Raw genomic sequence first — 72,089 nt, 5'->3', positions numbered from 1 at the left:
TTGCTAACAAGTTAGGCATTTGGAAACAAACTCTGCCACATCTCTTTTCATACTCATCCACCAGTAATGCTCCTTTAGCCCTTTATACATTTTTGTACCACCAGGGTGCATGGCAAAAGGAGACTCATGTGCTTCCTTCAAAATGATCTGCCTCAAATCAACATCATTAGGAACACACATTCTGCCCTGGTGTAGCAATAGACCATCATCACTTATTAAGAATTCTGGTTTCTTGCCCTGCCGGACTTTTTCCAATAGCTTCTGATATTTCTTATCATTCTGAGCAGTCATTCTAATCTGATTAATCAACACTTGTTATACATGCCATGCAACTGCTGTCTGTCCATCGTCATTAACCTCTAAGCTGGCATGTAATGATCTTAACTCATGCACCAAAGACAAAGGAGTAACCCGTAGACTTGCCATAGTCTTGCGACTTAAGGCGTCAGCTACAACATTAGCTTTCCTGGCTCATAGTCTATTAGACAATCATAGTCTTTTATCAACTCCAACCATCTCCTCTGTCTCAAATTCAACTCTTTTTGGGTGTCCAAATATTTCAAACTCTTATGATCTGTGTAGATGTAACATTTCTCCCCATACAAATAGTGCCTCCAAATCTTAAGAGCAAACACAATGGATGCAAGCTCCAAGTCATGTGTTGGATCATTCCTCTCATGCGGTTTGAGCTGGCGTGATGCATAGGCAATGACATTTCGATCTTGCATCAATACACAGCCTAACCCATTGTGAGAAGCATCGTTATAAACTGTATATTCTTTACCCGGTGTAGGTAAAGTCAGGACTGGAGCTTCAGTCAAACATCTCTTCAATTCATCAAAGCTTTGCTGGCATTTATCTGTCCACTGAAATTTCACATCCTTTCTAAGCAGCTTGGTCAATGGAGATGCCAACATGGAGAATCCCTTCATAAATCTACGGTAGTATCCAGCTAAACCCAGAAAACTGCGAATTTCTGTGACATTTCTGGGTGGCTTCCAATTAAGGATAGCTTTTATCTTGCTAAGATCTACCTTAATACCCTCTGCTGATACTATGTGCCCCAAAAAGGATATCTCCTTCAGCCAAAATTCACATTTCGACATTTTGGCATATAGTTGTTTCTCCCTCAAAGTCTGTAGTACAATCCGCAGATGTCTATCATGCTCCTCTGCATTCCTCGAGTAAACCAATATATCATCAATAAATACCACAACAAACTGGTCGAGGTATGGTCTGAAGATAGTGTTCATCAGATCCATAAAAGCAGCCGGAGCATTAGTTAACCCGAATGGCATAACCAAGAACTCATAATGGCCATAGCAGGTTCTAAAGGCAGTTTTAGAAATACTCTGCTCTTGTACTTTCAGCTGATAATAACCTAATCTCAGGTCAATTTTGGAGAACACAGTTGCACCCCTCAACTAATCAAACAAGTCATTAATGCGGGGCAATGGATATCTGTTCTTTATTGTCACCTTATTCAACTGCCGATAATCAATACACAAGTGGGGAGTGCCATCTTTCTTCTTTAAAAACAACACTAGCGCTCCCCAAGGTGACACACTAGGGCGGATGAAGCCCTTGTCAAGCAACTCTTGCAACTGCACTTTCAACTCCTTCAATTCTGCAGGTGCCATTCTGTATGGCGTTATGGAGATTGGGTCCACACTAGGCATAACATCAATCTCAAACTGCACTTCTCTTTCTGGAGGTAATCTTGGCAATTTATTAGGAAATACATCCAAAAAATCACATACCGTAGAGATGTCCCTCAATACTGGACTATCCACTTGGGTGTTTATCACATATGCCAAGTACGCTTCACACCCTTTCCTAATCATTTTTCTGGCCAGTGCAGCTGAAATGATTTTTGAAGGTAATAACTGCCTCTCCCCATGTATTACTACATCACCATACTGAGGAAGACTAAAAGTGACTGTCTTCAGTCTACAGTTAATCATGGCGTGATGCCTCGCTAACCAATCCATGCCCAAGATAATGTCATAATCTCTGAAGGGCATTGCAATCAAATCAGACAGAAAAGTGTGTCCTTGGATCACCAAAGGACAGTCCCTATATAGTCTATTTACCCTGACCTCTTAGCCTAATGGACTAGTTACTAGCACATCATAATCCATTGGTACACACTGGATAGCAGTAGAACACATCACACTAGCACTAACATACGAATGTGTGGAGCCAGGATCAAATAACACATGTACACCTTTGTCAAGGATGGAGAAAATACCAACTACTGCATCTGATATTTCAGCTTCCTCCCTCTGACGCATGGTATACACTCTGACTGGTGCGCCACTGGATGCTGGCTGGTTAACAGTGCTTTGACTCCCAGGAGTGTTACCAGGACCCCTATCTCTACCTCTACCTCTACTAGTTGGCTATGATCCTCTAGGTGCAGAAACTTGGACTGATCCCTCAGATGTAGTAGAAGGTCCAGACCAGTGCGGACTAGAACAATCCTTAGCGAAATGTCCGCTCCCTCCACAGTTAAAACATGCACCAGTAGCCTTGAAACAAACCCCACCATGAGTTCTACCACAAGTTTCACACTGCCGTACTAATAAAGCTCCTCGGGGCGCTTGCTGGGTCTGCTGACCAGACCGAGGTGGTCTTTGGCCAGAGAATCTACCTCTGCCAGATTTACGGGAGCTGGATCCTCCAAACTGTTTCCTCTTCCTAGAACCACTCTCAGGTGCTTGACCAGTAGTCTTTTTAGTCTTCTCTTTCTCTTGTATACCCTTCTTCACTGCCCCTTCTGCTTCTATCCTTTCCGATTCCAGGGCCTGTGAGATCAACTCAGAGAAATTCTGATGTCGGAAACCCACAACTTGCATTCTCAGATTCGGCCTTAACCCGGACTCAAACCTCTTACATCTATCTCTGGGGGTGGAGACTAAGCTTCCAGCGTAGTGGCTCAGTCGAGAGAAGTCCCTCTCATATTCTGCTATGGTTCTGTCCCCTTGTTTCAAACTCAGGAATTCTTGTAACTTCATATCCACATATGCATCAGGAACCCATTTCTGCCTGAATTCCCTCAGGAAGTCTGTCCATGTCAGCACAACTGGCTCATCCAGGCTGTGGGGGATGGTCTTCCACCATTCATATGCATCCCCTTGGAGAAGAGATACTGAATATTCAAATTTTAATTCTTCAGTACACTGCAGCTTCCTGAAAACCTATTCCATTCTTTCCAACCATTGTTCCGTCTCCAGTGGATCCACAATGCCCTTGAACTCGGTGGCCCCAAATTTCATCAACTTTTCATATTGCCGAGCTGAGGGCTGAGGTTGTGCTATAGGTACTTGCATTTGAGCTTGGGGTGGCACATTTCCCGCCATTTGCTGGAAAAACGCAGCCATCTGTTGTACAAACTGAGTAGGAAACTGCGGTGCTGGAGTCAGAGCTGGAGTGGCTGACCCACTTACATTCTGGAGTGCTGGGGCTTCCCCTTGAACCTCAGCCTCAACAGACTGTTCCACGGAATGATCTCCTTCTTCCATTTCATTTTCCTAAAATTTCTACTTCCTGAGATCAAACACAAGGAGGTTGACCTCCGTTAGTGCATATTCATGATGTAAATATGTCATATGTATCAATTAAAGACACTTGAGCAGTTGTACTTATCAAAGAAATATTCATATACATAGTCAAAATTTATTGCAAAACCATGCTCTGATACCACTAAAACATGTCACACCTTATCCCTCTGTAAGGCATAACATGGTCCCATAGAATACCTAATGAACTACCAAACTTCACCTACCGATAATTCATTAAGTACACTACAAGAGATTTTAAAACTATTTTCTTGCATTTTGGAAGTGGTGAGCATTTTGGTAGGAATTAAAATCATTTATTCAAAGCCTATAAACCAATAAAAATTTTTGTTTATTTTAATTTTACCGTAAATTTTATAAAATTTTGATAGAGTTCCGTTTATATTTGGAGAAAACCGTTCTTCAAAAACCTGTAAAAAGCACTTCCAATAAATTTTTCCTAACTCCCAACCTCCAAATATTCTCAAGTCAATACATCTCAAACTTCTCAAAACAAACTATTTCATATCATTCCATCAATATTGTATACACAAATTAACTTTACAGATATAAAATCCAAAAATAAAATTATTACAATTTATTATACAAATGCTCACTTTACATTGATACATACAACATCACAATATTTATATCAAAATAACTACAAGGGTATAAAACCATACCCGTACAAAAAGATCAATGGAATCTTCAATATTGATAGCAGCTCACTCTGCTGCTTTCTCCTTGCTCTTATTTGCAACAGCAAAACAAGCTATCGCTGAGTATAAAAATACTCAGTGGTGCACAATAAAAATTTTAAATACAATACATAAATCATTCATTGCCAAAACACAATTTAAATATTTCTCAATCACATTTCACAATTTATCAAAGCTCATAATAACACAATTTAGTCAAATAATTTAAGAAACACAGTGTTGCCAATTCATACACAACTTAAGCCATGACATAAAATTTCCGATCAATGCCGCGTTGTGCACCACGACAAAGCAATCTACAACCTCACTAATCGAAATCAATGAGGGAGGTGGCTAGCTAGCTAATGAGTACTCATCCGATCTACAACCTCAACTAGTAAACCAGAGAGGGAGGAAACATAATCGATCTCACCCCATAAATGGAGGAGGAATAATAAGATATTGTCATCCTAAGTGTGAATCAAAAATCAATTTCAAACATTTTATTCAAATGATTCGTGAGAAATCCAATAAATTTTCAAAGTCATAATTTCATTCACAAGATGGCAACACAATTCATAATTAACTTTAAATTTTCATAAATCACACTAAATCAATTTTTCAATGACAAAAGGTTCAAATAAGGTTTATTGTGCACAAACCTAACGTAAGTTGCCTCTAGGCCTTGACTCAGTCTCTCAGAGCTTCCAAGTCTTTTTCAGCTGAAACACACAGTTTCATAGTGTTTCAGCACCATAACTTAGTGTAAATCCAAAAATAAATTTAACTTCACTTTTACCTAGCTCTAACGTGCTAAATTTGACGTTCTCGAAATTTTTGTGTTTCGGGTTACTATTCACTATACTATTCAAGTCAAATTGTTGACTTTCTAAGGCTTAATAGGTATGGGAATTCCAACTTCACCTACATACCACATTTTGGTCACCAAACTTGTTGGTTTTGGTCATTTTCTCAACACTTAAGTCTTTTAGGCAAAATTGTCAATTTTCAGTTTTTGGTGTCTCGGTTGCACTGTTCCATTGGTCATTTTACTGTTGGAATTTGGCAAAACTTCCTTCATAGAAAATGTTCCTTGTTGTCTTAAGTTTATTCTCCTTTTTGAATCACTCCAATTAGAATTTTTTAGCTCAAGTTATAGCCAAAATACAATTACTGTTCATGCTCCAGAATTTGGTTCTGCAGAATTTGGTTCTGCAGATTTGTTGATCCAACTTCGTTCAGCAATTTGACCAAGTTAAGTCCATAATTTGGTCTGATTTTCTTCATATGAAATGTTCTACTATGCCTTAGGTTTCCATTGGTTTAAGAATCACCTAAATCTGAGTTTTCTAGAGAGAGTTATAGCCATTGAAACTTTACTATTCATATGGCAAATCTGCAGTTCTGCAGATTCAGTGACTCAACTTTGCTCAGTGATTTGATTGGGTTAATGGCATAATTTGGGTTGGTGTTCTTCATGAAATTTTTAGGTCTTATCTCATCTAACCACTGGTAAAATTTCAGGTCATTTTGACCTGCCTAGCTCGAGTTATAACCAAATGAACAAACACTGTTCATTTGGTCAGTTTGTACAGGGCAGCCTGTAATTTTTCAACTTCAGTCAATTTGTTCACTAGGTTTTAGTCACTTTTTGGGCATACTTCCTAAATGAAAATTGTGTCATTTAGTGCCTATTTTCATTCTCAATTGGTCTCATACTAATTGGACTTGTAAAATTCCATTTTTGGTCCCTCAAAGTTGACTTTTGATCATGGTGCATACCCAATCTGAATTTGGGTTTGATTCAAACACTTCTAACACACTTAATTAGGTCACAAATGGCCATTTCTTTCCTTAAACTATGTCAAAGACATCATTTAGCACTTCTTCACATTTTTTGTCTCTAAACCCTAATGTCCAAAACCCTAAGTTATTCATGAATTTAAAGTGTAGCACTAACACCTACCCACTTAGATTGACTTGCATTCATGATTTATTGAAGTGAAACATATCATTTTCCCCCAACCCTCATGGCTGCCAAATTGTTTATCCTTTCATAACTTATCATTTTCTTTAACTTTTCATGCAATTTACACTCATCTCAACTTAATTTCAAAGCTTAAAGAAGAAAAAAAAGGAAAACAAGTACTAACCTCACTTGTCAAATTTTCTTGAATTGCCAAGCTTGATTTTCCTTCACTTTTCGTCCCTCCTATTCTTCTTTAATCTTCTTTTTTAGGGTAACTTAGAAGCTTTTTAGGATTTAGGGTTGAAATTTGTGGGAAAGAACTAAGTTTTTCAAGCTTTAAAAGCTTGTTAATGGAGGAACCTTGGGAGAGAAAAGGGAGAGAGAGATGAAAACGTTTTTTGAAGAAGAAATGATTTTCTCTTTTTTATTTATGAATTTTTAAGTCTTATGGAAGACCAATAATGTAAATAAATTAATTAATTAATTATATTCATAATTGCATCATGCATGAGGTCATGCATGATGTCATCACCTTTTTGACTTTTCCATTTTTCATTTTCTTTTTTTTTTCTATTTATTTTTCTATTAGTTCTTTAATTTAATTCTCGATTTCGAAATTTTCTTTTCTCCGATTTTATTTGACAGTTAGGTCAAGAGTCAGCTCTCGGGGTCAATTGACCAAACTATCCCTCGCTGGTTCATCCCGGTTTGCAATTAATTTCATATTTCTTTTGGCTCCCTGACCTAATTATTTGACTGGCTTAACAGTTCTTTTTCGTGATTTTCTCTTTTCCACTGTGTTCATAAGGGTCCTAAGGACCACGGCGTCACATTTTACGGTTTGAAATTTGAGTTCAAATGACTTCGCAGTCGTTCCCGAGAAGATCATCCATCGCTGTGACTCTCGGCTCGTTTAACTTCTTATGTTCTGTTTTTCTTATTCATACTTAACTAATTGGCAATTACTAATTATTTGTGTTTATGGCTTGTTTAGTTGTCTTAAGTGTGGTTCTAATCCTTTTAATTGTTCGGACTGACAACGATCACCGAAACAGTGAAATATACCAGGCTATACAAATAGGGGTGTTGCAGATAATGTAACGGCTTGGCCCACTAGTGATATTGTCCGCTCTGGGCCGAAGCCCTCACGGTTTTAAAATGCGTAACTAGGGGTTACGAACCATCAACTTATAAACCCAGCATCTCTCCCGTGTTTTGCCGATGTGGGATTTGCCTAGGGTGTCACAATCCACCCCCCTTATGGGACTCAGCGTCCTCGCTGAGGTTTGCCCCACTATCGCTCAGGGCTGCACACAGAGCGGCTCTGATACCACAAATGTAACAGCCCAGCCCACTAGTAATATTGTCCGCTCTGGGCCAAAGCCCTCACGGTTTTAAAACGCGTCATTAGGGGTTGCGAACCATCAACTTATAAACCCAGCATCTCTCCCGTGTTTTGCCGATGTGGGATTTGCCTAGGGTGTCACAGATAAGATAGAGTGCTCCGGCACCAAATGTGCACTCCTTGCTCGGCTACACTGTAGACAAGTAAGGGGTGTCACAATAAGTGCCCAATGTATTTATGCTGACATAATAATGTCAGATGGCATGAGACTTACCATTTTACTTTTGTCAGTATCTCACGTGAATACATAGAAACAAATAGTGGTGATAGTCTAGCGGGATAAATCATGTCCAACAAAATACCCTTGCCTGTGAACCATTATTTATAGCACCTGAATCAGAGAATTCCATCACTCATATTTGCAACTCTTTAAGAAAGGAACCTCCAACAAGAAACTAATATTAATAGAACAAATCAAAATTAATAAGAAAAATATATAATCATGTAATAAAATGTGCTAAGAGGAATGCAATTGTAATAAGAAAATTATAAAATTTATAATTTTATAATTAATAATAATAATAATTAGTATACTATAGTTCGTCTCTCTCCAACTTTTGGTACACTCTATGGACAATTTGTTAGCTATCAAAAGCTTGAAAAAAAAATAAAAATAAAAATAAAAAAAAAACTCTTGCTTGCCATATATTACTAGTTTTGGCATACTGGATTTATTATAAGATAAGAAGCACCTCACCCTTTGCGAGCAGTTTTATTCTCTTACACAATTCCGAGTTGAATTATAAATGCAGTAGTTGGGCTTTTTCAATTAAGCATAAGCATTTTAGATTAAATTAAGCATTAATGCCATTTCTTAGGAATTAGGTTTAGGTTTACAATATACAAGACAAAGGTATTACTATAAGGCATACCACTAACACCATCTCCAAATCTGCTTCTCATCAGCCCAGATTTCCTTCATAAGAAAAATATAAGCAAATTTAACAATCACTTGCCCAAATGAGGTACCTTCCCCGCCACCACACCCCCCCCCCCCCAACACTAAATACCATCCTCCTCGAGCATGTCCATAGCATAGTGGCAGCAATTTTCAATAGCACATATTGAGGCAAAAAAAACCCTTTATTTTCTTGTGATCCCAATTTGCATGCGCCATCACATAAGCCTTAACATTCTCACTGTAGAAAGAGATTATTCTCCTTGATTTCAATTAATCTGTACATGGGTATATATATACAATTGATTCCTATAATTGTGTTCTACTAATTAGGAAGAAATCCTAAATAGGAATACAGAATACAGAATATACAAAGAAATAATATAGTGCTTGACTTTCCATAACACTCCCCCTCAAGTTGGAGCATAGATGTTAATCATGCCCAACTTGTTACAAATGTAGCCAATCCTAGCTCCATTCAGAGTTTTTGTGAAAATATCTCCTAATTGCTCTCTAGTTTTGATGTGCCCTGTTGAGATGATCTGTTGTTGAATCTTTTCATGAACAAAGTGACAATCAATCTCAATATGTTTGGTCCGCTCATGAAACACCGAATTAGAAGCAATATGGAGAGCAGCTTGATTATCACACCACAATTTGGCAGGCAGGGAGGTCTTAAAGCTTGTCTCATCTAGTAATTGAAGTATCCACATTACCTCATATACTGATTGTGCCATGGCTCTGTATTCCGATTCAGCACTAGATCGAGAAACTACACTCTGCTTCTTGCTTCTCCAAGACACCAAATTTCCTCCAACAGAAATGCAATATCCAGTAGTTAACCTCCTATCAATCTTAGATCCAGCCTAGTCGGCATCTAAAAAATATTCAACATTCAAATGCCCATGATTACCATATAACAAACTTTTTTCTAGAGCACCCTTCAGATAACACAAGATTTGTCCCAAGGCTTCCCAATGAGCAACAGTTGGAAAAGACATAAACTGACTTACCACAATAACAGCATAAGCAATGTCAGGACGAGTGACTGTAAGGTAGTTCAATTTTCTTATCAATCTCCCGTATCTCTCTGGATCTTCAAACAACTCACTATCCCCTACTAACAGTTGTAAATTTTGAGTTATTGGTGCACTGCAAGGCTTAACACCTAATTTTCCTGTCTCTGTCAATAGATCAAGAACATATTTTCTTTGAGACAAGAAAATACCCTTCTTACTTCTCATAACTTCAATACCCAAGAAATACTTTAACAATCCCAAGTCTTTGGTCTAAAATTGGGTTTGGAGGAAGGTTTTAAGAGATGAAATACCAGCAGAGTCACTCCCAATGATGACAATGTCATCCACATAGACTGCCAGGAGAATTAGACCAGTCTCATATTGCCTATAAAATACTGAGTGATCACACTTACTCTTTTGCATACCAAATTCCTGTACTGCTTCATTGAATCTCCCAAACCAGGCCCTAGGACTTTGTTTCAAGCCATAAAGAGACTTCAAAAGCCTACAAGCTTTACCCAACTCCCCTGAACAACAAACCCAAGTGGTTGCTCCTTATACACCTCCTCCTGAAGATCACCATGAAGGAAAGCATTCTTGATATCCAATTGGTGCAGGGGCTAATAATATGTACCTGCTAAAGAGATAAACAAGCGAACAAAAGTAAGTTTAGCTACAGGAGAAAAAGTGTCAGAGTAATCAACCCCATATGTCTGAGCATATCCTTTTGCTAAAAGGCGTGCTTTTAACCTAGCCACAGAACCATCAGGATTTACCTTTACTGTAAATACCCATTTGCAACCAATAGCTTTCTTACCAGTGGGCAAAGGCAACAATTCCCATGTACCATTAGCATCTAAAGCCTCTATTTCCTCTTTCATAATAGTACACCAGCCAGGATGAGACAATGCCTCACCAACAGTATTAGGGATAGGAACATAGTCTAAAAAAGTAACAAAACACCGAGAACAAGAAGACAATTTATAAGAAACAAAAGAAGAGATAGGGTAAGTGCATGAATGCTTACCTTTACGAAGAGCAATGGGTAAGTCTAGGTCACAATCATGATTAGTATGAGGTACAGGATCTCCCAATGAAGTAGCTGGTGGAGGATCTGAGTCAGGAATCTCCAATCTCTTAGAATAAACATGAACAACAAGAGGTCGAGTAGGTCTAGAGACAGAAGGAACAGGCTGTAGGAGAGGACTAGACATTGGTTGAACAGTATATATTAAGAGATCATCCTCCTCCCCCTGACTCTCATACATAGATGATTGAGGAAAGAATGGAATGGACTCAAAAAATGTGATATCTGCAGAAATAAGATAACGATTAAGAATAGGAGAGAAACAGCGGTACCTTTTTTGGAGTCGGGAGTACCCAAGGAAGACACATTTGAGAGACTTCGGATCTAATTTAGTAACCTGAGGACAATATCACACACAAAATAGGTACAACCAAAAATACGGAGTTCAACAGAGAACAAAGATTTTATAGGAAACAAAGCAGTATAAGGAATATCCCCATTAAGGACAGAAGATGGCATACGATTGATCAAAAAATATGCCGTAGAAACTGCATCCGCCCAAAAGTGTTTAGAAACTTTCATATTAAAAAAAAGAGCACGACCTACCTCAAGAAGATGCCAATTTTTTCTTTTGGCTACACCATTTTGGGATGGGGTATCAACACAGGAAGACTGATGAAGAATGCCATTTTGTGTCATATAAGACTAAAATTGTGCTGAAAAATATTCTTTGGCATTGTCACTTCTTAATATGCACACAAAAATATTAAATTGAGTTTTGATTTCATTACAAAAGGTACAAAAGATAGAAAACAACTCAGAACGATTCTTCATTAAATATAACCAAGTAACACGAGAGTAATCATCAATAAAAGTAACAAAATAATGAAATCCAGTTTTAGAAGTAACAGAACAAGGACCCCAAACATCAGAATGAACTAACTCAAAAGGGTATGAAGCTCGTTTATTGACTCTAGACACAGAAAGCAAACGATGATGTTTTGCAAACTGACACGACTCACATTCTAGTACTGATAAAGACTAAAACTGAGGACATAGCTTCTTCATGGTAGACAAAAAAGGATGGCCCAATCTACAATGAGCTTTAAGAGGTGTTAAGGTACTGGAGCAAACAAGCGACCGCGGTACATGATTTTCCAGAATGTAGAGATCACCTAACTCATGTCCTCTACCAATAATCTGCTTCATCGTAAGATCCTGAAACAAACACTGGTCAGGAAAAAAGGAAACAGAACAATTTAAGGTAAGAGTAAGTTTACCAACAGAAAGTAGATTAAAAGAGAATTTTGATAGACACAAAATAGATGATAAAGAAATTGACGAAGTTCGTAGTTCCAGAACCCGTGACACAAGAAGTAGAACCATCAACTAAAGTAATAGTAGAGGAAGTGAGATTAGACTGAAAAGCAGATAGAAAACTAGAATTACCTGTCATGTGATCTGTTGCACCAGAATCAATAACCCATTTGAATGAGGAAGACACAAGGCATGTAGTGGATTTACCTGACTCAGCGATTGCAGTGACAAGGGAACTGGTAGGCTTTAGAGATGCCTGATACTGGGAAAACAATGCAAAATTCTTTGCAGATACCAAAACAGTTTTCTCAAAGGAAGATATTGTAGAATCCTCTGCTGCCATATTTGCCATATGTGATCGCTGATTTTTCCTCTGAAGTTGCAGATAATTATATTTTGTATGGCCAAGCTCATGGCAATAATAACAAATGACTCCTCTTGAGTCCTGATTAGAACTAGCCTCCCTATTACGTTGATTGCCTCTATTGCCTGTAATTTCTCCTCTACTTCCTCTTCTATTACTCTGTTGTCCATTTGGATTACGGCTAATAAGAGCACTACTGGCAGGCTGTGAAGATTGAGTTCTCTCTGTATGAAGGACCCGTGTGAACGTTTCATGGAAAGAGAAAATCTCAGAACTGGAGAGAATCTAAGATTTAACAGTCTCATACTCTGAAGGAAGGCCTGCAAGAAAACTCATAACAGCCAGTTGCTCCCGTTGGGCCTACTAAACTTTCTCATCAGAACTAAAAGGCAACAATACATTAAGTTCCTCATATACCCATTTAAAATCCATAAAATAAGTCGTGAGAGACTTATCCTCTTTCTCAGCATGGTAGAATGCCTTACAAACATCATAAATATGGGAGATATTCCCTTTACCAGAATACAGAAAATCTAAGTAATCCATCAATTCCTTAACAAATTCATAGTGATTAATTAAACTAATTACTTCACTGTGAATCGAGTTCTGAAGCTGTAAAAACAACCGAGCATCCTCCCTTAGCCAAGTTTGTCGTGTATCATCAGTAGGTGGGGTGATCATCCTTATCAATGCTATGCAAATAGACCCTAACAGTCTTACTCCACTCCAGGTAATTTGAACCATTAAGTTTGTGTTCCGTGATCTTATTCATCACCGGAATCACATCAAAAATAACATTCTTATTGTCTGTCATTTTTTGAGATAAAGAAAACTAACCGAAACGCTAGTCCAAAGTGCTTATAGCCACAAAATAACCCAAAATCATAAATCAAGCAAATACCGAAATAGGATCTGAGAGCCAAACCTCAAAAGTCCTTTAATGGTGTACTGGATCATGCAACAGCACACAATGGTGGAATGAGGGGGTTGAGGTGACACCAGCGATGCTGATCGAAGTCAAAACAGCTGGCAGACGTGCCTCCATGTGCCGGCGAGTGAAGAAACAGCGAGAACCTAAGTTGGGGGCATGAGCCTCACGCGTTTGGATTCCGGTGATCGGATCAGAGGGGACAGCTGGTCAACAGCCAAGGTCTCTTATGAGCTGGGTGGTGAGAACAAATAGTCACCCTAGATAGATGACCTACTCTGATACCACGTAGAAAGAGATGATTCTCCTTGATTTCAATTAATCTGTACATGGGTATATATATACAATTTATTCCTATAATTATATTCTACTAATTAGGAAGAAATCCTAAATAAAAAATCTTAAATAGGAATACAGAATACAGAATATAAAGAGAAATAATATAGTGATTGACTTTCCATAACACTCACAAACCCACTAGTCAGGAATAGGATCTAAAACAACGTCAATCAATCTCTTTTCCCCAATTAACCACCTATCTCTCTAAAAGAAAATAGACTTCCCATCTCCTAAACTCCAAACTAAGCCCTCTTTCATTAGGTTCCAAGCCTTAATAACACCACGACAGAGAAATAATCCTTGCTTTATCTACTATCAAAATTGGGAAGCAACAAATTACCCATAGCATACTTGACCCTAAAAATTTTAACCCAAAGAGCATCTCTCTTATGGATAATGCCCCAACCTAACTTCATTAAAAAAGGGTATTTCAAAATGCGAAGGTTCATCATAGCCAACCCTCCATGATCCTTGGACTGGAGCAATAAGATGAATTTCCCCAAATAAAATTTTTACAAATCTTCTCAATCTCCTCACACAACAAAACTGGTAACTTGGTGGTTTGCATAGCGTAAAGAGGGATAGTCACAAGCATAGGATTAGTCAAAGTAACTGTCCCTGTAAGCGATAACTTAGAAGCTACCCACCCTAAAAGTCTTTTCTTAATTTTAGCCAAAATATACGCATACATCATTCTTACAATCTGACAACTTGTAAGAGGCATACCCAAGTACCACCCCAAGTCATCTGTTTCTCCAACAACTTACTGCACATAACACTAAGCAGGCTTTGATTTACACTAGCTAAATAGAACACATGGGTCTTATCCAGACTAACTCTGACCAGAGGACATGTAGAAATCCTCTAACGCGCATGCAGAAATCCTCCAACGTACTTTAATCACCATGGCCTGATCCTCATCAGCTTCAGCAAATAATAAGAGATCATTACTAAAAAAGAGACAGGATAGAGCTGGATCTCCCTTACCAAGCTTAATAGGCTTCTAAAGACCATCCACAATGGCTTTATTTATTCTTTGAGATAACTTTTACATGACAAGAATGAAAAGTTAAGGAGACAGAGGATCTCCTTGTTGGATGCCTCTACCTGGAGAAAACACATCAGACATATCGCCATTCCCAAGCACTCGCATTGCACTAGAAGAAACACAATTCCACATAACCTTGGTAAGACTCATCAGCACACTAGCATCCAATAAGGTATCATAAAGAAAATTCCAATTCACAAGATCGTAGGCCTTTTCCATGTCCACTTTAATATCCATAAAGCCTTTCTTCCTCTTCATATATTGCACAACTTCCTGCATAATCACAATGTTATCCATAATGTTTTGGCCTAGCACAAAACTAGTTTGAGTACCCCTAATAATACTTGGCATAATTCTCTTCAATCTGTTTGAAACTATCTTTGTGACAATTTTATAAATAACAGAACATAGACTGATAGGCTAAAATTGAAATAAACTCTCTAGAATACCACCTTTGGGCAACAACACCAGTAAAGTTTTGTTCATTTTCGCATCCATCCGCCCCCTTTATACAACCTAGAAACCTCTTCAACAATTTTCTAACTCACCACATTCCAATGCTTTTGAAAAAAAACAATTAAAAAGCTTTTTATCATATTTATGCTTGATGTATGATACATATGAGTATATAAACTTTAATTGATTTTTTTCAATTTGAAAAAAAAAAGTCCATCACGCGGTGATATGCGGGCTGCAATCTAGTAGAATTGGGAGCAAGGTGACACAACTTGTAGGCCCCTATTTATGTAACCTTGTGGGGATATGCATTGAGGCCGTGAGAAACTACATGATAAAAAAATTGTATGACTATAAGATATATTTAAAGGAATTAAAAATAGATAATTATATGTATAGTATGTTCCTTGGACAAAATAATTTAAAGAGCAAAAAATGTTTAATGAAATTTATTTTTGTTTAAAATTAATTTTGAGAATTTATTTTATTAAAAAAAAAAACCTAATTGGACCTAATTGAGCTCTCTAAGGCCAATAAGGCCAAGTAGAAGACTTTGATTAAATAAATAGCAACCCATCATTCTTTTTACTTTTATTAAAGGAAAATAAAAATTAAATAAGAAGTTTTTCTCTTCAATACTCCATAAATATTCTTATTTAGGGATTACATAAACTTCTTATATAATTTTTTGACCTAAAGCTTATAAATACCTCAAAAAAAAAAAAAAAAAAAAGACCAAAAGGGGAGGGGGGGGGGGCGGTGGGAGACACAAGGGGGAACAACACAACCCAGGGAAACTAATTCGACAAACTTTCCCTATCTCCCTCCTCCTTTCTTCTTCTTCCTTTCTGCTTTTTCCTTCTAGAAACATTCAAGGTATGTATTCTAAGTTACGAATATTCAAGAAACAAGCCATATATCTGTTTTTTCATGTTTATATGACTATAAATTGTCTCGTATATTCATAATATTCATATTCATATGATAAATTTAAGGGAAACTTACAACTCTGCACATATTAATTTTTGGTATTTAGGGTTTTTTATTATTTTTTGTGTACTTTTGCTTCTTTAAAAATTGTATAAAAACTCTATTTGTGTTCTTCATGAAATTCTAATGATTTTAACCTCAAAAATTATGGAAAAAGCTTCTAAATTGAGAAAGTTATGACTATTTAGATTAGGGTGTCTTCTATCTGTGATTTGCATGACAGCCAAATTTTGGGGCTCATATCTCCCTCAATTCTTTATCTTTTTCTACAATTCTCAATTCTAAAAATAATTTCAAGATATTGTTTAATTTTTCCCATTGTTTTCATATAAATATCTTTTATGGTTTGTAAAATACATTAATTTTAAAATAGTAGTACAGTTCTATCTCTAACACAAAACAATGGTGAACCATGATTTTTGTAGATTATTTGGTAAAGATTTTAGACTGGCTAATAATTTTAAAATTTGACATGATGTCTTGTCATGCTTCTGAAAGTTTTGTATAATTTTTATATATGTTTGACTAATTATAGAAATTCAAATATAAAAATATTGTGAATCTAACTAATTTTAGAAATTCAAATATAAAAATACTGAGAATCTATCAAAATCTAGAATTAACATGTATGTTTGTAATTTGATATTTTTCAATAAAAATTGGTATTTGAGTAGATTAGGTTAGATGGGCCCATGGCTATTATATAGTTTTGGCTCATTAGAAGCTAAGATTGTAAGTGATTAAATTTTTAGTTGCAATATTTATTTTATTTTAAAAATAAATTGGTAAGTAGCCTTAAGGTAAATACAAAAAATGGCAATAATTGCATGAAGTTTACGTGGAGCTTAACGGAAGTAAGATAGGGAATAACTTGCCATACTAGAAGAAAATGTCCTTTTTTAAAGGTAACTTGCCCCAATGGCAACTACAATAATTAAAAGGTAAGCATCCCTTAAAATTTCTTAAAGTAGGGAAAATACTAAAATAAATTTTATCTGTGTTTTAATCCATGTTTCACATGTAAATTAAGTTTGATTAAATACTTGGTAAATTGTAAAATAAATTAGCATATTAGAAATAATTTTTTAGGTTATAATTTTGTTTGGAAACTTTGGTAGTTTACTAAAATAAATGATACATGTACATAAATTATTTAGTTTAATTATCTTATAGATAACTTGGTAAAAAAAATAAAATAGGTTAATTAAAAACTTAAAGTTGTTTATAAATTGAACTTGTGTGAAAATCAAATTGTCAATAATACGTTAATTTTAGTCATCCGGCAAATTTCACTTAATTTAATTTAGCAATTCAATAAATAGGGAGTACTTTTGTATGAAAATTATTTATAAATAAAAACCTTGTTTATATTACTTGTGTGTGTAGGTTTAGAAATTGCATATTTAAGTAAGAAGTTTGATAAAAGGATAATAAACAAGACTTTAAGAAACATTAGTAAATGACTGACAATCGAATTAACGAGATTAGACTAGGCGTAAAGAGTGCCTAACACATTTCCCTTACCAACCCACTATCTCAAACTTAAACATTGGGCTATGGTGATAGCAGTTGTGGAATCTTTTCAAGGAGTAAGTTGCCACCAAAATCCTATATAAAAATTGAGTGCATCAATCAAGTCCCTTCGATTATTCCTTCAAAAAATTAATGCCTCAATTAGATGTATCTCGAAAGAAACAATGAACATGTCCTAGTTATTATCCAGGTGACAACACCTGTCTATTTATACCTTTGTGGCATAAATTTTTAGTACCGTGATAGTGTTATGGGAAGATAGTACTTACCAGTAGACTCGATTCCATTAAATTGTATAAATTGCTTATGTAAGAATGTTTTTAAAGATGTAAAATTTAAGTGAGACCGATACAACTCCACCATATTTTATGGGCATTACTTAATGCACTTTATACAATCCCAGTAGATAATCTTTTGCCTCACGTCACATGACCCCACACAACTTTAAAGTAGATTGTTTGAGATGGTATAAAGCAATACCAAAACGACATGAAAGCACAAAGACATTCCAAACAAGCATCCCAAAAGAAAGGGGTAAAATGCAGACTGCATTATTGAAGGTTTCATAAATAGGATCTCCAACAGCAAACAAAAATACACTGCTCAACGTTTCTTCGTACATGATGGATTGCATCACAAGGCAATTGAAGTGGCATTTGAAAGCACAACATTTTACCATAACATAAAACGCATCATAAAGGTCTCACTTGAATTTAAATAGGCGTCAAAGTAGCAGAGCACGGACAGTCTAAAGCTTGCATTATGATTCCTATAATCACTGACCTTAGTAAAACATTATGAAAAGTGTGAACCCCAAAAAGTAGCCAATTTGTTGTTGAAAGGCATGCAATTGCACAGTGCCAATCATAAGACAAATTTTACACAATAGTATCCAAAGCTGAATGGTGTAGAAAAAAAAATGGAGAAGAAACAAAGACGAGCTTCAATTGAAACATTGCATCAGTACATAACAAAAGTGAGGAAAGGTGCTGTCAGATTATTCACAGGTTGCAGTCTACACCAATAATTAATCTACAAATAGGACACTTGAAAATTTTAGGGAAATTAGGGAAATAAAATATCAAAAAGAAGGCTTTATAATAAAAATGTAATTTGTTACATCAGAAATTGTCTAGACCACAAACAAAATTTCTTTCCTTAATCCTTCTCTTTAACTTTTTCAGCTAAGTGTCCAAAAAGAATGATAATAATTACAAGTGCAAGTTTGCAAGGGACATAAATTATATAAGCAGATTGGTCCCAAGCAAAAGCACTATAATCTCATCCTAATACATTGAAATTTACAATATACCGCCTTCATAGTAGCATATTTAACTCTGAAAGGTCGTCCATAGGTATTTCGAGGCCATCCAAAGGTAAATCAAGACCCATTAAGTCATTTTCTGGCAGGCTATCCTCATCAAAGTTAAACAAATTACTCAGATCTTGATGGCTGCCAATATCGCTGGTTATACCTAGTTCTAAAGATAAATCCTGCAAGTCTGTAATATCTGTAGCTCCTCTGCTTTCTTTGGATGAATCTGGAGGGTTGTAACCATAGGAATTCAGGCCAACTTCTCGTTTCTCATTGCTGCTTGCTTCTTTGAACTTGTTACTAATTCCATCTCCTGAAGTTGATAGCTGAGCAGTCTTCTGCTTGGGCTTTGATTTTGCTTTGCGGTCAACCTTGACATTGGCTTGTAATGCACGGCCAGCTTTAATGACAGAATTTTTGGCTACTGTATCCTTGTCCCTGTCTCTCTCACTTCTCTTTCCCTTTGTTCCAGCCAGCATTGCATTACCAAGAGAAGAGGTCGCTATGAAGGAAGCATTACCACCAACATCATCAAGTAGCAGTTCCTTCTTCTTCCCTTTGTTCAACAATGGTCCTGTTTTGGAGAAAACATGGTCACATGAATGAGCAAGATTTCCAAATGCACCAGCTGCAACCCTGCTAGATTGATCATTATGAATAGGGAAAGAAACTGCAAGAATTCAGAGGAGTAAAAAATTAAATGAACTTGGAGACACTAGAAACAGGATTTCATGCAAGAAGCAAGAAATCAATTTGTTGAAGGAAGCTAAAGAATGAAGCAAACTGGTGAAAATTTTGAAGAATTTCAAGGAATTAGGAGCAGGCTTCCACATAATATGAAAGCAAAAAACATTCTTCACCAGTTCTAGACCATGCAAATGCCCCCACCCAAAACAATGCCTTGCTGTCTAGTGTCCCACTCAAATCTAAGGGTAAAGCATCACAAAGATACATTTACTTTCCCTAAAAATCACCAACTCATACAGACAAAAAGCAAACCTGAAGCACCAGGATCATGTTGAGAGTTGGAAGCTCCACGATGCATATTTGATTTAACTGCCAAGCCAAAGCCACTAATGGATTCTGTCTGATTTCCACAAGGAGGTGCAGACAAAATGATGTCTCGCAGTGCAGGCTCATTGAAGCAACTTTGGCCAGCATCTTCAAATTTCCTACATCTAGCAAGAGTTCTATTCATAAAAGCCAGGGCAACTTGTTTTGAAACTTTAGGAACACCAAATTTTGAAGCACAACTTCCTCGAGTGGCCTGTCAATGTTAATCGAGGCAATGTCAAATTGACTACAGTACAATATACTGACGCATAATGGTAATTTCAAAAACTAATGGACATTTGGAAAAAAGCAAAAGAAGCCAGCTTAAAATAAAAAGAAAAATCTCAATTAAGCATGGCACAATTCTCCACCAACAGTGAAGGTAACCTGCTGCTCCAGTTTAGAAGTCAACCAGTTCCATCCTCATTCATGCAAAAGCATGGGAGGAGCAGGTTCACAACAGATTACCAACTACACTAAAAGAAAAGGCAAAATTACTGTCATTCCATCAGGTCAAATTACTGTCATTCTATCAATCTTTTTCATTTTCCACTAGAAACGTTACTTTTTCCTATCACAAAATAAAATCATGTTAAGAAAACAAGTCAAGTAGAATACAGGAAATCTATATGAGGCTAATTCAGGTTTTTGGTGTTTCTTGTAGAATTTGCAATATGCATCCCAAGATATTTGATCTTTTCACCCCGAAGTAGCCTGCATGTTATTTTAACAACACAAGAGCCATACTGTTCATTTCATAACATGTTAACTTGTTTGTTCCTTGCTTTTCCAACTTTTCCAGTAATCCACTAATTTGTAGATAACAACTGACTAGCATCTAAGTAATCAAATCATTGTTCCTCAGAAGGCATTCCTGGAAGAACATGATGCTGCAAAAATATAAAAGAATCTAAAGCAACTGAAACTCTGAAAGCAGAAAATTTACTAGAACACAATTTGGATAAAGACCCATTATGTGATTTCAAAATAAAAAAACTCACAATATAATATGCCTTCCAATTACAGGGAACAAACAGTAGTGATAAGAATTAATAGATAAACGAAGTACCAGCAGCTTTTTGTAAGCCAATTCAACAAGCCTGTTCATTGCAACCTGCTCAAGGCCCCTGCAATTGAACCATATAATACTGCTATTCAACAAATTTCAGAGAAACCATTCCAATAGTTGATGTTCATTCTGAAAGGGACAGTCCTAACATCAGAAGATATTCAAAATACTGAATCTTACCCAACTTCCACTTCCTTGCTTTCATCTACTTCTTTAATTATCTTCTTCAATTGTGCCTTCTTTTTACCCATCTACAGAAGGAACAATATTTATGATATGATAAATTTCATATTTAGAACATTATGCAGAACAATTTAAAAAGGATGAGTCTGTGTCTGTGTGTTAGTTTGAGAGAGAATAGACCAACTTATTCCAAAATTCGCAAAAGTGCTGATTTTTAACCAAGATGTCAAAAGAATATGTTTTTGGGGAATTTGATATGCTTAGAAAGGATGAAATTAAAGAAAATTAACCTGCTGATGAAGTCCTTTCTGTAGTTCAATGATATCTTGATTTATTGCTTCATCCTCTCCATCTGCCAGATCAGGCTGAAAAAGGCATCAGCATAAAGTGTAAGCCCCAATGGTAAAATAAATGAAAATGTATACTTTATATATTTATGTGATACACACACATGTACACACAACAATAGAGGGAGAAAGTATGCAAGCAAGCAAACGTTCAAAAGAATTTCCATTCCATTATGTAATTAATATGGAAAAAATCTATGAACAAGACATGAACCTACAATGAATATTCATGGTTTTTGCAGACGGAAAAATATTTTAGGCAGTCAAAAGGTTAGGGCCTTTTCCATTTCTGGACAATAATTGGAAGTGTCCCAATCACAAGACTTCTCAAAGGCTTAGTGCTAGGAGTCAATAGCAAGCAGAACAACCCCATCCTTTTTTGATGCTGTGAATTCAGATGGAGAAAAAGACGCACTCAGAAGATGGAACAGCCTATACAAGCTCTATATAATATTCCTCAAGAATTCTTCTGATTTCTCATCATCTTCTCAGATATTTTTTTTTATTAATTTTCCACATGTACTAAATTACAGGATGTAATGTTTTTTCTTTTCTTCCTTTTTTTTTTTTTGGGTAAATCTTCATATGCTTCAGATACCAAGGATTATGACTCTTTTAAACGACAATAGAACTATTGAAAAAACCAAAAGACATAAACAAATGAATAAAATTTATAAGTTACCACTATTTCTGGATACAGGCCAATACTCTGAAGTTCCATCAGGAGTCTCTCCTCCAAAGACTGCACATAGTTGCAATCCAAAGCACAAATGCCAGAAGCATTTGTTTGCACAACTAGCTTCCCATCATTATTTCCTGAATGCCCAGGGAACATGCCAACCTTTGAGCTCATAAATCCCTGAGCTCCTTGGAATGAATCATCGTTACATAATTGAATGTGAAAACTAGCGGCCCTATTAATAGTAGCATTTCCATTACAAGGAACACCATCAACATAAGATTGCTTCTTAGTTTGAAAACCCAACATGGAGTCATAATCAAGTTCAGTTCTATCACTTTTCCTAGGCTCAAAATCAAGAGGGAGGCAAGTATCACCAGGTGACCTATCTCTCCAGTTTTGAAAAGAGATATTTCTCCCTCCATTGTTTTCTTCAATTTCTTCATATTCATCTTCCAGAATCAGAACAGACAAAACTCTTCGGTACAACGGAGTAGCTTGGTTTCTTTTTTCCAAGTTTCCACAAGATTTGCCATTTTCCATACCTTGGTCTACCAAACTTATGGTCAATTGCTTGTTTGGCCAAACATGGTCTTGCAAACTTCTCTCACTTGCTTCAGAGATGAGTTGAGGCTGAAAATCTTCTTGATGCACAAGATCACCCTGAAAAAACAAAACAGCTTTAGCACCACATGAGGAATAATGAACCATGGAAACATTAAGAATGAATAATTATGTGTCCCAATCAACAAGGGCGAATCAGTTCATGCAGAAGGGGAACTGATATGATTTAAAACAGAATAAGTTTTTGACGATGCTAAACACAACTAGGATTCTTCTCAAAACCTATGAAATAATTATAGCACCATTGCATCCAAGTACATCACCCCAATTGTGGTTTGCAAAGCATTTTCTGTTAGGCTCTTTTTGGATTGATATGGATTTGAAATTAAGGCGTATTTGAATTTCATATTATGTTGGCATTTTATAATTTCAACTCCGCCTAAGTAGTTTGCGCTTAGCCGGTCCCAAGCCCAAATAAAGGAAGAGGGTTGCGGTAGGTGACAACCAGCGTAAAAATTTCGTCACACCCTATGATATGGATTCAAATGATATAAACGTTGAGGCGTCCTCTACTAACGACGCGCTACATCGGAGCCCGGGTGTAGTGAGAAATGTGCAAGGGTGTAGGGCGTTCACCGAAAGCGACACGCCATGCCGGCGCCCGGGTGTGGTGTTAAGTGACCAAGGGTTCCCACATCATGGACGGGTGTGGGTAAAGAAGTTAGTCCATAGGACAGATAGTAGAATAAATAGTGGAACATAACACAAGATAGACATAGAAAACAATAGAAGATATCATAGAAGGAGACCAATTAGGAAGGAGCAGGATAGGAGGAGGATCAGGGTTGGTACTTGGAATGTTGGATCACTTACAGGAAAATTAATGGAGCTTGTGGATACCTTGGAAAGGAGAAGGGTGAATATTGCTTGCATTCAGGAGACTAAATGGGTAGGAGAGAAAAGTAAGGAAGTGGGTAATTCAGGGTACAAACTGTGGTTTACCGGAAAGGAGAGAAACAAGAACGGAGTGGGCATAATCATAGACATGACATTGAAAGACGCAGTAATAGCTATGAAAAGAGTAGGAGATAGAATTATACTAGTAAAGCTAATACTAGAAGGAGAAACAATAAATATAGTTAGTGCTTATGCCCCACAAATAGGACTAGACAATGAGAGTAAACAAAGGTTTTGGGAAGATATGGATGATTTAATGCAAAGCATACCGAATTAAGAGAATGTTTTCATTGGTGGAGATTTGAATGGGCATGTAGGAAGTGATAGACAATATTATGAGAATGTTCATGGAGGTTTTGGTTTTGGCAGTCGAAATGAGGAAGGAAAAAGCATCCTGGATTTTGCTATAACATACGACCTAATACTAGCAAATACCTACTTTATAAAAAGAGAGTTACATTTAGTGACTTTCAAAAGTGGGCAACATAAAAGCCAAATCGACTTCCTCTTAACTAGGAAAACAAATAGAGCTCTATGCAAGGATTGCAAGGTCATTCCAGGAGAGGCTTTAACAAGTCAACATCGGTTGGTGGTCTTGGATGTCAAGTTTAGGAACAATTTAAGTAAGGTCAGAAGAAATAGTGTAGCTCGAACAAAGTGGTGGGAGTTCAAAGGAGTAAAGCAAGGGAAGTTCAAAAATGAGCTTCTCGAGTCCGAAGTATGGAAGCTGGATATGGAGGCTAATGATATGTGGATACAGATGGCATCAAAGATTAGACAAGTAGCTAGAAAAGTACTTGGAGAGTCTAAAGGACAGGGACCACCCTCAAAAGAGAGATGGTGGTGGAATGAGGAAGTACAAAAGGCAGTGAAGAGAAAAAGGGAATGGTATAAGAAATTACCTAAATGTGATAATAATGAGGCATATGAACAGTACAAGATAGCAAAGAAAGAGGCAAAAAAGGCAGTTAGTCAAGCAAGAGCACATGCCTTTGAAAAGTTATATGAGAAACTTGGAACTAAAGAAGGGGAGAAAAATATTTATAGATTAGCAAGGAGGAGAGAAAGAAAATGTCAAGATCTCAATCAAGTTAGGTGCATTAAGGATAAAGAAGGAAAAGTGTTGGTGAAAGATGAGGACATTAAAAAAAGATGGAGAAATTATTTTAATGATCTCTTTAATAATAGTCAAAATGGTCATAGATTGAATATAGATTATAGAACAATAGAAAAGAATGTGAATTATATTAGAAGGATTAGATCTTTAGAAGTAAAGGAAGCACTTAAGAGAATGAAAGTGGGTAAAGCCTGTGGACCCGATGAAATACCAATTGAAGTGTGGAAGTATTTGGGAGATATGGGAGTGGCATGGTTAACTAAATTATTTAATAAGATTCTAAACTCAAAAAAAATGCCTGATGAATGGAGGAAGAGTATTTTAATACCTATTTTTAAAAATAAGGGAGACATACAGAGTTGCTCAAATTATAGGGGAATTAAACTCATGAGCCATACTATGAAGTTGTGGGAGAGAGTTATGGAGCATCGACTGCGTCATGATACTTATATCTCTCTCAATCAATTTGGTTTCATGCCCGGTAGTTCAACTATGGAAGCGATCTTTCTCATTAGAAGTTTGATGGAGAAATATAGAGATGTGAAGAAAGATCTACACATGGTTTTTATTGATTTGGAGAAGGCTTATGATAGTGTTCCAAGAGAGGTCTTATGGAATGTGTTAAAACAAAAGAGGGTATCTATTAGGTACATACAAGTATTGAAAGATATGTATGAAGGAGCAACTACTATTGTGCGCACAGTGGGAGGGGACACAAGAGATTTTCCGATCTTAATTGGATTGCACCAAGGATCAGCCATAAGCCCTTACCTTTTTACATTAGTTTTAGATGAACTGACGAAACATATACAAGAGAGTATTCCTTGGTGCATAATGTTTGCGGATGATATTGTTCTGATAGATGAGACACGAGGAGTCAATAGAAAGCTAGAACTTTGGAGAAGTACTCTAGAGTCAAAGGGTTTTAAGTTAAGTAGAACGAAGACAGAATACATGCATTGCAAGTTCAATGAAGGCCAAACTGGTGATAGGGAAGGAGTTAGTTTGAATGGAGTGATACTGGCCCAAAGTAATCACTTTAAATATCTAGGCTCAGTCCTTCAAGTAGATGGGGGATGTGAGGAGGATGTTAGTCATAGGATTAAAGCCGGATGGTTGAAGTGGAGAAGTGCCAAGGGAGTTTTATGTGATCGTAAGATTCCCAATAAATTGAAAGGAAAATTTTACCGTACAGCCATACGACCGGCTATGTTATATGGTAGTGAGTGTTGGGCACTGAAAGAGTCGTATGCATCTAAGATAAGAGTTGCAGAGATGAGAATGTTAAGGTGGATGAGTGGCCATACTAGACTAGATAAAGTCCGTAATGAGAGTATTAGAGAAAAGGTAGGAGTGGTGCCAATTGAAGATAAGTTGAGAGAAGGGAGATTGAGGTAGTTTGGTCATGTAAAGCGTAGACATACGGAGGCTCTAGTTAGACAAGTAGAGCACATTAGGTTAGAGGATAGAAAGAAAAAAAGGGGTAGACCTAAATTGACTTGGAGTAGAGTAGTACAACATGACCAAGAAGCATTACACATTTCTGAGGATTTAACCCAAAATCGTTCAGAGTGGAGAAAGCGAATCCATATAGCCGACCCCAAATTTTTGGGATAAAGGCTTAGTTGAGTTGAGTTGAGTTGAGTTGAATTGAGTTGAGTTGAGTTGGCATTTTATAATTTCACTTGAAACATTAATCCAAATCCACCTTCATTTCAAATGTATACCTATCCAAATGGACCCATATGGTCTTTGGAAAAAGTTGTTATTTGCATCCCAAGGATTCCATATATAAAAGTAAAATCGAAAATTATACAACAATTGCCAATGATGCACCATCCTCATGTAAGTAACTCTGTAGATTTTAAAGGCTAGTTAAAAGATAATAATACTAAAAGGCACAGTAAAATATTTCTCTCGCAGTAAAAAAATAAAATATGTTGATCTTGGAAGATTAATTTTAACCATATTGATGTACTTGAATTGAGATATAAAGACCAATTTCAATCAAATGACATGTGATGCTTGTTCAAAAATTTGCAAGGTTACAATAAAACATACAAGCAAGATGACGTCAAATATGTCCAAAACTATTCATATATAAAGACAAACAATAAGATATCCACCATTAGATTATTTGAATTTTTTTCTGCCTTTCTTTGGTTATCTACTTATTGGGAAAAGGGGAAAAAAGATTACTGGAGTTCTGACTTCTGACCCAGGGGAAAGAAAATGATTACCAAAGTATTATTTCCATGGCCGAAAATCTCAAATAAGCTTTCATAAAGCTCCTCTGCTGATTTCAACTGTCACAAATAAAAATGACGCAAGTACGGGAAATTATTTGTGAATTAACATTAAGCAGGAAAAAACTGCATAGCTCAAAGAATGATTCATATCATCTTTCAAGAAGCAACATGAAGTAACCACCTGTTGCTTCAAGCAGGATGAATCCTCTATGCAGATGGAAGCAAAAACCGGCTCTATGTTCTTCCAAAATGAATTGGAACAGGAAAGATCTGCAAAAGCAACTTCAGAAGTCTGCCCATATGTACATGAAGAAAGGAGGGGGAAAAAAAAAAAAAAAGAAAAAAGACATGATGTCAGGTGCATACAGCTAGCATTACGAGCAAAATTTGCAGCTGCTAATATTTCCTCTCGATCGTCATCTGTTTCACCTGGTACATCAAGCACAAAAAGTATCACTGCACCACCATTTTTCATCCAGGAATATCATTATATCCTTTCATTTCTTTTTTTTCTCCTTTCTCATTTCAACAAGAGTGATAACATACTTGGTACAAAATTCAAGTTACATGAGTGATATATCCAAATATACATGCTAAGATGAAAAGCAATACATGCATCTAAAAAATTTCTGGGAACATTTCCAAAGCATAGTTATTATGGCGAAAGGCGACATTAAGGCTATAGGGCCTCGCCTTGCCTTTTTTGCGAGGCGAGAGGCAAGGCAACGCCTTTTTGAAGTGAGGTGTCCCGCCATGACATAGCCTAAATTATATATATTTTTTAGCACACACACACACACACACCTCGCCTTGCCTTTTTTGCAAGGCGAGAGGCAAGGCAACGCCTTTTTGAAGTGAGGTGTCCCGCCATGACATAGCCTAAATTATATATATTTTTTAGCGCACACACACAAACACATACACATATATATATATATATATTAGCATAATATACATATTCAAATTTCAAATCATTTTATTATTTTTATTATTATTATTATTATTATTATTATTAACTACTAGAAAAATATAATTTTCAAATCTGCTTATAAATTACTTTGTCTTTATTATAATTGTTTTATGGAATTGTATTTATTATAATTACTACCACTAATGACTTCACCAACATAGTAAAGTCAACTAATTACTCCAATTTATTGTCACCAGCTACCAATATAGTAAAGTCACCTAATTACTCCACCAATTACTCTCACTCAAATTTATTACCATCAATTTATTATCACCAACCTGCTGTATTTCATTTTGTTTCTTCTTCTTCCTTGGATTTTCACAGAAACGTGGTTCTGCTTCTTCTTTTTCCATCTACTCCTTCCTTTCTTTTTTTTTTTTTTCTTTGGCTGCTGCAGTGTGAAAATGAGAAAAAGTAGGGTATTTTTCCTTTTAAAACACAGAAATAAAAATAAATACATAAATAAAAGAGGTAATATGAGAGAGGCGACGCCTCTCTTGCCTGGCACCTCCTCTCCGTGGCGAGAGAAGCGCTCACCTCTCTCATCCCAGGCGAAGCACTGCCTGGCGGCTAGCCCGACGCCTTTAACAACACTGTTCCCAAGAATACCCATTTCCAAATTTTATAGCTAAGAGAAAGTAATGAGAAAAGGCCAAATTTCCAAATTTGTTATTTTTGAACAATAAAACTAAAGCTTCTGCTCAACAATCTAGTAGTAAACAATTGACTATTTTGAATAAGTTTTTCAGTCCTTCAGGAATACAAAGGATGTGGAGAAAAAGATGAAAATGTTACTTTTGTTTTTCTGATCAACCAAATCAAGGGTCGAAGAATCCAAGAGTATATTTATTTTCCCATGATGTCCCTCTCCAGCAAAATGGAACCTTCAAGTATCTTGATCAGAGCACAGTGACAGAGCATAGCCAAGCTGTTGCATATTTATTGATAGGTCATTAAGCTTTGCTATCAAATTCTTTTGAAACAGGTACAGCGTCAACCATTACGTTCTGACAGCACCAGTGTTAGATATGACTAGATATTGCCTGTTGAGAGGCTATGGAGTTGTTTACAGAAAACAAATAAAGTCTAAGAAACCATTTTAACCTGATCAATTGAAAAGCTAAAACCACTCCCGCAAAGAGTATATATATAAAGCATTTATTTTAATTAATATGTTATATTCACCTAAGAATGCAAAAATAACACTAATTTGAGTTATTCTAAGATTGTACCTGTGAAATCTGGGGAACCACAAGTTGCTGTTTGTACACGAGTAAAGGCCTTGCGATCCAATATTTTCTTAAGAGGACGGCCAGACTTACTGAACTAGGGAAAAGATTAATTATATTAACAAATATATTGAATCAAATAATGATCATCATGATGAAGACAATTAGGACAAAGAAAGAAAAACCATAGCTTCGTTCTACTGTCAAATAAAATTATTCATAACCTTCCATTCTTATCTGAAACGGGCCTTGTACTTCTAGCTGGTTTTGTTGAAGCCGGACTCTCCAACTTCTCCCTCACTGGAGAAATGCTAGCCCTAGAAGATAATGCACCTCGACCAATCCTGCCTTGTTTCCGCAAGCCATCACTAGTTTCTTCTTCATTCAGTATTTTATTCTTCTTCGTGAGAACTACAGGACCAACAATGTGGTTTTGGGATATTTCTTCTACTCCAACACTTCCCATACCCTTCTCCTTCAGTCTACCCTCATGATTTGCACCAGCATCAAACTCTTCACTTTCAGATAATCTAGCAGGAGATGAAACATTTTCATGTTTCACTTTAACTAGGTGATTTCCGTTAGCTGCATCCTTGGCAAATAGTGACCCATTACTCCCTGTTGTATTTAATCGCACAAGAAATTCAGATGGGTGTCCCCCATCTGATGACATTTGCACTTCATCATGATTTAAAACAGGGGAGACCACATTTGCTCTCCTAGTACGAGAAATTTTCTGTGGCCTCTGACCAACCCATTGAGCCATTGGAGGTGAGGATGACCCTGCCGGCGTTGAGCGCTCGCGATTAATGGTCCCCCCAATTGAACCGACTTTTTTTACATTTGGTGTTTGTTCCCAGCCATTGGGGGCCCCAAATGTATGAGAAAAATTAGGAGATGAATTTGCCACCATTCCAGAGCCAGTTCGAGGTGCTCTGGAAGCTTTTCCCTTTATCACTAGACTTGGACCAGAAAAATGATTATCTTCAAGTATATTTAACCTAAACAACAGGGTTACAATGCATCGAACATCAGAAAACGAACAAAAGTATCACAACATCAAACAAATTTGGTAGGATTTATGAGAAATCTATTAAAAGTTGCTACTATAAGGAACTTGTTTGGGTTTGAAGTTGGGAGCCAAAAAAAGAAATTTTTGGAAAAGCACCATTTTACATGTTGAAAAAAGCAGTTTAACAATTTTGGAATTCTTATGACTAAAACATGTCAAATTTAACTTTCAATCAATTTTTAATACTATTCAACAAAAACATTTAAAAGAGGTTTTTTTCTCAACAATAGCTCCAACAACAATACCAAATAGACCCTCAGTATGTTAGGTACTAAATACTAAAGATTGACCTAGAATAGTGAATAAAATCACAACATACTTATTGTTTGCTTTTGCCACAACTCGTTCCTTATTCATGCCATCTGCAAATTCTCTTGTCAAAGAAACTTTTTCGGATTCTTTCTTCCGAATGGAACGTGGATTTGAACTAGCTGACAATGAACTTGTGTCTAACTTGTTAATGCCACTATTACCATTAAAAGATCCTGTGCTGCAAGACAGACGAACTTTCAGAAGCATAATTCAACATCAATTTTAAAGCAGATAAAAACCAAAAGTAATCAGCAGCTAAATTCTTGCCCCATAAAAGCAAAGCAAACACAGTAAAATCTTATACTGAGGGCAATGAACTTCTTTACAAAAACTCAACTATGTGTAGGAAAACAGTGAATAATTATAAACTTCAGACATGCAAGATACAATATATTTGTCATGTTTCCATTGTCAAAGAAGATATTACTGTACATGAGATTGCAACGGAACCATAGAGCGTACAAAAAAATAGCGAAGAAAGATATTTTCAGTCAATAATCATGAGGACATATAAAAGTTTCAAATTTCGAACATGGAATTTTTACTATAATATCTACATAAATCAAGGTTTACACGATCCTAGCATATACACTCATGGCAACAATAAACTATTGTTTACAAGATTTTTGAAACTTAAAAGGGATCCCATTAAAACCCACAAATTATCAAACTATTTAATTTTAAGTAGCTATTTTCAACAGCTCAACTGCTCCATCCAGCAATGGACCATTTACTTTAAAAAAATCTGCATACGCCACCCTCCAATTTTGACCATGCTATGGTAGATTCTGGGAACACATATGATCATAGTTGTTTTAGCCTTTTAGGTTCACCCAAACCCTAGGTCAAGAGCCGTGAGTGGTCCCAGTTCAGGCTTCATGTAAGGAGCGCACCTGGATGCCCAAGCATGTGCTTTTCAAAAGTGCCCAGGCAAATGTCTCTAACTGGGTGCCTAGGCATGCACCTTATGGACTTTGAGGGATTTTTTTTTTTAATTATTTCTTTTTATTAGTTGATTTTTCTCGTATTGCTGGATTGTTTTATTTTTTACCTTTATAATGAGATTTATTCTCTGAAATGATAGGGCTATCCATGTGAACAAAATAATTACACACATAAGATCAATTCTTAAAAGGTGAATATCATAATATGGGGTTTGCTATTGTGATCATTTATGGTTATCTAAAACAATGCTTTTCATGGTTGCTATTTTAGTTGCACTCATGGGTCAACAAGTTCTATTGAACTAATCCTAGTAGCATTTCATTTGTAGGATTAATAATTTAATATTGAAAAAGTAATCTATAGTTAATGTTTATATTATTACAATTAAGTTTTTGAAGGACAGCAGAATTTGGGATTTGCTCTAGTGATCATTTGTGTTCATCTTAATTTAGTAAGCAATATTTTTGTGGTTGTTATTTTTGTTGCACTCTTGGATGCATATGAGTTTTGCTGAATTAATCTTAGTAGCATCTACTTTGTAGTTGTTAAGATATTACTGTGATTTAGCCTTGATTTGATCCTGTAATTAAGCATAATTTATTGTGATATTGTATTATTCTTAGTTAGGCTAAAAATCCGTGTTTGTATTCCTATAACACCCTATAAATTCCAGTCAAGCTTGAAGGAAAAATAATAAAGCTTTTCATAATTTTCTCCTTTTCTCTATCTTATTTCATGGTGTCTGAGCCTTGAAGAGCCTGATTCTCAGTTCTGTTCTCCAGTCCCTAAAGAAGTAAAAAAGGGCCCGCATTCTTAGTTCTCTTTTTCCAGAAGGAGGTTGATTACACCACCACTCCCAGAAGATCCCCCAGCCACCGGCTAGTTAGCCCATAGAAGGCTAGCACCGAAATCCGCCATTAGCCCACACGCGCTGCCACAAAAATTCGGTGCTAATACACGCATCGGTGCATGAGCAACATTCTGACGACATTGCTTGTGGATCAAACGCCGGACAAGTTCTCTCCTCCCAGTGACCCTCCTCAGCTACACGCCCAGTTCTAGGCTTCTTCCTTTCTTCCATCCAAAGGCTAACAATAGCTTGGGTAACGGAATTGCAAAGTATTCTCAGGTTTTTATCTCTTCAACATGACAAAGAAAGAAGATTCTTCAAATACAGCTGCACTTAAGCCACTTTTCTCTTCTATTTCTTGCTCTCCAGTTATTACCACTGTGAAATTACAGGGTAGTAATAATTATATATCATGGTTTGCACGAATATAATTATGGTTTATGGGTCAGAGTTATAATGATCATTTAGTTAAGAATGCTAGTGACATTGCTGCTACTGATAGAACAAATTGTACTGAGGTTGAAGCACAATTATGTAATCTTTTATGGCATTCACTTGACCCTAAACTATTTCCATTGTTCCAATTATGCAAGACTTGTAATAAGGTTTGGACTAAGGCCAAAACTCTCTATAGGAATGATGTACAGTGCATATACAAAGTAGTCTCTGATATTGTCCATTTACAGCAAAACCACCAAGATATGGTAAGTTATCTAGGACAAGTAGACACTTAAAAATGAGTTCAATTCTCTTATGCCCTGGTTTGACAATGTTATTGAACAAGAACAACAGCAGGACAAATTTTTATGGTCTTCGCCTTGACTGAACTTCGATCTGATCTTGGATATGTACGGGATCAGATACTGACAAGTTTTGTTATCCCCTCACTAAAAGATGTCCCTGCCCAACTATTGCGCATTTCTTTAAATGCAGTTATACTAATGAAATTGAGACATCTGCTTTAGCTGTGTAGACTGGTAATCAGAAGAATGGTTGTCGAAAAGGGGAAAACTTTAAGTTACATTGCACTTATTGTGACAAGATTGGTCACGCTCGAGACATTTGTTGGACTTTACATGGTCGACCACAACACAATAATCAGTCTACCAATACTAGCTGACCTACTATTCATATGCCCAATACCAATAGAGATGGTCTTCTTCCATTACCTAACGCAACTCTTCAACAATCTAATTCCATTACTTTAACCGGAGCTAATTACAATAAGTATCTGCAATACCAAGGTACAAAACAACAATCATCCTCATCTAGTATTGTTCACTCTAGTAATTCATTTACTTGTCTAACAAAGTCTTCATCTATTGGCCCATGAATACTAGATTCTAGTGCATCTGACGACATTTTTGGTAATGTGGTTAAAGGAATAGGAACAATTCAATGTTTTCCTTCTGTTTCTTTAAACTCAGTCTTATTTGCTCCTGAATGCCCATACAATTTAATTTCCACTAGCAAATTAACCAAAAATCTAAATTGTTCTGTCACATTTATGGCTGACTCTGTTATTGTGCAGGATCGAGATACGAGGAAGACGATTGGAACAGGACATGGGACACAAGGACTGTATCACCTATCCAATCCTAGTCCACTAGTTGTTTTTACTTCCGCTACATCCATTGATCTTCACCACAGTCATCTGGGTCATCCAAGTCTCACCAAACTTTAGAAATTAGTACCTAGTATTTCTTCTCTATCTTGTTTAGAGTGCGAGTCATGTCAACTTGGGAAACAAACTCAAGCTTTATTTCCCAAGCAAATCAATAATAGAGCTACCTCTACGTTTGAAATTGTTCACTCAGACATATGGGCTCCTAGTCGTGTCTGCTCAACTTTGGGATTTCATTATTTTGTTATTTTCATTGATGATAACTCTTGTTGCACCTGGGTATTTTTAATGAAAAATCATTCTGAATTGTTTCCTATATTTCAAAACTTTTGTGCTAAGATTCATAATAAATTTGGTGTTTCAATAAAAGTGTTATATAGTGATAATGCTAAAGAGTACTTATCTTCTCCTCTTAACAACTTTATGTCTTTCCAGGGAATCACTTATCAGACTTCTTGTGCATATACTCCTCAACAAAATGGAGTTGTCGAATGGAAAAATCAGCATATTGTATAAAATGCTTGTACCTTATTAATACTTCATCATGTTCCTCTTCGTATCTAGGAGGATGCTTTTCTAACAGCATGTTATTTTATTAACATAATGCCTTCTTCTATCTTGCAGCACCAAAGTCTCCACTCAATTCTATTTTCAGAAGAAAATCCCCATCATTTGTCATTACGTGTGTTTGGTTGTATTTGTTTTATTCATGATCACACTCTCAAAAAAGACAAACTTCAACCTAAATCTATTTAGTGTATCTTTTTAGGCTACTCTCAGCTTGAGAAAGGTTACAAGTGCTATGATCCAACAATGAATAAATATTTTGTCTCAGCCGATGTAACCTTTGAAACCTCCCCATATTTTTCACCAAGCACCACAGATAAAAATCTCGTCTTTGAAGCTCTTCCTGTTTCTATTCTTCCACCTCCACAAGTCAATCATGCTCCACCTCTTTGAGTTTATTCTCGTCGTCCACACACTCCTACTAACATCAATGACACGACTATTCATCATACAGGTGTTGATGACTCTGCTATTCCTCCGTCACCCACTCCAATCATGCCTTCAGCAGAAGTAGCAACTCCTCCCATTGCCATTCAAAAAAGTATTCATTCATCTCGCAACCCACATCCCATCCATAATTTTTTGAGTTATCATTATTTATCCCCATCCTATTATACCTTTGTTTCTACCTTATCCTAAGACTGTTAGAGAAGCATTGGAATATCCAGGATGGCCAGATGCAATGATAGAGGAAATGACTGCTCTTCATGATAATGAAACTTAGGAGTTGGTTCCTGTTATGGATATTATCTTGATAGAGAATATTATCTTGATAAGAGTCTTGTATAGTAAGGTTATCTCATAAGAATTCCTATTAATATAGGTTTCCTAATTAGTGTAGATTCCTAATATGTAGAATTCCTAATTAGTGTAGAACAATTTTGTATATAAATACCTATGTATATACTCAATTAAATCTATGAAACAGATACCTTTATTTACATGGTATCAGAGCCTAATTCATTTTTAGGTTTTCTGCGTTTTTCTCCCCTTTTCCTATTTGAGAAGCTACTGCCACACTAAGTCACCAATGTAGGGTGACTGTTTTATCTCACCGCCCACTCAGGAAGGAGGACAGGTCGCCGGCGACCCTCCCCACAAATTCTGGTGACCGGATCTGAAGCGCATGACCCGCATGCGCCAAAACTGCTTTTCGCTGCTACCTCACGCACCGGCGTGTGGAAGCGCGTCTGCTAGCATTCGCCTCTCCAGCCTCTTCTCCCGGCGTCGGCCTGACATCCTCGGTTCAGCCAAGGAGCTTGCTGTTTGGTTTGGGGTATTCTTCAAGGTGTTCTGGAGTTTTGAATCTTTGCTTCTTCGGACAGTTATCAAATTCACGTTCTGTTTTTGTAACTTCTGGGTATTGATCAAGTTGATTTTCCTTGCTAAAGTTTGGGTAGTAATTTTGAGTTCTAGAGATTGTGGATATTTGATTTTGTGAATTTATTGAAATGGCGGACAATAAAGCTATTGTTTCTGATGTGGTTCCAATGATGACAAAAATCACTGAACATAAACTTAATGGTTCAAATTATCTGGAGTGGAGTAAGACTGTTAGGGTCTATTTACGAAATATTGATAAGGATGACCACCAGACTAAAGACCCACCCACTGATAATACAAAGCAAGCTTGGCTTAGGGAAGATGCTCGGCTGTTTTTTGCAACTTCGGAATTCAATTCATAGTGAGGAGGTAATTAGTTTAATTAATCAATGTGAATTTATTAAGGAATTGATGGATTACTTATATTTTCTGTTTTCTGGCAAAGGGAATACTTCTCGTATTTATAATGAATGCAAATCATTCCATCGTGCTGAGAAACAGGATAAGACACTTACAGCTTATTTTATGGAGTTTAAGAGGGTATATGAAGAGCTCAATGATTCGTTGCCTTTTAACCCTGAAGTAAAAGTCCAGCAAGCTCAACAAGAGCAGATGGCTGTTATGAGTTTTCTTGCAGGTCTTCCTTCAGAATATGAGACTACTAAATCCCAAATCTTATCTAGCTCTGAAATTTCCTCTCTGCATGATACATTCACACTTGTCCTTCGTACAGAAAGAATCCAACCTCCACAAGTCACTAATAGTGCTCTTGTTAGTAGGAATACAAATGGACAACCAAGAAATAAAGGAGAAAATTCGAGCAATAAAAGTAATCAGCTCTAATCTAGACTCAAATGGAGTCATTTGTTATTACTGTCATGAGCCTGGTCATACAAAATACAATTATCTAAAACTTCAGAGGAAGAATCAATGGTCTCATATGGCAAACATGGCAATAGATGAATCTACAATTTCTCCATCCTCTGAGAAAACTGTCTTAATATCTGCAGAGAAATATGCACAATTTTCTCAATATCAAGCATCTTTAAAGCCATCCAATTCCCCAGTCACTGCTATCGCTAAGTCAGGTAAATCCACCACATGCCTTGTATCTTCCTCATCAAAATGGGTCATTGATTCTAGTGCTACAGATCATATGACAGGTAATTCTAATCTTTTATCTTCTTTTCGGTCTCATCCCACCTCCTCTACTATTACTTTAGCTAATGGCTCTACTTTTTGTGCCATGGGTTCTAGTACTGCAAACCCAACATCATCTATTTCTTTGTCATCTATTTTATATCTACCTAGATTTTCTTTTAATTTGCTTTCAGTTAGTAAACTTACTCGTGCCTTACATTGTTCAGTTTCTTTCCAGATTATTATTTGTTCCAAGATCTTACGACAAAGCAGATTATTAGTAGAGGATATGAGTCTGGTGGCCTCTATATCCTAGATAAACATGTACCGCGATCTCTTACTTGCTCCAGCTTCTTAGCTCATCTCGAAATTCATTGTCGTTTGGGCCATCCTTCCCTGGCTACCTTGCAGAAGTTGTGTCTTCAATTTCAGTCTTTATCAGTCTTAGAGTGAGTCATGTCAGTTTACTAAGCACCATCGTTAACCTTCTACACCTAGAGTCAATAAACGGGCTTCGTCCCCATTTGAGTTAGTTCATTCTAATGTTTGGCTCCTTGTTCTATCACTTCAAAAACTGGATTTAGATATTTTGTTACTTTTGTTGACGATTACACTCGTGTTACTTGGTTATATTTAATGAAAAATCGTTCTGAGTTATTTTCTATATTCTATAATTTTTGTGCTGAAATTAAGACTCAATTTAATGTTTCTGTATGCATGTTAAGGAGTGATAATGCTAAAGAATATTTTTCAGAAAGTTTTCAGTCTTATATGACACAAAATGGCATTCTCCATCAATTCTCGTGTTAATACACTATCCCAAAATAGTGTTGCTGAAAAAAAAAATCGACATCTCCTTAAGGTAGCTAGAGCCCTTCTTTTCCAAATGAATGTTCCTAAACAATTTTGGGCTGATGCAATTACTACAGCATGTTTTTTGATCAATCGTATGCCATCTTCTGTTCTTGATGAGGATATTCCTTATACTATCTTATTTCCCTCTAAATCCTTGTTTCCTATTGAACCTTGTATTTTTAGATGTAATTGTTTTGTGCATGATGTCCGAACACAGGTAACCAAATTATATCCAAAATCTCTTAAGTGTATCTTTCTTAGATACTCTCGGCTCCAAAAGGGGTACAGGAGTTTTTCTCTAACTCTTAATCATTATGTTGTGTCTGCAAATGTTACATTCTTTGAGTCTACTCCATTTTCTCACAAAATTTTGTGTATGAAGATCAGGGGGAGGAGGATAATCTCTTAATATACACTATTCAATCAACGTCCATCTCTCCCCAGTCTCCTCTGCCTCATATGCCTTCTACACCAGCAACAGTTAGACCGCCTGTTATTCATGTTTATTCTAGGCGAAATGGGAACACTGACTCAGACCCTCCACCAACTTCTTTTTCTGAAGATCATATTCCCACCACTGATCCTAAATCTGACTTAGATCTTCCTATTGCTCTTCATAAGGTAAACATACATGCACCTAACCTATTTCCTCTTTGATTTCTTATGATCATTTATCTTCTTCTTCTTGGTGCTTTATTAGCCATTTAGACTCTATCTCTATTCCTAAAACTGTTACTAAGGCATTAGCTCATCCTAGCTGGTGTACTGCTATAAAAGAGGAAATTGAGGCTTCAAATACTAATGGTACATGGGAACTGGTACCTTTACCCACTGGGAAGAAAGCTATTGGTTGCAAATGGGTGTTTACAGTGAAAGTGAATCCTGATGGTTCTGTGGCTAGATTAAAAGCCCGCCTTGTTGCCAAAGTGTATGCTCAGACATATGAGGTTGATTACTCTGACACTTTTTCTCCTGTAGCTAAATTGGCTTCTGTTCAGTTGTTTATCTCTCTAGCAGCTACATATGATTGACCTTTGTATCAATTAGATATCAAAAATGTTTTTCTTCATGGTGACCTTCAAGAGGAGGTGTATATGGAGCAATCAACTGGGTTTGTTGCTCACGGAGAATTGGGTAAAGTATGCAGACTTCGGAAATCTCTTTATGGCATGAAACAAAATCTTCGGGCTTGGTTTGGGAGATTCAATGAAGCAATATAGGAGTTTAATATGCAAAAGAGCAAGTGCGATCATTCAGTATTCTATAGACAATCTAAAACTGGCCTAATCGTGCTGGTAGCATATGTGGATGATATTGTTATCACTGAAAGTGACTCTGCAAGTATTTCATCTCTTAAAAACTTTCTGCAGACCCAGTTTCAAACAAAAGACTTGGGCCTACTAAAGTATTTCTTGGGCATTGAAGTTATGAGAAGTAAAAAATGCATCTTTTTGTCTCAGAGAAAATATATCTTTGATAGGTGCTAAGCCTTATAATGCACCAATGGCCCCAAATTTGCAAATAGTAGCAGAGAATGATAAGTTGTTTAAAGATCTAAAAAAGTATAGGAGGCTAGTAGGTAAATTAAACTACCTTACAGTAACTCGTCCTGACATTGCATATTCAGTCAGTGTGGTAAGTCAATTTATGTCTTCCCCGACTATTGCTAATTGGAAAGCTTTGGGACAAATCTTGTGTTATTTAAAGAGAGCTCCAGGGCGAGGATTATTATATATTAATCATGGGCATTTGAATGTAGAGTGTTTTTCAGATGCAGATTGGGCAGGGTCTAAGACTGATAGAAGGTCAACAACCGGATATTGTGTCTTTGTTGGAGGAAATTTAATATCATGAAAAAGTAAAAAGTAGAGTGTAGTTTCTCAATCTAGTGCTGAATCAAAGTATAGAGCTTATGGCTCAATCAATGTGTGAGATAATGTGAATACTTCAATTATTAGATGAGATTAGCCTCAAGATCTCTCTACCTGCACGACTATGGTGTGATAATCAAGTTGCACGCCATATTGCATCTAATCTTGTGTTTCATAAACGGACTAGACATATTGAAATCGATTGCCACTTTGTTCGTGAAAAAATTCAACAAAAGATCATATCAATAGGACACGTCAAAACTTGAGAGCAAGATATTTTCACAAAAGCTGTAAGTGAAACTCGAATTGACTACATTTGTAACAAGTTGGGCATGACTAACATCTATGCTCCAACTTTAGGGGGAGTGTTATGGATATTATCTTGATAGAGAATATTAACTTGATAATAGTCATGTATAGTAAGTTTATCTCATAAGGATTCCTATTAATATAGGTTTCGTAATTAGTGTAAAATTCCTAATTAGTGTAGGATAATTTTGTATATAAATGCCTATGTATATACTTAATTAAATCAATGAAACAGATACCTTTATTTACAGTTCCTTTACCACAAGGCAAATCTACTATTGGATGTCGCTGGGTCTATAGTGTGAAAGTGGGTCCTGATGGCAAAATTGATCAATTAAAAGCCCGTCTTGTTGCCAAAGGATACACTCAGATTTATGGGCTTAACTACAGTGGCTAAAATTGCGTCAGTCCATCTACTTATTTCTTTAGCAACAATGCATCACTAGACTCTACATCAATTGGATATCAAGAATGCCTTTTTACATGGAAAACTCGTGGAAGAGATCTACATGGAGCAACCACCAGGGTTTGTTGCTGAGAGGGAGTCTGGCTTCGTGTGCCGTCTACGAAAGTCATTATATGGTTTAAAACAGTCCCCAAGAGCATGATTTAGGCGGTTCAGTACTGTAGTCCAACAATTTGGAATGTCTCAAAGTGAAGTTGATCATTCAATATTCTTTCGTCATGATAAGCATGGTAAGAGCATCTTTTTGGTTGGTCCCTATTGATGATATTGTCATAATAGGCAATGAAAATAATGGCATTTTTCAACTCAAGCAACACTCATTCAATCATTTTCAAACTAAAGATCTAGGAAAATTGAAGTATTTTCTAGGAATTGAGGTAGCACAGTCCAAAACAAGTACAACTATTTCACAAAGGAAATATGCTCCGGATATAATTGAAGAAATAGGTATGATGGACTGTAAACATGTGGATACTCCTATGGATCCAAGTGTTAAACTTGCCTCTGGACAGGGGGAGCGCTTGGAAGACGCTGGTAGATATCGAAGATTGGTTGAAAAACTAAATTATCTCACAATAACATGACCAAACATTTCATTCACCGTGTGTGGTTAGTCAATTTCTCCAAGCTCCAAGCAGTAATCATTAGAATGCAGTAACATGCATTCTCAAATATTTCAAAGGAGCTCCAGGCCAAGGTCTGCTATGTGAAGATAAGGGCCACTCATAAGTTGGGTACTCAAATGCAAATTGGGCAGGATTTCCTGTAGAGAAACGATCTACTTTAGAATACTGTATCATAATTGGAGGAAATCTAATATCCTGAAAAAGTAAAAAGCAAGATATAGTTGTCAGATCAAGTGCAAAAGTAGAATATCGATCTATAGCCCTAGCTATAAGTGAACTTATTTGGTTAAAGCAACTTCTCCAAGAATTGAGGAATGGAGAAGCAAAGCAAATGAAGTTAATCTGTGACAATCATAATGCTCTTCATATTGCCTCAAATCCAGTCTTTCACGAAAAAACTAAACATATGGAGATAGATTGTCATTTTATTAGACAAAAGACTAAATCAGGGAACATTGCTACCAATTTTGTCAACTCAAATGACCAGCTAGCAGATGTACTCACTAAGTCCGAACGAGGACCTAGGATCGAATACATTTATAACAAGCTTGGAGCATATTACATGTACACTCCAGCTTAAGGGAGAGTGTTAAGATATTATAGTAATTTAGCCTTGATTTGTTCCTGTAATTAAGCAGGATTTGTTGTGATATCGTATTACCATTAGTTAGGCTAAAAATTTGTATTCTTCCTTCTTTGTATTCCTGTAAAACCCCATAAATTCTAGTCAAGCTTGAAGGAAAAATAATCACGCTTTTCACAACTTTCTCCTCTCTCTATCTCATTTCAGTAGTATTAATAGTTTACTATTATATTATGAACTTTTGGATTTTATTTTCCCTTCAATTATTACTATTACAACAAATTTAAAAGCATCATATGCTTTATGCACTTTTTTAATAAATGTGAGCCCCACATCCCTCAAGCATGCACCTATGCCTTGCTCCTTTTGCGTAAACTCACCTTGCACATTTATTTTAGGGTGACAAGTAAATGGGGCTTCAAAACAAGAGAGAACAAAAGTGAAAGAATGAGACATAGTGAGAAGTGCCTGTAGATAGAGAAAGAGAGAGAGAAATGAGTAGCTCTAAGACTACAAGTTGGAGGTTGAAGATCAGAATTCATCATCGTTGGTGAGGTGTCTATGGATGAAGAAGCTCTAATGTAGTTTCAGGTGATGAGGATTATAATGACGAGGAATCTGAGGAAGAAGAAGAAGAAGAAGAAGAAGAAATGAAAATAAAGGATAAAAGTGAAATTGTTGTGAAGGATTCTTGGAGAGAAGAATTTTTTATTTCAGTATGTATTTGTCTTGTACACTCTTCCTATCTATATACAACAGTCCTAGATACAAAAGAAATCTAAATATCCTAGGAAACTAATAAAAAGAGGAAGAAGATAACTATAAGAAGGGGAAAAAAAAAAATACAATCCCTTTAATTTAGGGATTTACAATCTGGTAGGATTCCAACATTCCCCCTCAAGTTGGTTCATATATGTACACACGCCCAACTTGCAAACTAGAGTATGAAATATCTTGCTATTTAAACATTTAGAAAACACATTAGCCACTTGTTCTTTGAAAGTCACATAAGAGACACTTAAAGACTCATTTACTATTTTCTCTTTTATGAAGTGTCGATCAATCTCTATGTGTTTTGGTCCGATCATGTTGAACTGGGTTATGAACTATACTAAACAGTTTTGTCATCGCAAAACAAGGACAAATTATTTGTTTCTGATAATCGCATTTCCTCAATTAATTTCCGCAACCACAATAGCTCACATATATCATGTATTATGGCTCTATATTCTACCTCTGTACTAGATCTTACTATTACATTCTACTTCTTACTTCTACAAGTGACTAAATTGCAACAAGCAAAGGTGCAAAAACATCATAAAGAGATCCAGCTCAACCTACATCTGTAAAGACTTTTATCTAGAGATAGCCATGCTTTGAAAAATAAGTCATTTTCTAGATACAGATTTTAAATACCTCAAAATACAAAAAATAGCTTCTAAGTGAGATTTTTTAGGATCATACATATACTGGCTCACCAGGCTTACAGTATAGGCCATGTCTAGTCTATTATGAGAGAGATAATTCAATCTCCCAAATAACCTATGATATCTTCCTATGTCAACTGCCTCCCCAATTCTAGTTTGTAGCTTATGATTAGCTTCAATAAGAGATTCCACCGATTTACTGCCCAACATGCTATCTCATCTAAGAGGTCTAATATGCACTTCCTTTGAGAAATAAAAATCCCTCTATCTGATCTGGCAACTTATATTCCAAGGAAGTACCTTAATCTACCCAAGCCTTTAATCTCAAATTCTTGAGCCAAGCGCTCCTTTAAATGAGTAATCTCTTCTTTGTCATCTATGGGTCTATTTGATGTTGCTGTTATATTCTGATATAGCTGTTTTAAAACTGCTGATCATAAAACAGCTATTTTAGGAAAGCAGTTTACCTGTTTGGTAATAAAATGTATAGGTGTTGTTTATCATGTGTTTGGTTAAAATTGTTGTTTATCATGCTATTACAGGTAAAATGACTAAAAAGGACAATAACTATAAATATAATATTTAAATATTATTAAAGGTTAACCATCTATTTTATTCTTCTTAATTTTTTTATAATTACATTTATATAATAATATATCTTTAATTTTAATTTTCTTTTTATGAAATACTAAGAAACATCAATAAAATTTTTCATATATACATGAATCATGATTTAATCATATAACTATATAGTTCTTTTTTGTTTTGTAGTTTAATGATTAATTTCAATTTTAAAACGTATCATAATAATTAAAAAATAATGCGTAATTTTTTAAATTAATAAAAAATTATATATTAATAAGCAAGTTGACTCAGATTTTCCTTTCTCCATCTAAGGTGGCTCTTCCGAATTTTTTATTAGCACCTCTAGTTTCAATTCATCGATGCCAATTGCTAGCATATTTCTAAAGTATTTTGCTAAAATAGACGAGTAATGAATATAGTTAGGAATCTTAAGAACCAAAATGAGATCACAGATGCAATCAAATTAAGATAGAATGGAATTGGGGAAGCAGCAATCAAGCAAAATTCATTGAAAAATCTGGAATACATTAAACAGTAAAGAGAAGAACGAAATTATGCAGAGAATAGCTCCGCCCAAGCTACAAGAATACAAACAATTAAACAAACATCAAAACAAGAAAAAAAAAAAAGCAGTACAATCAAATAAGAAATAAATATTAAAAACAAAACTAAAAGTCAATTTCCAACCAGAAATATTGATCCTTACTTAATCCAGTACTTGCAATGGGTCAACAAATATGCGCCCAACATTCCTTCCATATTCCTCTCAAATGGGTCAACAAATGGGAAGAGCAACACGATAAGAGAAATTGAGGAAAATTTTGTTGAAAAGGAGAAACATTACCATGCAAGCTTAGGTGAAAGCAGATAGTGGCCAGCGTAAAGTTAAAAAAGAAAGTTTATAGAAAATTTTGTATTGGGAGCTAGGTTTTCCACCGAAGTCTCCATCAAAAGAGAGGAGGGATATAAAATCATCCTTTATAGTTATAATTCTATTAGATTATCAAGGGTATTTTTGAACTTGAAAAATATGAAAACTGTTATCCGGTCTTTCAAAATAAGCAGGTCTTAGAAAAGCACCACATTTGCCGCTTTTCTGAAACCAAAGTTTGTGGTAGCTTAAACTCGGTTTGAGCTTTTAACCAAACAGACAAAGAAAGTACGTTCCATGCAAAATCAGCTTTTTCTCTTTTGCACCGCAATGTCAAACAGGTCCTATATCATCAACATAAACAATGAGCACTGTGATCTTACTTCTACGGTATTTCATGAATAGGGTATGATCAGCATTGGTTTGATAGAACTCAAAGGAAATCATGGCCTTACTAAATTTGTCAAACCATGCTCTTAGCAACTGTTTCACACCATATAGTGCCTTTTTCAATCTACAGGCTTTTTCTTTGGTCTTTTCACCCTGAAGCCCTCAAGGGATTTTCATGTATACTTCTTCTTTCAAATCTCTATGCAAAAAAGCATTCTTTACATCAAACTGCTGTAGGTCCCATTCAAGGTTTGCAGCACATAACAGCGAGATTTTGATTGTATTCATTTTAGCAACATGTGCAAAAGCCTCCTGATAATCCACTCCATACGTCTGAGTGAATTCTTTTGCCACTAACCTAGCCTTACATCTTTCAATGGAACCATCTACTTTACGTTTTACAGTAAACATCCATTTGTATCTAACCAGCTTCTTCCTCAAAGAAAGAGTAACAAGATCCCATATCTTATTTTTTGCCAAAGCCTTCATCTCTTCTATCATAGCTACCTTCCATTTTGGATCAAGGTATGCTTCCTTGCAATCCTGTGAAATAGAAACAGATAAGACAAAAGCTCTATAGGAAAAAGATAAAGAATCATAAGAAACAAACTTGGATATAGGATGTTTAGTGCAAGTCCTAACTCCTTTTATGAGAGCAATCGGTAAATCAACATTATCAACAAAAGTATTAGGAGTATCAGAAGAAGGAGACTCACCACAATTCTTTTGGCTATTAATGTTTAGGAGCTGAATCCAGAGGTTATGACTGATTAGTCATATCATGCTCAATGGCTGTATGTGTCTTGTTCCAATGAGTATAGGTTCTTAAATCCAATCTATTCAACCTCCCTGTGCTTTGAGGTTGGGGTTGAGGAAATGAAGGTGATGATTGGTCCTTCTCCTCAATGTCCTTATCCTCAATGCTATAATTAGGTTCAAAAAACATCTCCCCCTGGAAAGGTAAATTAGTCACGTCTTCCTTATTATGCTCCTCCTGAAGCGATGGCTGGAAGTAAGGTTCATATTTCCTAAAGGTAACATTCATACTTACAAAGTATTTCCTAGAGAAAGGATGATAACACTGTAACCTTTTTGAGTGCCAGAATAACCCACAAACACATTTTTGGACCCTAAGTTCTAGTTTTCCAATATGTGACCTATAAGCAAAGCAAACACACCAAAAAACCTTTGGAGAAATAGTATAGGAATTCTAACCCTTAAGGACTTCTAGAGGACTCTTAAAGTTTAATTTGTGAAGGGGCATTCAATTAATGAGATATACTGCAAAAAGAACAGTATCCCCCAATATGATATGGAAAGGTTCATTGTAAACATGAGTGATCGCACCACTTCAAGTAAATGCCTATTTTTCCTTTCAAATACCCCATTTTGTGCACTTGTATTCACAAAAATAGTTTGAAGTAGGATCCCTTGAGACTCTAAATAGGATTGGAAGACTTTGTTCATATACTCTATCCCATTGTCAGTTCTTAGAATTTTAACCGGTGCATTAAATTGGGTGCAAATCATTTTATGAAATTGCTGAAAGTTATAAAAAAAAAATAAAAATAAAAAAAAAAACCTTCATGTTTAGTTCTCATCAAATAAACCAAGTCAACCTAGTGCGACAATCAATAAAAGTGATAAATCATCTACAACCAGATGAAGAAATTATTTGTGCAGGACCCCATACATTAGAATGGATATTCATAAAAGGAACCAAAACTTTATTATTTATTGAAGGATAAGAATGTCTTGTGCGTTTAGCAAGTTCACAAACATCACAAACTAACAATTCTAATTTGCATTATCTAAACAAAAAGGGATATAACTTTTATAAGGTTGAAGATATCATAGAAGGAGACCAATTAGGAAGACACAAGATAGGAAGAGGATCAGTGTTGGTACTTGGAATGTTGGATCACTTACAGAAAAATTAATGGAGCTTGTGGATACCTTGGAAAGGAGAAGGGTGAATATTGCTTGCATTCAGGAGACTAAATGGGTAGGAGAGAAAAGTAAGGAAGTGGGTAATTCAGGGTACAAACTGTGGTTTACCGGAAAGGAGAGAAACAAGAACGGAGTGGGCATAATCATAGACAGGACATTGAAAGACGCAGTAATAGCTATGAAAAGAGTAGGAGATAGAATTATACTAGTAAAGCTAGTACTAGAAGGAGAAACAATAAATATAGTTAGTGCTTATGCCCCACAAATAGGACTAGACAGTGAGCGTAAACAAAAGTTTTGGAAAGATATGGATAATTTAATACAAAGCATACCGAATGAAGAGAATGTTTTCATTGGTGGAGATTTGAATGGACATGTAGGAAGTGATAGACAAAATTATGAGAATGTTCATGGAGGTTTTGGTTTTGGCAGTCAAAATGAGGAAGGAAAAAGCATCCTGGATTTTGCTATGACATACGACCTAATACTAGAAAATACCTACTTTATAAAAAGAGAGTCACATTTAGTGACTTTCAAAAATGGGCAACATAAAAGCCAAATTGACTTCCTCTTAACCAGCAAGACAAATAGAGTTCTATGTAACGTTGCAAGGTCATTCCAGGAGAGGCTTTAACAAATCAACATCGGTTGGTGGTCTTGGATGTCAAGTTTAGGAACAATTTAAGTAAGGTCAGAAGAAATAGTGTAGCTCGAACAAAGTGGTGCGAGTTCAAAGGAGTAAAGCAAGTGAAGTTCAAAAATGAGCTTCTCAAGTCCGAAGTATGGAAGCTGGATATGGAGGCCAATGATATGTGGATACAGATGGCATCAAAGATTAGAGAAGTAGTTAGAAAAGTACTTGGAGAGTCTAAAGGATATGGACCACCCTCAAAAGAGGGATGGTGGTGGAATGAGGAAGTACAAAAGACAGCGAAAAGAAAAAGGGAATAGTATAAGAAATTACCTAAATGTGATAATAATGAGGCATATGAACAGTACAAGATAGCAAAGAAAAAGGCAAAAAAGGCAGTTAGTCAAGCAAGAGCACAGGCCTTTGAAAAGTTATATGAGCAACTTGGAACTAAAGAAGGGGAGAAAGATATTTATAGATTAGCAAGGAGGAGAGAAAGGAAATGGCAAGATCTCAATCAAGTTAGGCGCATTAAGGATAAAGAAGGAAAAGTGTTAGTGAAAGATGAGGACATTAAAGAAAGATGGAGAAATTATTTTAATGATCTCTTTAATAATAGTCAAAATGGTAATAGCGTGAATATAGACCATAGAATAATAAAAAAGAATGTGAATTATACTAAAAGGATTAGATCTTTAGAAGTGCAGGAAGCACTTAGGAGAATAAAAGTAGATAAAGCCTGTGAACCCGATGAAATACCAATTGAAGTGTGGAAGTGTTTAGGACATATGGGAGTGGCATAGTTAACTAAATTATTTAATAAGATTCTAATCCCAAAGAAAATGTCTGATGAATGGAGGAGGAGTATTTTAGTACCTATTTTTATAAATAAGGGAGACATACAAAGTTGCTCAAACTATAGGAGAATTAAACTCATGAGCCATACTATGAAATTGTGGGAGAGAGTTGTGGAGCATCGACTACGTCATGATACTTCTATCTCTCTCAATCCATTTGGTTTCATGCCTAGTCGTTCAACTATGGAAGCGATCTTTCTCATTAGAAGCTTAATGTAGAAATATAGAAATGTGAAGAAAGATCTACACATGGTTTTTATTGATTTGGAGAAGGCTTATGATAGTATTCCAAGAGATGTCTTATGGAATGTGATAGAACAAAAGAGAGTATCTATTAGGTACATACAAGTGTTGAAAGATATGTATAAAGGAGCAACTACTATTGTGCGCACAGTGGGAGGAGAAACAAGAGATTTTCCGATCTCAATTAGATTACACCAAGGATCAGCCATAATCCCTTACCTTTTTATATTAATTTTAGATAAATTGACGAAACATATACAAGAAAGTATTTCTTGGTACATGATGTTTGCGGATGACATTGTTCAGATAGATAAGACACGAGAATGAGTCAATAGAAAGTTAGAGCTTTGAAGAAGCACTCTAAAGTCAAAGGATTTTAAATTAAGTAGAACGAAGACAGAATACATGCATTGCAAGTTCAGTGAAGGCCAAACTGGTGACAGGGAAGGAGTTAGTTTGAATGGAGTGGTACTGTCCCAAAGTAATCACTTTAAATATCTAGGCTCAGTCCTTTAAGTAGATGAGGGATGTGAGGAGGATGTTAGTCATAGGATTAAAGCCGGATGGTTGAAGTGAAGACGTGTCACGGGAGTTTTATGTGATCGCAAGATTCCCAATAAGTTGAAAGGAAAATTTTACCGTACAGTCATACGACCGGCTATGTTATATGGTAGTGAGTGTTGGGCACTGAAAGAGTCATATGCGTCTAAGATAATAGTTGCAGAGATGAGAATGTTAAGGTGGATGAGTGGCCATACTAGACTAGATAAAGTCCGTAATTAGAGTATTAGAGAAAAGGTAAGACTAATGCCAATTGAAGATAAGTTGAGAGAAGGGAGATTTAGGTGGTTTGGTCATGTAAAACGTAGACATACGGAGGCTCCAGTTAGACAAGTAGAGCACATTAGGTTAGAGGATAGAAAGAAAAAAATGAGTAAACCTAAATTGACTTGGAGGAGAGTAGTACAATATGACCTAGAAGCATTACACAATTCTGAGGATTTAACCCAAAATCGTTTAGAGTGGAGAAAGCGAATCCATATAGCCTACCCCAAATTTTTGGAATAAAGGCTTAGTTGAGTTGAGTTGAGTTGAGTTGAAAAAGAAAAATGTCCTAATCTCCTATGCCATTGAATGATCTCCAGATCAGCTCTGGGGTTTGAGAAACCATTAATGTCATCTACCAAATATAAGCCATCTAGCAATCTACCACTGCCAATCATTCTCCCTGTTTTCAGTTTTCGAAACACATAATGGGTGAGAAAAAATTCAATTTTGTAATTAAGTGCTTTAGTAATAGAGCTAACAAATAAAAGGTTAATAGGAAAACTGGGCACATGCAAAACTGATGTAAGATTCATAATAGGAGTGTATTCAACAAAACCTATTCCAGATATATTGGCTAAGAATTCGCTCGCTATGAGCCTATGAGGACTTTTTCTTTTCCTAAACACGAGGAATAGGTTATAAATTTATTTGAAGAGCCTGTCGTATGCTTGTTTACACCAAAATCTATAACCCAAAGAGATTTTTTAAGATAAGCAAGAAAAGCATCACCTAATTTAACAAAATTAGAAGAGACAACTATGGCAGTTTGAGATTCCAGCTGTGACAGCAAACGTCTCAGGAATGTACTTCTTCATTGAAGAAGATCCTAGTGGCGACAACAGGAGCATTGTTTTCAGAAAAATCCACTATCTCAGAAACATTTGCTTGTTGTCTTGCTGAGCTCATCCATTTACCTCCACACCCTTTGGATGGGCGACCATGTAGCTTCCAGCAATGTTCCTTTATACGCCTTGATTTTTCACAGTAATCACAAATAAATGATCCTTATCTGATGGACTATTAGAAAGGACATGTGAGTGTTCTCGGGAGGAAGCAGCTACTAACCCAATCATGTCAGTAGGTAAAGAGTTGGTCATGACACTTCTTCTGCTTTCCTCCTGCTGAACATATGAATAAGTTTGCCTTAGGGAAGGCATAGGATCCTTATCAAGCACTTGGACCCAAATCTGATCACACTCTATGTTTAACCCAGCAAGGAAGTCGTAGATCCGTTCATTTTCAATCAATTTTTGGAATTTAATAGCATCAGCAATACAAGTGGCTTTAAAGTCTTGGTAATAGTCTAGTTCCTGCCACAAGCCACTCAATTTAGCAAAGTACTAAGCAATAGTCATCTCTCCTCCTTTTGTACTATGAACTTTGTTTCGAAACTCATAGATCTGTGCATCATTGCCCATATAAGAATAAGTTTGGGAGACTGCATTCCAAATAGCAACTGCATTATTCAATAGCAAATATCCACAGGCTATCTAAGGTTGCATTGAATTTACAAGCCAAGATATCATAAGGGAGTTCTCCAATTCCCATTGATGATAAATGATACTCTCAGCTTCTAGCTTTGTTTTATCCCCAGTGACATATCCTTGCAATCATCTAACCTGAATGAACAACAAACAAAATCTTGACATGCAAGATAATTAGTATCGTCCAGCTTTATAGGACTGACTTGTAAAGAAGTATTATTAGTCATAGTACCCTTCTTAGCTTCTGAAATTTCCTTTTTCCCCCGGCCATTAAAAAAGAGAATAGTAGAATAACAATATCAGACCAAAAAATGCAGCAGTACAAGTTCAAACAACTAGGTCCAGGCATCAAAATGCAAATCAGGTGAGAGGAACAGGTTGGGCAAAGGCGCGACGGTAAAGGGAGAACACCAAAAGAAGATTCGGCCACAAAAAGTTGCCAGAGGAAGGCTCACATGTCGGCGCGGGGAAAACTAGCGAGATCATGTGTTGGCTCGTGAGTCCGTGCCGGACGGTGATAAGTCTTTGGTGACAGACCGATCGACGAGTGGGCTTCCTCCTAGGGTAGGCGGTGACACTTTAATCTCCTTCTATAGTTCGTTAGAGGCTTACCTACTTAAAAACCCTAATTCCTTAAAAAATTACGCCACTAAAGGTGGTTGTCCTCTAATACTGTTGAGATATTGTCTTGATATATTCCTCTTTTAGCTCTTATATTTTAAGCTAAATTATAGATTATAATCAGCTGTAATTATGTAATTAGAATTATTGTCTCCCTAATTTGTATTCCACAAAGGTGTATAAATACATACCAAGCTTAACAGAATTAATCAAGTTTTTCCATCACAATTTCTCTCATTTATTCACAAATCATCTTCTATTTTCTCATGGTATCAAAGCCTAAAAAGGCCTGATTTATTTTCATCAATTCCTAAAAGCAAAACAGAGCTGCCCTCTTACTCATCCTTTTCCTGAAGGAGGTGGACACCACCACGAGTCCTAGGAGCTTCCCCAGCCACCGACGATTCAACCCTCATAAGGTTGGCGCCGGACTCCTTGCTGTTTGTTCCCAAATGCCGCCATAGTTTTTCTAGCGTTGTTACACGTGCCAGCGCAAGTGGTTTTCCAACAACACTTCTCATCGGATCAGACGCCAGGCAGCTCATCTCTCTCCGGCGAGTCTCATTAGCCACCAACCCAGTCTTGGGCTTCTTCCTTCCTCCCATTCATCGCATGACAATAGCCTAGGTCCTGTTCTTTTATGATATTCTTCTTTAGGACTTCTATTTTTTTATTGCTAAGTAGTTTCTAGATCTTTCAAGTATGACAAAAAAAGGGAGACTCTTCAAATTCAAGTGCACTCAAACCAATCTTCTCTTCTATTTCAAGTTCTCCAACCATTACTACTGTAAAACTACAGGGTAGTAACAATTACATATCATGGGCTTCCTTAGTAGAATTATGGTTTATGGGTCAGGACTATGATGATCATTTAGTTAAAAATGCCAGTTATATTGTGGCCACTAATAGGACAAGCTAGTATAAAATAGATGCACAATTGTGTAGTCTTCTATAGCATTCTCTTGAACCTAAATTATTTAGTTTATTCCAATCATGCAAAACTTGTTGCAAAGTCTAGACCAAAGCCAAGACACTTTACACTAGTGATGTTCAACGTATATATAAAGTTATTTCAGATATTGTTCACTTACAGCAAAACCAACAAGATATGGCAAGTTATCTAGGGCAAGTAGAATCCCTAACAGATGAGTTCAACTCTCGCATGCCCTTCTCTAATAATACTACAACACAAGAACAACAACGAGACAAATTCTATATGGTCTTGGCTATAATTGGACTCCTATCTGATCTGGGCTTTGGTAATTCCCACACTGGAAGAAATTTCTGCGTGACTATTGTGCACCTCTGTTAATACAAATGATATTACTAAAACCGAGAATTCAGTGCTAGTTATATAGAATGCAAGTCGGCAAGGACAAGGAGGACAACGAAAAGGAAAAGGAAGAGGTTCCAAGTCACACTGTACTTATTGTGATAAAGGAGGTCACACAAGGGATAATTGCTAGTCATTGCATAGTCGACCACCACGCAATAACATGCCTACCAATACTGGGCGACCTATAGTTCATATGGCTCAAACTGATGGAGATGGAATTCTTCCTTTACCAGATGCAAAGGATCAACTATCCAATTTTATTACCTTAACTGGAACAGATTATGATTAGCACCTACAGCACTAAGCAACAAAACAACAATCCTGTTCATCTAGTGTTTCCCACTCTAGTAATTCCTTTTCTTGTCTAACACAGTCTTCACCTATCGACCTATGGATTCTAGATTCTGGTGCATCTGATCATATTTCTGGTAACAAAGAACTTTTCTCTACCCTTACCTCTTCTCATACTCTATCTAAAGTGACTTTAGCTAATGGTTCACAAACTGTGGTAAAAAGAACAGGGAACGTACAACTTTTTCCTTCTGTCTCTTTGAACTCAGTCTTCTTTGTACTAGAGTGTCCCTATAACTTGATTTCTATTAGCAAATTAACCAAACATCTCAATTGTTCTGTGATTTTTACGCTATTGCTGTTGTTATACAGATCAAGATATGACGAAGATAATTGGCACAAGACATAAGTCACAAGAATTGTATCACCTGTCTACTCCAAATCAGTCAGTTGCCTTAACTTCCGCTGCTTCAACTGATCTTCTCCACAATCGTTTGGGTCATTCGAGCCTCTCCAAACTTAGGAAAATAATACCCAATCTATCTACATTATCTTCTTTTGAGTGAGTCATGTCAGCTTGAGAAATAATCTCATGTCTCTTTCCCTAAGCGAGTCAATAATAGGGCTACATCTATGTTTAAAATTGTTCATTCAGAAATATGGGGTCCAAGTCGTATTAGTTCTACTTTGGGTTTTCATTACTTCGTAACTTTTATTGATGATTATTCTAGATGCACTTAGTTATTTCTAATGAAAAACTGTTCTGAATTATTTTCTATCTTTCAAAATTTTTGTGCTGAAATTCATACTCAGTTTGGTGTTTCAATTAAAATGCTACGAAGTGACAATGCAAAGGAATATTTCTCTCACTCCTTTAACCAATTTCTATTTTTTCAGAGCATTACTCATCAATCCTCCTGTGCACATACCCCCCCAACAGAATGGAGTTGCCGAACAAAAAAATCAACACCTTACTCATACATCATAATGTTCCTCTTTATTTTTGGAGGTTTGTTGTTCTTACTGCCCGTTATTTGATTAATCGCATGCCTTCTTCTGTTTTGCAGCATCAGAGTCCTTATTCTCTTTTATATCCAGATCAAAATTCTCATCATCTCCCACTTCATGTGTTTGGTTGTACATGCTTCGTTCATAACCTTTCTCCTGGCAAAGATAAACTTCAACCAAAATCAGTTAAGTGTGTCTTTCTAGGTTATTCTCGCCTTTAAAAGGGTTACAAATGTTATGATCCAGTCACAAATAAATATTACATATCAGCAGATGAAACCTTTTTTGAAACATATCCATATTTCTCAGCAAACACAACAGACCAACATTCTGTCACTAAGGCCCTTCCTACTCTGATTGTTCCTCTTCTACAAGACACCTCATAACTTCCTCTTCAAGTCTATTCACGCCATCATCACACTTCTGTTAACCAAAATATTGTTTCTGCAAATAATACAGGTATTCTTCCAAGTGACTCTTCTCCTGCCTCACCACCATCTCCTACACCGGTCGTGTCCCCAACAAAAACAGCAACTCCTCCCATTGTCGTTCGAAAAGGCATTTGTCCTACTCAAAACCCTCACCTGATTTATAACTATCTTGAGTTATCATCGCTTATCTCCTTCATACTATTCTTTTGTTTCTATTTTGTCTAATATCCCTATACCTAAGTTTGTCAGTGAAGCATTATCTCATCCAAGGCGGCATGATGCTATGATTGAGGAGATGACTGCTCTTCATCAAAATGGTACTTGAAAGTTGGTTTGCTCCCACAAGGAAAACCTGTTGTTGGTTGCCATTGGATTTACACAATGAAAGTGAGCCCTGTAATTTAGGTATTTTTCTATTTCACTTAGATGTTAATACACAGATATATATATATATATATACAATATTCTCCTATTCTAAATGGATTAGAACTCTAATTCTACAAGGATTAGGAATCCTATCCTATAGAAGTCAATCTCATAATTGGAGTAAACTTCCTCATTAAAAAGACTTCTATAACACTCCCCCTCAAGTTGGAGCATAAATGTTAATCATGCCCAACTTGTTACAGATGTAGTCAACCCGAGTTCCACTTAAAGCTTTTGTAAACAAATCTCCTAGTTGGTCTCCAGTTTTAATGTGTTGTGTTGAGATAATCCCTTGTTGAAGCTTTTCCCAAACAAAATGACAATCAATTTCAATATGCTTGGTCCGTTCATGGAACATAGGATTAGAAGCAATATGGATAGCAACTTGATTATCACTATAACCGCGCAGGCAAAAAGGTCTTAAGGCCAACATCATCTAATAATTGAAGTATCCATACTATTTCACACACTGATTATGCCATAGCACTATATTCCGATTCAGCACTAGATCGCAAGACTACGCTTTGTTTCTTACTTCTCCATGTCACTAAATTACCTCCAACAAAGACACAATATTCAGTAGTTAATCTTCTATCAGCCTTAGAACTTGCCCAATCTGCATCTGAAAAGCATTCAACATTCAAATGCCAATGATTACTATATAATAAGCCTCGCCCTAGAGCTCCCTTCAGATAACACAAAATTTATCCCAAAGCTTCCTAATAAGCAGAAGTTGGAGAAGACATAAACTAACTTACCACACTGACTGAGTATGCAATATCAGAACGAGTTATTATAAGATAGTTCAATTTACCTACCAACCTCCAGTATTTTTCTAGATCTTCAAATAGCTTACCATCCTCTGCTCCAAGTTAGAGATTCGGGGTCATTGGTGCATTGCAAGGCTTAGAGCCTAATTTTCCAATTTCTGTCAGTAGATCAAGAACATACTTCAGCTGAGACAAGAAGATACTTTCTTACTTCTCATAACTTCAATACCCAAGAAATATTTGAGTGGGCCTAAATCTTTTGTTTGAAACTTGGTCTAAAGAAAGTGTTTAAGAGATGAAATGCCTAAAGAATCACTTCTAGTGATAACAATATCATCAACATACACTACCAGTAGAATTAGGCCAGTCTTAGACTGCCTATAAAACACCGAATGATCGCACTTACTCTTTTGCATACCAAAATCTTGTACTACTTCACTGAATCTTCCAAATGAAGCCCGAGGACTTTGTTTCAAGCCAGAAAGAGACTTTCGAAGTTTGCAAACTTTACCCAACTCCCCCTGAGTAACAAACCCTGGTGGTTGCTCCATATATACCTCCTCTTGGAGATCACCATGAAGAAAGGTATTCTTTATATCTAATTAGTGCAAAGGCCAATCATGTGTAGCTGCTAGGGAGATGAACAATCGAACTGAAGCTAGTTTGCTACAGGAGAAAAAGTATCAGAGTAATCTATCACATGTTTGAGCATATCCTTTTGCTACAAGACGTGCTTTTAATCTGGCTATAAAACCATCAGGATTCGTCTTTACCGAGAAAACCCATTTGCACCCAATAGCCTTTTTACTAGTGGGCAAAGGCACCAGTTCTTCTTTCATAGCGGCACACCAACTAGGGTGAGATAATGCCTCAATGACTGATTTTGGGATTTTTATAGAATGTAAAGAGGTAACAAAACATTGAGAAGGAGAAGACAAATGATTATAAGAAATAAAAGAAGAAATAGGGCAAGTACATGTACGTTTATCTTTGCAAAGAGCAATGGGAAGATCTAAAGTAGGATCATGATCAGTGGTAGTAACTGGATCTTCCGACGATGAAGATGTGGGAGGATCTAAGTCTGGAGTCTGCAATCTCCTCGAATAAACATGAATAACAGGGGGTCGAACTGAGACAAGGACAGAAGGAGCAGAAAGAGGAGATTGTGTTTGTTTAGTAGTGTAGATTAAAAGGTCATCATCCTCCCCCTGATTCTCATACACAGATGTTTGAGGAAATAATGGAGTAGACTCAAAAAATATAACATTAGCAGAAACAATGTAACGATTAAGAGTTAGAGAAAAACACTTGTATCCTTTTTGGAGCCGTGAGTATCCAAGAAAAACACATTTAACAGACTTTGGATCCAATTTAGAAACTTGTGGACGAACATCCCGCACAAAACAAGTACAACCAAAGATCCGGAGTTCAATAGGAAACAATGATTTAGATGGAAATAAAATAGTATAAGGAATGTCCCCAACAAGGACAAGATGGCATGCAATTGATCAAAAAATATGCTGTAGAAACTGCATCGGCCTAAAAATGTTTAGGTACTTTCATTTGGAAAAGAAGTGCCCTAGCTACCTCAAGAAGATGTCGATTTTTTCTTTCGGCAACACCATTTTGAGATGGTGTATCAACACAAGAAGATTGGTGAAAAATACCATTCTGAGTCATATAGTTCTGAAAGTGCTCAGAAAAATATTCTTTAGCATTATCACTTATTAGCATACGTACAAAAGTATTAAACTGAGTTTTAATTTCAACACAAAAAGTATTAAAGATAAAAAATAACTCATAACGATTCTTCATTAAATATAACTATGTAATACGAAAGTAATCATCCACAAAAGTAATAAAATATCTAAATCCAAGTTTAGAAGTAATGGAACATGGACCCCAACTATCAGAATGAACTAATTCAAAAGGGGACGAAGCCCATTTATTGACTCTAGGCACAGAAGGTAAACGATGATGCTTAGCAAACTGACATAACTCACATTCTAGTACTGAGAAAGACTGAAACTGAGGACATAATTTCTTCAAGGTGGATAAAGAAGGATAGCCCAATCTACAATGAACTTCAAGAGAAGTTAAGGTACTGGAGCAAGCAATAGATCGCGATTCACATTTATCAAGGATGTAGAGACCTCCTAACTCATGCCATTTGCCAATAATCTTCTTCGTCGTAAGATCCTGAAACAAACAATGATCAGGAAAAAAGGAAATATAACAATTTAAGTTTCGAGTGAGTTTACTAACAGATAGTAAATTAAAAGAGAAGTTAGATAGACATAAAACAGATGACAAAGATATGGATGTGGTTGGATTCATAGTTCCAGAACCAATGACACACAAAGTAGATCCATCAGCTAACGTGACTGTGGAAGGAGTGGTAAAAGACTGAAAATCAGATAAAAGAGCAAAATTACCTGTCATATGATCTGTAGCACCACCATTTGGATGACGAGGACACAAGGCATATAGTGGATTTACCTGACTCAACGATAGCAGTGATTGAGAAAGTTGGTAGGCTTTGGAGATGCCTGATACTGGGAGAAAAGTGCAAATTCTTCTGCAGAAACTGAGATAGTTTTCTCAGAAGAGGAAGACTGTAGAATTTTCTGTTACCATATTTGCCACCTAGGATCGCTTATTTTTCCTCTGAAATTTTAAGCAGTTGCGTTTTGTGTATCCAGGCTCATGGCAATAATAACAAATGACTCTTGAGTTCTTATTAGAACTAGCCTCCACATTGTGTTGATTGTTTCTATGGTTAGTAATCCCTCCTCTATATCCCTGTTTTCCACTTATATTTCTGCTAATAAGAGCACCGTTAGTAGGTTGTTGAGAATAAATACTTTTTGTACGAAAGACACGTATAAATTTATTATGAAGGGAGGAAATCTTAGAACTAGAGAGAATCTGAGATTTAACAGTTTCATATTCTGAGGGTAAACCAGCAAGAAAACTCATAACAGCCATTTGCTCACGTTGAGCTTGTTGCACCTTTGCATCAGGACTGAATGGTAACAGAACATTAAGTTCTTCATAAACACGTTTAAATTCCATAAAATATGCTGTAAGAGTTTTGTCTTGTTTCTCAGGTCGATAAAATGCTTTGCAAACATCATATATGCGAGAAATATTGCCTTTGCCAGAGTATAAAAAGTCTAAGTACTCCATCAGTTCTTTAACATACTCACAGTGATTAATAAGGCTTATTACCTCACTATGAATTGAATTCCGAAGTTGTAAAAACAAATGGACATCTTCTCTTAATCAAGTTTGCTTAGTATCATTATTCGGTGGATTTTTCGTGAGATGATCATCTTTATCAATGCTCCGTAAATAAATCCGAACAGTTTTGCTCCACTCCAAGTATTTTAACCCATTAAGTTTGTTTTCAGTGATTTTAGTCATCACTGGGACTACATCAGTGATTATAGACTTGGTCTCACCCTCAGCCATTGCACCTTAAAGTCCACAAATAGCCCGAGCTATCGAACACCAGCAGATCCAGTGACCCGAGAGAAGCGATTCTTCAAACACTGCCAAGAACGCAGCGCCAAATCCAAACACGGGCTGCAGGGATGGGATCAACTCGTCAGGGCGACGTTGGGGAAGAATCGCCGGCCGTCAAGAGTCGCTGGAAAACACCACATGCGTGGACACGCGCCGGCGCGTGGAACAGTGGCCGAAACACAAAAGTGGCGCATGGAGGCCACTCGCTTCACGTCCGGTCACTGGACTTTGAGGGATGGTCGATCGGTACCTGGGCCTCCTTTTGAGGCTAGCTATGAGGTATTTTGATAGTCCTAGGAGGTCCTCCTAGTTTACAGTGAGCCGATGACCTAGAACAGGGAACAGGAGAAAATTTTCAACGGGAAAAAAAAAAACTTCAGAACTAGGGACCTGAGGCTATGGTAACATGTAATTTAGGTAGTTTTCTATTTCACTTAGATGTTAATACACAAATATATAGATGTATACAATATTCTCCTATTCTAAATGGATTAGAACTCTAATTCTACAAGGATTAGGAATCCTATCCTATAGGAGTTAATCTCATAATTGGAGTAAACTTCCTCATTAAGAAGACTTCTATAACAGACCCTAATGGCAAAATTTACCAGCTCAAAACTCGACTAGTTGCCAAAGGATACACCCAGATCTTGGGCCCTGATTACAGTGATACATTTTCACCAGTGGCAAAAATTGCATCAGTCCGTCTCCTAATCTATCTCTTTAGCAGCAATCAATCATTGAACTCTTCATCAGCTAGACATTAAAAATGCCTTCTTACATGGTGATCTGGCTAAGGAGGTATATATGAAACAACCACCAGGCTTTATTGCTCAGGGAAAGTCAGCCTAGTTTGCCACCTATGACGGTCGTTATATGGATTGAAACAATCTCCAAGAGCGTGGTTTGGATGATTCAGTGCAGTAGTCCAACAGTTTGGAATGCCTCGAAGTGAGACTGATCATTCAGTGTTCTTTTGTCATGATGAGCATGGTAAAAGTATTCTTCTTGTACTATATTTTGATGACATTATCATAACAGGTAATGACCATGATGGGATATCTCAGCTCAAACAACATTTGTTCGGCCACTTTCAGACTAAAGATTTGGAGAGATTGAAGTATTTTCTGGGAATTGAAGTAGCCCAATCCAAAACAAACATTGCTATTTCTCAGAGAAATATGCTCTAGATATTCTAGAAGAGACAGGAATGCTAGACTGCAAATGTGTAGATACCTTTATGGACCCAAATGTCAAACTTGTTTCTGGACAGGAGGAGCCATTGGAAGATCCTGGTAGATACCGGAAAATGGTTGGAAAGTTAAATTATCTTAAAACAACACGACCAGACATTTCATTTGCTGTGAGTGTTCTCAATCAATTTCTCTAGACTCCATATAGCAGTCATTAGAATGCAGTAATTCACATTCCTAGATATATTAAAAACGCTCCAGTACAAGGTTTGTTATATGAGGATAAAGGTCACTCACAAGTTGGATACTCTGATGCAGATTGGGCAAGGTCCCCTGCAGATAGGCAATCTACTTCAAGATACTGTGTCTTACTTAGAGGAAATTTAATATTTTAGAAAAGTAAGAAACAGGGTGTAGTTGCATGGTCAAGTGCGAAGGCAGAATATCGAGCATGGCCCTAGCTACTTGTGAACTTACCTGGTTAAAACATCTTCTTCAAGAATTAAGATATGGAGAAGTTAAGCAAATGAAGTTAATATGTGACAATCAAGCAAGTCTTCATATCGCCTCTAATCCAGTCTTTCATGAAAGAACCAAACATATAGTGGTAGATTGTCACTTTATTAAGCAAAAGATTGAATCAGGATGCATCGCTACCAGCTTTGTTAATTCAAATCATCAGTTAGCAAATATCCTTACTAAGTCCCTTCAAGGTGCATGAATTGAATACACTTGCAACAAGCTAGGAGCCTATGACATATATGCTCCAGCTTGAGGGGGAGTATTGAAATATTGTCTTGATTTATTCCTCTTTTAGCTGCTGTAATCAGCTATAATCATGTAATTAGAATTATTGTCTTCCTATTTTGTATTCCACAACGGTGTATAAATACATACCAAGCTTGACAGAATTAATCAAGCTTTTTCATCACAATTTCTCTTCTTTATCCACAAATCATCTTCTGTTTTCTCAGATACCATGTTGAGAAGGATTCTTGGAGAGAAATTTTTTATTTCAGTATGTATTTGCCTTATACACTCTTCCTATTTATATACAATAGACCTAGATACAAAAGAAATCCAGATATTCTAGGAAACTAATAAAAAGAGGAAGAAGATAACTGCGAGAAAGAAAGAAAAAATACAATCCTTTTAATTTAAGGATTTACAATCTAGTAGAATTCCAAAAGAAAATAATCTCAGCAATTTTCAGAAGGCAATTCATCTAACCATCATGGAAAGTGTATGTTTTGAGGAATGTGCTAGCAAAGTACAGAAAATTAAAATTGAGTCAGGCCAAGAGGTAAGCGATGTCTACTTTCATGTAGTGTCATGGAAAATTTAACCCACATAGATCTTTTTATTTTTATTTTTTTAACTTGCTGACATGGATTGGCCACAACACACCTCTATCACACAATTTCACTGGAAATTGGGATCACAATAGAATTGAAACAAATATATATATTGATAGTTCAGCCATTTAATTGCCAAAATTAAAAGTACATGATAAAATCACAAAAAGCGTAAAAGTTCAAGTATTTTTTAGCAATCAGGCCAAAAATAAATGAAACAACTGTTATTATATAGAAGACTGATTAGGTTACACCCAATACAATTCTCAAATGCACTAAATAAAAATACAGCAGGAAGAATGCCATTTAATAGAAAATCCAAGCTCCACAAATTAGCATATGAGTAATCTTTTAAAGCCTCCCACCCATCTTTTTCTCATCAAGAAGTTAGTCATTGACCTAGAACTAAATCAAGGGCACATCTTCCAAACAAGTGGAAAAGCACTCTCTACTTGAAACAAACTGAATTTGTAGATGTTTAAATACCTAGCAGAATCATTGATAACTATTAAACTCATGAGGCAAAAGACACAATTCTCATCACATGTCCAATAGATAACTTCTAAAACTTATGAAGAGCAAAAACTATCATCAAGAAGTAACTACAAGTCCAATCCCTTAGTTTTGAGAAGAACAGTTACTTATATTTTTCTCTGCATGGGTTCCATTCCTTTTTTCAAAACAGCAACTCTCTAGGTTAATTCTGTTACCAAGAATTATGAAAAAACAACAATTTGAAAATAATAATAAGACTTGGCAGTCATCGTTAATACTATACAGAACTTATTAGCATAGCCAAATTGGAAATGAAAAGCATTTTGATCTTATAAAATGGCATGTAGCATATAAGGAAATTACCTGAAGCCCTGGGCATCACACGACTGCAAACCTGGTTCATTGTTAAACTTATGATGCATGATTCTTTTAACCTCTCCATCACTATCAGTTGATCTGGCAAAAACAGAGCCCATGGAACGCTTCCTTTTCATCTTTCTGTCCCACCCATCCCCTCCAGCAGGCATTCTCTGAACCTTCTCTACAGGTAAATCAGAAGCCTCACCACATTCCCTAAGCATGTCTCTATCCTTCCCCATGACCAGAAGCTGCCTTGGTAAGGTATTGCTTCGGCCATCAGCCTAAATATTTCAGAAGAATTAAATTATGAAAAGAAGGATAATGAACTACATAGTTGCCAAAGTACAAGTGACTTTCGAATACAATGGACACAAAGTTTAAGCAATATCGCAGCATTACTATGTCCCAAGAAGATTTAACAAAACTATTAAATTTTACAGATAGGTTGAAATATATCTAGTGCAATTTGTTTTCATCACTTAAGGAAATATAACAGCCTATTATGTTCTATCTCAACGAAACAAAAAAAATAGGCATATATCATCACTAAACAGTGAATATTTCCTGCATAAGGGCTAAGGGACACAAAAGTTAAGCAATATGGCAGCAGCTTTTATGTCTCAAGAAAATTTTACACATGCATTGAGATTCACAAACAAACTGATGTATGTAACTTTATATATATATATATATATATATATATATATATAAAATTTACAAGCTACCATGTTAATCTTACTAGGATGAAGGACCTCAATGGGAACTAAATATTCCAATTATCACAACCCAGGCGGACTTCTTTTTTGGCTCAAAGAGATGAGGTTGGACATATTGGAAATTTCAAGGGAATTGTTGTTTTTTTTTTTTTTTGGCAGCCTTGTCTCATTTCAAATGTCCGTAACTACATTGCTAACAGTTCTCTTCTTATAGTGTCTGAAGTCTGAACTGACTTCTGATGCGAAAGTTAAATGGTTTACCAAATTGGAAGATTAGATAACCAGAAAGGCATGTTTACATAGTTCTGACTCAGAATTCAAAGGACTGGTTTGGTTTGGTTCTAAGCCATTCCAAAAGTATGCCAACAGATACTGATCATAACGTCCATACAAAAAACAGACTTCTTAATACAAGGTAAAACAAAATTAAGCAAACATTTTTAGCTTATAAAGAATAACATAGCATGAGGGGTTTTTTTTTTTTTTTTTTGACAAAAACAGAGAAAAATTAAAGAAGTTGTTCATGTACAAACCCGTAACTCTGCTGCTGAAGACCGAACCCGCTTATTCAAAACAATATTTTTAGTCCTGTCCTCTAATCTTTGAGTTCCAAGATCAGAAGCATTTCGATTAATGTGAATTCCCATCTTCATAAAGTTTGACCCACCCAATCTTTCAGTCACCAACATTTCATTTCGTTGTTGCTTCTTCAAATTCAATGTTTCACAATACTTGTTCAACTTTAGCAAGGATTCATTTAACTTTTTTATTCTAGCCCTGAAAAAAATATATATATATTTACATCTTCAGCAGAGAAAAAAATGACAAGCCATTACCCCCTATATTAACAAATAACACAAATAATGATAATAACATATTTTATGCCATATGCAAGCATAATGATAAACAAAAAAGTTGAGTCTTCAATTAGACAGAAAAGCTTCTTCTATCTAAAACATACATGCAAATGTTACAAAGGAGCTACAAGATCAACTAAAAAAATACCAACCAATGGTCATTTTAGAACAGTTCAAAATTACCTGGCCTTCAAAGTGGCCTCTGATACACTTGCTTTGAAGCGCTTCAGTTCCCCTGTAGCCAAAGGAGGGGGAGGCTTCGAGTGAGCAGCTCCAAAAGAATTATCTTCTGCAGCATTCCCAAGAGATATCCCTAGAGCCCTCCTTAACTCGCCTGACCTAGTATATTTTTGATCCCCCATTGTAATAGGATCCAACAACAAACAGTGAGAAAGCAAGGCCATATCTGATAAAGCACTACCTCGGGGTGTACTAGGTCCAGAACCAAGCACCCGGCTCTCAATGCCCTCCCGGAAGCTTCCAGACCGATCCAAAGTAGCATTAGAATAATTACTCCGCTGGCCATTTGGATAGCTCCCTGTAAAACCTAATTCCTGCAGATTAGATGAACTGGATTCAAATCTCGAATATCCAGCCATCTACTCAAACAGTCAAACCAACCAGGATCTGCTCATATCCACTCTGAATTTTTATTTCTTTTGGCAAGTTCAGAAACCATCTCTAAAGTAGCATAAAATAATGCGACCCACATGAGGAGATATCAACAAATTCATAAACCGCCAATAATTCACACAATAATAGTAGCTGCAATAGCCATAAGCTTGAATTAGTCTAAGCTATTTGTTTAATGAGATTCTTTTCCAAGCAGAGTAAAGTCTATAAAAATAAAATTTAAAAAAAAAGGTAAAGAAAATAAAAGATTATAAAAGTTTAACATAACTAGAAAACAGGGCAGCCGAGGTGAGAGTATGAGAGAGGAAGAAACTGTCTTGTAGCTTAGAGTACTAAAGAAAACAAAAGAAAATCGAAATTGACAATTTGATAACAGTGATTCTGCATCACTTTTGGATTTCCAAAAATGGAAAAGAAATGACTTAGACTAAGAAGTTGCATCACGCAGCTGTTATCTAAATTTTCCTTTCCCACACGAATAATCCAGCCCAGAAAACCTAACGTTCAAACTTTGAACTTCTTTTCCTTTCCTCAAGTTACTCAGCGACCAAAGGACACTTAACGGTCAAGGCACTGCCACAACCAACCTACCTACAGAAGTTAACCACAATAACCTCTGCAAAAGTCACGCTTAACTAATAATCAAACTTCTACGCGGCATTAATCAAGTACAACACTAACATTCACTTAAATTCAAAACAAACAATAATAACAACAACACAGAAAATTCAAACTTGTTGATACCGGTAAATTACAAAAGACCCAATTCGTGCATATTACTAAGAAGTTCAAAACAAACTGTAAGACTAGCACAGACTTGGAAAACCCTAATTCGAGCAAAGATTTAGGGCTTTTGCATCTCCAAAAAAAGAAGAGAATAGGAGAATAGAAACAGAACTTCCATAATTGGAGTAGAAATTTCCTCAAAATCCGAAAATTCAAGCATCAAAGAGCCCAAAATAACCGAAACGCAATCGAAACGTACCGGCATTGAACAATCGGATTAAGTAGAAGATCGAATTGTACACAGAAAATAATAAAAACAAACAAAAAGGAGTTTTCTTTAGAGAGAGAGAGAGAGTACGAACAATGTACTGTTAGAGAGAGAGAGATAGAGCGAGAGGGTCCCGCACAAAATTTAGGGAATGGGCGAGGTTTCATTGAGAGAGAGGACAGCTAAAAAGAATCGAGGCCGTTTATCAAGTATTTTTCGGCTAAATATATTTTGAAGCCCTTAAAAATTCAGAATTTTTTTACTATTGTGCCTCTAGCGAATTAGGGCTGGGGGCTTCTTATTGCGTCATTAATATTATTATTTTAAAAATATTAATAATTTTATATAAATTTAATAAAAAAAAATAAATTATAATATAATATCTCAAATTTAATAAAATTTATAATTTAATTTATATATTTATAAAGTCAGATAATTTAATTCTTACTTTTTATTACATATAGATGAATTCTTTTTATATAATTTCTATTCAAATTATTATTAATTGTAATAAAAATATCAAAATATATTTAACTTTATTTTTAAATTGAAACAATCAAGTTATTTAAATTTTATTTTATTAATAAAATACTTCTTTAATTTAAATATATTTATGTATTTTTAAATATATATTATATTATAAAACAAAATTTAAATGACTTAATTGTTTCAATTTGAAAATAAAGTTAAACACATTTTGATATTTTTATTATAATTAATAATAATTTGAATAGAAATTATATAAAAGGGATTCATTTTAAATACAATAATAAATATTTTATTTAAATATTACATTTGAAATAAACAAATAATATATATTTAAATATAATACATAGTAGTTTAAATATCAAATACATGTTTTAGTTATATTTACTTGTATATTATAATATAATATTTATTATATTAGATAAATATTATAAATAGTTTATCTAAATATCATATTTTAAATATTTTACAAAAAATGACTACGGCTTGTGTTGTATATAAAGCTAAAAGAAATTTTAATGTTGCTATTGTAGAACCAACTTAAGGATGATAGGATAATTATCTTAAAAAAAAAAAAACCAAAGAGCAATTATTTTATATTGGCTTACATATTCCTATCCTTTTATGTTCACGTGATGTTAACATTTAAATTATAACGCATTCACTTTAGATACTCCGTATATTATATTATTTCAATGACTAATATCTGTCTAAATAGTCAGAATATCTGAAACTATATTTAAACTAGAGTGAGGAGTCATAAATAATTTAAATAATGATAAGAAAAATTAAGAAAAAATTTAAGTAATGAAATGCACTAAGGCTAAATAAGCCGTAACTCCGGCGATGGGTAATCCTAACAGAAAGCAGTTGTAAAGACAGTTAGCAACTCTAGATCTGTGGAAAACCCTGTAAAATAATTTATGGGACTCAGGTGAAGAATTATTGAGTCTTAGACGATAATAGAATGCCAAGAGAATGTTAAGAAAATTTTCTAAATTGGTACAAATAATTTTAGCTCATTAACTAAAACGAAGGGCATTTTGATCATTTTCACCTTCAAAGATCATTTTTGACAAACTTGTCTATTTAAGTAAGTAAAGTATATGAAATAAAATATGAATAAATATTGATGAAAATTCAATTAAAAATGAGAAAAAGAAAGAAGAAAGAAGAAAGAAAAACAAAATAAAATGAAATGTAATTCATAATTATGACATCATGCATGATGCAATTAAAAATTTCTAACCAATCATAATTAGATAACCATAAGTATAAAAGTCAAAAGAAAATAAACTAAAATAAAAAACCATCATCTTCATCCTTGGTCTAAGGTTGGCCAAACCTCTCTCTACACTCTCTTCCTCCATTTTCTTCTCCTTTAAAACTTAAATTTCCCATAATTTTCACTATAAAATCCATAATTTCCTTCATCAAAACTTGACATCTCACCTTGTTAAAGTGTTTGACTGCTAAAAATTGAAGAGAAAGTGAGAAATTGGAACTCTAGAATCTTGCTTCAAGAGGTTAGTGCCAATTCTCTTTTCTTTCTCTATGTATTCTTTGTTAAGATCATGAATATGATGAGAAATTGATAGAATTGAAATAAAATGTGCATGTTAGGGTACATACATTTTCAATAGCCATGAATATGCTAGAGTTTGATGACTTTCAATTGAATTAAAATGGTTTAGAGACGTCTCTTGATGTGTATAAGTGAATTAGAATCATAAACTTTATGTGTAGAGTAAGATTGAAAACTTTGGGAATTAGGGTTTGAGGTAAATTATGGTTTGTTAAATTAATGGTGAATTAATGTTCTAATGGTCAATGAGTGACCATTTGGTATGGTTTGACCTTAATTCGGAATGAATTGTGGCATTGAATGATGAAATGGATTTGCTGTCCTGTGTACTAGAAATTCTGGACTTGAGTCCAATAGGTTTGGGTAGCAATAAGTTGACTTGTGTAGCTTCAATTAATGTAAGACCAATTAAAGGTGAAACTAAAGACATAATGCCATATTTTTTATAAAAAGATCCTATATAGAAAACTAACTTAAAGTGACTTAAAATTTACCTAAATTCGGGTAACTAAAATTCTGGACCTGGAAAATGATCAAATGAATAGTGTTTGTTTAAATGGCTATAACTTTGTATAGAGAGGTCCAAATGACTTGATTCTTGAATCCATGGAAAGCTTAAATAATGTAGAACAACTTTTATGAAGAATTAAAACCCAAATTCTGATCATAACCCAAATTCGAATTACTAGCCAAAATTATGACACCAATACTGCCAAAACCAAATTTGTTCAGAAAATTTGGGAATGGATCAATCTGGCTAGTTATGATAAAAATATCATAACTTGAGCTACAAAACTCCAAATGGAATTATTCAAAAAGGGAATTAAAGAAGACATATTAAGGAACAACTTTGATGAAGAAAGTTTAGCCAAATTTCCATTGTAAATTGGTCCAATGGAATAGTAAACCTAAGTGACCAAATCTGAATTTTTGGAATTACTTCCAATGAGCTTTGAATTGAAATTGGCAACTAATGCCAATAAATGTAAAATCTAAAATGTAGTATTTTGGTAGAATTAGAACTTACATACCTATTAATTATGAAAAAGTTAATATTTTTGCATGAATAGTAAGGTAAATAGTAACCACCAAACATCAAATGCAAAGAATTAAACAATTAACTTTGTTAACATGCCTTAGTATGCCTAGTATGATTGGTTTGGATAGGTTGGCATGCCAGTAGGGTTCCGATAGCAGTACTACATATGGCTTTGTGCCATTCCGTGATTTATAGCATATAGTGCCATTTGTGATATCATGGCTTTTGGCCATTTTGTTATACTTGATATACTAGGCTTTATGTCTGATGTTCATTATGGCTAGTTAGCCATTCTGCTGCACATCTGACAGACACTATGTGACCGATGGTGTGACGGCTCGAGGTGCTTATTACCTAATACCAGTTTACTTGTTTATCCAGTCCAGTCAACTGGTATAGGTTGCTTGAGCAACTAAAATAAGTCTTAATAATTTATAATCAAATAATGAACATAAAAAGTACTAAATGAATAATAATATGAACAATTATCAAAAATTTAGTCTGCATAAAATAATACCATGATTTTCTGCATATTTAATTATTTTAGTCATTTTTATTTTATATTGGCACCACTAAGCTGTATCACTTAGAGTCTTGCTTTTTGCTACGCGTAGGTACTGGAGATACAGATAGAGGGCCCAATAGACCTCAGACTTGGTGAGAGTACAGATCTACATTGAGTCCGGTGTCACCTCCACTACAGTGCATTTTGGGTAGGACCACTAGGCTTCATCAGATATTTTGCATTTTGTATTTTGTAGTTAGACTATCATTTTGTCATGTAAAATATGAATCTATGTAATTATTGTAAATTTTGTAAATTAATGAAATTGAATATTTTGTTATGAATGAGAACATTATTTTTATTTGTTATGTATAAATGAAAATTGTGAATTTTGAGATAAATGATCTAAAATATTGGGATTGTGAAAAATTTATGCCCTTGAGATTATATTGTTGAAATTTTTAAAATGTGGGAAATTGTCAAAATTACTAATAAATTAGGAAAAACTCCATCAGTTTCTCTGACAAAATAATTAAACTTAATTTAATAAAATAAAATGTGATTATTAGGAAATGTTATAAGATAAGTTAAGGTGCTCCAGCATTGGGTGTGCTTTACTCGGCTATACTGTAGACGGGTAAGGGGTATCACATAAATTTTATAGATTCTTTACTTGTTACTGTTGAATCTAATCTTGCTTATTATTTTATTTATTTCAATTGTTACCTCTATTTTTCTATTTGATTATTTGATCTAAATATTCTTGATACTTTAATATTGAAGTTCCCAAACCAACACATTAGCTTGAGTTCTTTTTCAACTACTTAACCATTACAACATCTTCTTCCTCAACTATCTTAGCTTGTTTCTCTTTACCCTTATCCTCATTCGGTTTGGATTGAACTACTTGGTAGTGTTTCCCACTTCTACTTACATGGTTTACTTTCTAGGCCTCCTAATCACTTGAATTAGCCCAAATGTAGAGTGAAACTTCATCATCACTAGAACTTCCTGTTGTGTAAAATCCCACAAATATATGGATTGTTAACAATTAATATAAGGTAAGTGAGTATCGTTCCTATGAGAAACTAGGTGAGTACTAAAATAAACAATTATGACTCTAGACTACCAATTATAGCGAAAAGAATCTAAACTAAATTATTCTAAACTAATGAAATAGAAAAAAGTTAAAAAATTTAATTAAAGAAATCAATTAATAAACAATTCCAGAACTAAAAGTTCACACTTCAACCTATTATAGATCTAAACTTATTTATTCAATTAATTGGAAAGTTGTTACTTTGAAGGAAATTAATTATAAGTTATCTTAAGTCCTTAAGTTCAATATCTTGATTTTCTGATATTAATATTCACCTTTCAATTCTTCAATTAATATCTAAAATCATAACTAAGTGGAGCTCTGCACATAGCATGCATTAGATCATAAGAAATTGAATCAAAGAACAAGTCTTCAAATTTATTAAATAAAATCAATGTAAATCCATAACAAAATTGAAAATGATACATCTCTTATCCTACAATTAAGAAAACTGCTCACTCATTGTGAGTTTAATAATCAATATAAAAATAAAATAACAATGACAAAACATCTAAAGAAATAGAACAAAGAAATTCAAATAGAAAATTCTACAGTTTTAGACTTGTGGAACTTCGATTGTAAATCTCTCCTAAGAATCTTGGTGCAAATCTCCCGAAGTTATAGAAAATCTAAGTTAGAATGAAAAGGTGTGATTCGTAGCTTGTTCCTGACTTCTTATATTTATATTTGACATAAAAACCCTTAATTCGGAGTCCTGGAGGCTTTATAAGTTTGCCTTAGTCGAGCAAAATAGAGTTGGAGCCAAATTAGAGTCTAAGTTGGAGTATTTTACACAGGTTGTGCTTCATTACGCGAGGCAGGCCTTGTAACTCTCTGGAGCTCTTGAAGCTTTCAAAATCTGGGGTAGCAGAAGGTTACACTAGCCAAGGATCCTTACACGGGTCCCTTTACACGGTCCATGTAATGGCTCTTTCTCAGCATTCTTCCAATAATCAGTTACACGAGGCAAGGATGCTCAATGCATGGCCTATGCAATCATCCTTAGCACAAAATATATTCTTTTTGACTTTCCAACTTGTCCAAATATGTTCTAGGACTTGGAGCTATATGAAATCACTTAATAAAATATAGAAATCAAGAAATTAAGCCAGAGTGACTAAAAATTCTAAAAACCAATGAAACTAATAAGAAACTATGTAATTAACTAACTAAATACTTATGAAATGCAGTAAAATGTACCTTAAAATACTTATATAATACAAGTGTATCAAATACCCCCAAACTCAAATATTTATTTATCCTCAAGCA

General features: G+C 35.6%; 1 protein-coding gene across 7 annotated transcripts; it reads right to left on the bottom strand.

Annotated features, from left to right (window-relative positions):
* Positions 1–18,630: 18,630 nt before the first annotated feature.
* Positions 18,631–66,322, bottom strand: LOC110668421 (uncharacterized). Of its 7 annotated transcripts, none has more exons than XM_021829649.2 (16): positions 66,201–66,322; positions 64,663–65,244; positions 64,156–64,399; positions 62,910–63,187; positions 30,675–30,845; positions 29,508–30,284; positions 29,287–29,375; positions 27,451–27,513; positions 27,266–27,366; positions 27,076–27,141; positions 22,201–22,860; positions 21,462–21,536; positions 21,169–21,239; positions 20,989–21,046; positions 19,866–20,133; positions 18,631–19,440 (listed from the first exon to the last, which is right to left on the bottom strand). In XM_021829649.2, exons 2-16 carry the CDS (start codon positions 65,076–65,078, stop codon positions 18,869–18,871), a joined length of 3,909 nt encoding a protein of 1,302 aa, XP_021685341.2. In that variant the 5' UTR covers positions 65,079–65,244; positions 66,201–66,322; the 3' UTR covers positions 18,631–18,868. The 7 variants fall into 7 exon arrangements, with proteins under 7 accessions (XP_021685341.2, XP_021685328.2, XP_021685356.2 ...); XM_021829636.2 differs by having other exon boundaries at positions 66,098–66,298; XM_021829664.2 differs by having other exon boundaries at positions 19,875–20,133; positions 66,098–66,298.
* Positions 66,323–72,089: the final 5,767 nt, after the last annotated feature.

The sequence above is a fragment of the Hevea brasiliensis genome, chromosome 1, assembly GCF_030052815.1.
Source record: "Hevea brasiliensis isolate MT/VB/25A 57/8 chromosome 1, ASM3005281v1, whole genome shotgun sequence".
Classification (NCBI taxonomy): domain Eukaryota; kingdom Viridiplantae; phylum Streptophyta; class Magnoliopsida; order Malpighiales; family Euphorbiaceae; genus Hevea; species Hevea brasiliensis.
Note: the sequence above shows the minus strand (reverse complement) of the source record. Positions and strands in the feature narration are given on the sequence as shown.

Coding starts and splice junctions, on each gene's coding strand:
- LOC110668421 (XM_021829649.2), bottom strand. CDS start 65,078: ATGGCTGGATATTCGAGATTTGAATCCAGTTCATCTAATCTGCAGGAA. Junction 20,134..20,988: donor TGGCTTACAAAAAGCTGCTG/GTACTTCGTTTA, acceptor TAACATTGACAG/GCCACTCGAGGAAGTTGTGC. Junction 19,441..19,865: donor ACATGATCCTGGTGCTTCAG/GTTTGCTTTTTG, acceptor TCTCCAAAACAG/GACCATTGTTGAACAAAGGG.